General features: G+C 29.3%; 4 protein-coding genes across 5 annotated transcripts in view; 2 read left to right on the top strand and 2 right to left on the bottom strand.

Annotated features, from left to right (window-relative positions):
- LOC100199157 (targeting protein for Xklp2 homolog) overlaps positions 1–17,988 on the top strand; it is a 30,585-nt gene extending 12,597 nt beyond the window's left edge. The window contains exons 4-10 of the mRNA XM_065820174.1: positions 876–1,173; positions 1,411–1,547; positions 6,427–6,606; positions 11,178–11,352; positions 12,154–12,300; positions 12,399–12,539; positions 17,506–17,988. Coding sequence (XP_065676246.1) covers positions 876–1,173; positions 1,411–1,547; positions 6,427–6,606; positions 11,178–11,352; positions 12,154–12,300; positions 12,399–12,539; positions 17,506–17,904 — 1,477 coding nt within the window. The 3' untranslated portion in view covers positions 17,905–17,988. The remainder of the gene's footprint in view (positions 1–875; positions 1,174–1,410; positions 1,548–6,426; positions 6,607–11,177; positions 11,353–12,153; positions 12,301–12,398; positions 12,540–17,505) is intronic.
- Positions 17,989–21,782: 3,794 nt separating this feature from the next.
- LOC136091978 (uncharacterized) lies at positions 21,783–22,298 on the top strand. The gene has a single exon (XM_065819699.1). It carries the CDS (start codon positions 21,783–21,785, stop codon positions 22,296–22,298), a length of 516 nt encoding a protein of 171 aa, XP_065675771.1.
- A 30,785-nt stretch (positions 22,299–53,083) lies between these two features.
- On the bottom strand, positions 53,084–62,552 carry LOC100215733 (putative ascorbate peroxidase). Of its 2 annotated transcripts, none has more exons than XM_065818983.1 (2): positions 62,442–62,552; positions 53,084–54,510 (listed from the first exon to the last, which is right to left on the bottom strand). In XM_065818983.1, exon 2 carries the CDS (start codon positions 54,506–54,508, stop codon positions 53,402–53,404), a length of 1,107 nt encoding a protein of 368 aa, XP_065675055.1. In that variant the 5' UTR covers positions 54,509–54,510; positions 62,442–62,552; the 3' UTR covers positions 53,084–53,401. The 2 variants fall into 2 exon arrangements, with proteins under 2 accessions (XP_065675055.1, XP_065675056.1); XM_065818984.1 differs by lacking the exon at positions 62,442–62,552 and adding an exon at positions 61,117–61,214.
- Positions 62,553–69,932: 7,380 nt separating this feature from the next.
- On the bottom strand, positions 69,933–71,198 carry LOC136091977 (uncharacterized). The gene has a single exon (XM_065819698.1). The coding sequence runs from the start codon at positions 71,196–71,198 to the stop codon at positions 69,933–69,935; it is 1,266 nt and encodes a 421-aa protein (XP_065675770.1).
- Positions 71,199–72,089: the final 891 nt, after the last annotated feature.

Raw genomic sequence — 72,089 nt, 5'->3', positions numbered from 1 at the left:
AAAGTTGAACTTGTGCAATTACTATTGTTATTGAGAATTTTTACTATTGTTTATTTATTACTAAAAACAGTTAACTCTTAATCGCCAACAAGCAAAAGTTTAGTAGCATTACTCTTAATGAATATTTTTAAATCATTCTATCTTTTGAAAAAACAAATTTTTCATACATTCCATTGTCTTTAAATTTAGTTAAGAAATTTAGTTAAGAAGTTCATTTTTTAAAATCTAACGTTCAGTTAGAAGCCAAATGACAATTTTAAGCGTTAAACAAGTTGCAACAAAAATACTTTTTAATTCGTTTTATTTTCCTAAAGAAAAAACAAACTAGCTAAAATTAACAGAAAATTAGTAATTTACCACTGCATTTGAAACCGAAAACATTGTAAAAAAAAAATGTAAAGTATAGAAAACAGGTATTATTATTTTCCGGATATTTCCGGAATTCCTGATATTTTTTTTACCTTTTAGTTTTCCGGATATCCAAAACATTTTCCATACATACAAGTTTAAGTATATATTTTTGTAATATATTTGTTTTTTAAGCTTTTTCATTCATTACTCATAGAAAAAATATATAAAATGTTTGAAAAAAAAGCAAAATTAAAGGAAAAATATATTCTGGATTTTAAAAATATGGCCTGGATAATTTATGAGAAAAGCAAAAGAAAAATAAATAATGATATATATTTTTAGGTTTTTTTTTTTTTGGAAGCCCATACTTCTGCAGTGGTACCAAAGCAGGTTTAAGTTCATCCCATGATAAAAATAATGACTTCACAATATTATTAACCACAGGTCTTTGTAGAACTTTTTTATGTATAATTGTGTAAGTTTAAATTTGCTTATACACATAACACATTTTTATATATTTATAGAAAACTTCGTGAACGTGGTACTAAAAAGGATTTACAAACTTCTGAGGCATTAAATATTCAAAAAATGAGAGAACTTCAAAAACAAACTAAAGCAAAAATTAGGCGGAATGATAAGCAACTTAAAAATGTACTTGGTGCCAGTTCATATCTTCCCAGTAGATCAACGTGCCCTGTTACAAAACCCAAAGAATTTCATTTTGCTACTGATGATAGAATTAAAGAGCACACTATGCAAACTAGATCAGACACTATATGTAAACCATTTGAAAGTCAATTAAGGCAGCATCCACCTTCACCAGTGAGTAATATTTGTACTGTAATTAAGTTAATTACAATACAGTTTTTTCATTATCATTGTCACATGTTACATGTCATTATTATTATCAATGTCGAGATATACTCATTGTCATCTTAAAAATTTCATTGTCTTTATTTTGTCATAATTATTATTCATAAATTTGTAATTTTTATGATTTATATTTGCAATTAATTTAATTTTTACAACTTGTTTAATTATAAAAAGTTTTAATTTTAGCCATTTAAAAAAGAAGTTACCAAACCACAACCTTTTAACTTTTCAACCCAATCTTCTAAAGTTGCAGGTCCAGTCAAAGCTGAGTGGGAATCGATGGCACATCTGGCTTTAAAGTTTCAAACAAAGACTCCTGAGAGGTAAACATTTTTTTTATAATTGACTTCTAAAAGGTTAAGAATTAATTATATGTTCTTTATATTAAAATATATTTGCAAATGAAAAATTTATATGTTTGAGTTTTATGCAACATCCAATTAATTTTTTTTTTAATTTCTCTTATGTTAAAATTTCTTTCCTTTTTTTAAAGTTAAGTTCATAATTTTCTTACTTGAGTCACTTTTTTCAGTACTTTTTTGAAGTGTTTAAAAGTCAAGCTTTCATTTACATGGTTAGGTATCGAGTGCGATCGCACGCCTTTCCCAAACACCAATGTTGTACATGTTTACTTTAATTGTTCTACATTGCTAGAAAATCACCTTCATTGTTCAACATTGCAAGAATATTTTCATAATAGTTGAAGTATTGATTGCGTTAAATTACTTGATCTATATCTTTGTTGGAGATACTAAAACTTAATCCAAAATTGAGTTTTGGCTGGAACCATAGCAGATCCTAACTTTGTTGCGGGAAAAAATGTAACACAGGTTGACATCTATGTAAGCCTATTAGATAAAGTGGGAAGGCTTTTTACAATACAGTAGCTGGATGTTAATATCTGCTACTGTATTGTAAAAATCTGCCTTGCCGTAATACTACGGTTTTATGCATCTCCTTATATTTCCTTTTTGTTCATCAGCAATTATACGTCTACTTGTCACAAAATTTATTACTACATAATTACAGAGCTTTTGTTTCAATAATTCACTTTTAAATGTGTTCACTTTAATTTTAAATATGACAAATAAGGAAGTTCTTTCAGTGCAAAAATAGTTATCAAAAAGTAAATATTTATACATTTTACATTATACAAAAAATTATACATTTGATGAATCAATAATCAAAAGATATATTTGATAAATGATTATTAAAAATGATAATAAAAGATTAATGCTCAAAGAAGGTGTGTGGTATGTTACTAACACAAAATTCAAAAAGATTCAAGATATGAACGTGTAGAATGTGATGTAGGACTTTCTGCAGCTCCATGCTTTTCCAATTATCATACAAAAAGTGAATATTAGTGAATACATTTTTAAAATTTTGTGTTTATGTAGTATGATTTATATATTCTTGAGCTTGAATAATATCATTATTTAGTGTTTAATAATGTTAAAAATAATAAAAAAAACTTTTTTTATTCTATTAGTAAAAAAACGCGATGATTTTAAAAACACGGGACATTTAGAGACCACTTCAAAAATAAGCTGGACTATTAGCAACTGTATTTAAAAAAAACACAGAAACAGTTAAAGGGTTAAAAACATATATTTTTCCAGAGGAAGGTTATCTCGTGATGATCTTGGAAAATGTTTGATCTTTTTAAGCAAGCTTACCATACTGTTAAAGTAGAATACGAAGCATATAGAGTAATTATCACAATGGTTTTTGTATTGGATTTTGCTTTCCTCAAAAAATTAGAAACAATTTAGCTAAAAGCAAAATTAGAAGGAAAATATATTTCAGATTTTTTCCGGAAATTTTACTTAAACAATTTTCCAGATTTTTAAAATATGGTCTGGATGATCTAAGCACTTTGTGATAAGTTCATTGTAATATAAATACTTAGTGATGAGTTCATCGTTATAATATAAAGTACACTAACCAAGAGTTGTACAATGCAGTTGTTGAAGACATTGTTAAACTTAAAAAAAAAAGTGTGATTTTGAAGCAGTATGAGCTTCACAAAAGAAAGGCAGCTCTATTTTATAGTAGAAAACAAAGTATATAAAAAGATATAAGTATATAAGTTTTCTATCGTAGAAAAAGTATAAGAGTTAAAAGCTATTGCTTTTAATTTTCAGAAGAATTTGCCATTGGTTAAAAATGTGTATTACAGAAGACAGTCTAAGTTTTTTGATTCATTTTAATTCAATTTAATAAAATGTTTAACCCATTGTTTAAAACCAAAGATATCTGTGCTATCAATTGTTATAAATTATAATAGTAAAACAAAAAGTAACAGCTGTGTCACTGCGTCTGAAAATGACATCTGCTTCAAATATCCAATTAATAAGTTACCAAAAAATATCAAAACAAAGTTTAAGGCAAAAAAAGTTTTGATTTCTATCCAAAGTGAGAAACATCTTCAAATATCGTCGTTGGCCAGGTAATATCTCACTTGTGTAAAAAGCAAAATTTTACAGGAGACTGAAAAAACTATATATTTCAATGAAATGAGGTTTTAAAAGTAAGAGTAAAAAACAAATAACTAACAAATTATAATATAATTTGTTAGTTATTTGTTTTTTACTCTTACTTTCAAAACCTCATTTCATTGAAATATATAGTTTTTTCAGTCTCCTGTAAAATTTTGCTTTTTACACAAGTGAGATATTACCTGGCCAACAACGATATAAATTCTTAAGAGATAAGTAAAATCTAGTTGTAGAGAGTAGGGATTGCAAACAATCTTTGTTAAAGTAGGATACAAAAATTTTTAAAATTATAATTAATAAATTCATTAAGAACTCTACTTTAAAAAAAATTTCAGTAACCAAAAAATATCAAAATGAGTTTTGATATATGATTTTTTTTTTTTTTTTTATAAATTCACCTCTTCAAGGTTGAGAAGGCCACTACAGACGAGGAGGCTACTTATTTGTGGTATAACCCTCTCAACTCTATAGTTCTGAAACACGAACCTTGTCAAACAAGGCTGCTGCACAGAGAAACAAGTTGAGCGCGGTACTTCCAGGGGCGTGGTGGGGATCGTACTCGGAACCTCCTGCTTATGAAGCTCTACCACTACACCACTACCGCATAAATGACTTATAATATGACCTACAACACCTAGTTTTTTTCACTTTACACTATTCATTCAGTATATCACATATATTGCATTTTACAAAAATATATGTTTGTCAAATTTTTTTATAAATAAGTTTTAATTAAACAAAGTTTACATATCAACTAAAACATTTTCAAACATGAAATATTCTTAATTACATAAATTGCATTTATATTTTCCAAAAGTTGGTGTTATACAAAAGCAAAACTAAAAATAAAAATGCGCGTAGGATTTCAGCTATTAGCATCGCTTCTGACCTATAATAATTTGTTAAACGTCCATCTTTTTGAACGTCTTTAATTATACATATTCTATCTAGTGATTATACACAATCTATCTAGTTTTCCTTTATACTTATGATAAAACAACAGGAAAAAGGGAAACAGATGTTAGCTCTATGCTTCATCATTTTATTATTAATCATCTTTCTGACACAGTTTCTAAATAACGTTTCTTTTGCAAAGGATGTACTTGTAAGAGCAAAAGCTAATGTTTTGTTTCTTGAATTGGATGGTCACTTTAAAAAATGTTTTCAATATATCAAAAAAAAAATTCTTATACAAAGGCATATTAAGGCTGATGTTAAAGTATAAAGGATTGGCGTCAGGTTAAAAATGTGAATTTTTTCAATTTAAATTTTTTGCAATATTTTGACTGCTAAATCAATATTATTGATTGTGTACATGTTCAATAAAACTCATCCATTTAGAGAACTTGTCATTCATAACACCAATCCTTGTTTCTCTACCATAACAACTAGCATGACAAGGGAAAATACTGTTTTGGTAAAACATTGACAAAGGAAACAAAAAAACACTATGCTTAGTCTGTATAATTTGTATTCAGCAGTTTTACAAATAAATACTGCCAAATAATAACTAGCAAGTTTTTAAACACCTTGGTATACTTGACAGTTGGTACAGTTTTTTTGATGATCAGGTTTTTTTAAAACAGGAATACAAGGTTCCAAATCAGAAGTTTCAGACACTGATTTAAAAAAACATTTTAAAATAATGTTTGCTTATTAGATCTGGGTTCATACTTATCTTTGTTTTCTGTGTACTGATTGGTAATTGTCAATTATTGTTTTGTTTTTTTAGAAAATTTAGCGAACAAGTGTCATTTAACTTCCCATATATTTACAGTGGGATAATTTGAAGATCAATACGGTCTCTTACCTTTTTATTTAAATTACAAATTAATTCTTACATAAAAGTGTTTTCACACAACATAAATTAGTTGTTGTTACTGTGTATGCTGATAGAAACCAGTATTTTTTATTAATGTGTAATAAAAAGTAGTGGTTTCTATAAGCATTAAAATAACTAGATAAGAATTGTTAAAAAAATTAATTTAAAGGCGAAAATATTTCTTAAAGTTATAAAAAACAAAGACAATAGTTGTTAAAAAAGTTGGCTTTAGGATTTAAGGACAAAAAAAAATGTTTAAGTTAATAACTACAGTTTATTATATAAATATGAATAATGTGTGTTGCTAATTTAACCACATGTTTCTAAAACCACTATTAATAAGTTTTTTTAGTTGAAACAATTTAGTGGTAATAATGGTTTCTTGTTTTGTTTGTTTAATGTTTTCAAGTACTTTATATTGATAATAAGCTCAATTATAGATAGTACATAATACCATAAGCAATATAGTTTGCAATTGCCTCATTCTTGCTAATCAATTTAAAGTTTAAACAAAGGGGCTGCTTATAAGACCTTGAAAATAGACATCAAAAGAACTAATGGGGACAAAGTTTTAGATATTTTCAATTTTTTCTTCCATTCTAATTAGCTGTGTATTTATTTCATCTGGATATATATAAATTACCATTAACTTTTAATCATTCAATCTGTATGTATATAATTTTCTCTTAGCTGTACATTCATTTCATCTTGTTTTACATCCATTTCATCTGGGATCATATATATTTCAGCTATTTTTAAATCTGGCTTAACACATATTGTTAGGATAGAGTTATATAAAGTACATTCAATGGGTTTTAAGAAGATTTAAATATTTAGTATTTGATCATTAAATATATTGACAATTTTACTTTTTTTTAGATTTCGAATGAAACCGAAAAGGTGTGATAATAATGGTAGCTTAGAATTGGAAAAACCCAACCATCCTTTTCATGTTACAAATCCTAAAACACCGAACTTAGCAACAAAAACAAGAACTAGACCTGTGACTGCTATTAGCAGGCAAGAGATGGAGGAAAAAGAGGCAGAGGAAATATCAAAGTATGTATAGTATAAACAAGTATTTTTTAAAAAACAGATTTATATTATTGTGGTTATTATTATTATGATTCCTTTGATTTTAAATAATATAAATTAAAAAAATGGTTTAAATAATAACTTTATTAATATTATAAACAGTGTGTTAATAATACATTTGGATAAATAAGTTTAAGCCTTTGAAGCCTGAACATAAATATACATTTTTTAAATTCAAATTAAGGCAAAAAGAAAAATGTCTCAAATTGAAATACTTCTCTTTTTAAAAACTGGTTTAAAACACTGATTGAGACTCTCAATTATGTCTTTAAATACTATAGATAATAGATAATGGTAATAGATTATAATAGACTAGCTGATCTAACCCGTAAAAGTAAGGGTCTTTTAAAACACTGATTGAGACTCTCAATTATGTCTTTAAATACTATAGATAATAGATAATGGTAATAGATTATAATAGACTAGCTGATCTAACCCGTAAAAGTAAGGGTCTTAGTAAGTCTATTCCACACTGACCTTTTCTATACTTTTTTCTTATATATTCTAGCTTTCCGGACCCATAAAATACGGGTCTTTACCAAACCTACCATTTCTATACTTATCTATTCCACAACAATCATTTCTATACCTATTTTTTGTTTACTTCAATATTTTTACATAAAATAATTCATTTTTAAAAATTGTTTTAAGAGCAAATAAATTAACATGCGCACCTTTTCCACATACCGAGAGCTTATAAGAGATTTATAGTAAGGTTTCTTTTTCTTCTAAATACATATCATTGATAGCTCAGTAGTTTATCAGTAGTTTGCGCTGTCATCAGTGTAGTTTTAGGGGAGTAAAGACCTCCCTTAATAAATTTGGAATATTTTTCAATCTTGCTGTATTTATAGCAATATTTATAGCAAAATATTTATTATAGTATATATCTATAATAGCAATATTTATAGCAAAAAAATAATAATATAACAAAAGAGTTTTTTAATTGTTAAAATAAAATTCGAAAGTTTTCTCATTTTTATAGGTTTATTATACATGATTGATCCATATACTGCCTGCAAACTCAACGTATGCTCAAGACGTTTACACTTACAGATGTTTGTATGCAATGCTATACAAATGGCAGAACTAAAAAGATCTTAGACAATTAAAAACTATAAACTATAAAACGCTAAGGGATTGTCTATAAACTAAGCTACGCTAAATTAATTTTTAAAAAAGGATATCTTAAGTTCTTTTAGGTGGCAATTTTCATTAAACTTAATGAGCTGTTTTGATTTATTTTACTTATGACTCTGTGGGAAAAAATTTTTGATTATTTTTGTTTTGTTCATTTAGCGTTGCAAAATTTATAGACAATCCCTAATCTAAAAGTTAAGTCAAAAAATAATGGAGTTAAATGCTATTTTGATGGTTATCTAAATTCTGTCGTTGTTACGCACTCGGTTTAGAATGTTTAATGAGGGCATGGTAATATAACTGTAAAACTCTAAACATTCCTTATTATATCAATATTAAATAATTTAAACATTCAATTATTTTTTAAAATAGTTAATTTATTAAAATGGTTTTTTATTTTAATTTAAATATTTAATTAGAATTTTCAATTACGTTCTTATTAAAAATATACTTTTTAAACCCCCTTACTGTTTTAAAAAAAGTTAAGGTCTCCATGTGGCAAGTTCAAATCATAAGCTTGCTTTTTTTTTTTAAATTTCTGTTATTTGCAAAACAAAACAACGTTATAGTTCTATAGATTTTATATTCTGTGTATAAACATGTTGTATACTCATTTTTCTTGTGCAAACGCAACTTAGTTGTAAAAAACTTGAAATGTAAAACTAAAATAACATAATCTATCTCTATTATGACATGTATGCAACAAATTTCCCTGCGTTTTTTTGATGTTTTTAGATTGATTAGTATTTTAAAAAATCTTTTCGTTTGTTAAAGTGTATCGTCATATGTTTGTATATAATCTCTAATAATTCATAAGTACATTGTATTTTTAAAAATCTATAGAAAATTAAACAAAAAAGAGTTGCCAGTGGTCAGACTCGAACCATGGCTCCTTTGTCAAGAAGCTCTGCACAATAAACACTCGGCCACGCTGGCAGGTTGACTAACGAAATTTTAAAACTATATAATAATCTTTTTTAATGGAAGTAAATGCTACAGATCAAAATTAAGGAGAGGTTGGCGCAATGCAATTTTCAAGTGAAAGTCAAACTGTAAAACTTGATTTAAGTATTTTTTAACATTACATAATCTGAAGTTTACATATGTTAGATATGCATACACTTTCGTTCACATTTTCTTATAAAATAAAGTGCTGCGACTCTTTCTCGCTATTACCTCGGTTGCAATGACTGCCAAGAGTTTTGTGTCAAACGTACTCAAAAGAACACTACTACTACTACTACTACTACTACTACTACTACTACTACTACTACTACTATTAAGTTCAGCAATATTACATAGATTATAATAAATTATAATAGATTATAATAATAAATTATAATAGATTATATTTTTTATGCTGTTAGTTATTTTTAAGACATTTTTATGCTGTAAAATGAAATGTTATGTCATAAAATTTTATAATTAATTATAATTATGTTCAATAAAAAAAACTCTTTATATGTTTTGAATTAGAAACTAATAATCAATATTTAATGTCTAATAGATAGATTTATATTGCTTTAAATCCAGAAACACACAACATGGTCAAAAAAGTATTCAAAGAATTCAACACCAGCGTACAAGTTGATAAAAATTCTTTGTTGTTTTATTTTCTGTATGGTAAAAAAAATCAATATGAAAAATAAATCAATAAAAAAATCACTATAAAAATAAACAAAAACTACTTTGAAACATCAACCTTAGTAGAATTTTTGCACCTCAAATTGCATAAAGGATTTTTTTTATTTTGCTCTGAACAAAATAAGATAAATCATTAGTTTCAAAAAGGCTGAACAATGCCAGAGTTTTTACAGTACAATAGTTACATTTTAGAATTTTAATTATTTAAAAAATATATATTTATAAATTAATATAAATTATTTCAATATAAAATATAAATTATTTCAAGTAAAATAAAATATAAATTATTTCAAGTAATTTAACACCCAAATTAGAGTCCAATACTGTCAAAATGATAATGTAACCAATTATAAGAAAGAAGACTTTTTTTGAAGGTTTGAAGTTGGGATGAGTGAAAAGGATGACTCTATTTTGTGCATATCACTGCTGTTTTATTTTAGTTACCACTTTAAAGCAACTGAATTTAGTCCAAAAGTTATTGAAAAGAAAGGTTTTTATTTATAAAATAAACAGCAGATAAATGCTCTGCTTTCCAACAGTGTTTTATCTTATTGTGATTCTGTTGACTACACTGATAACTTGTCATTGAAAGAAAAGCTTGAAATAGCAATTTCAAATGATAAAAATTTAAGAATATGGGAAGGAACGTTTTGAAAAATTTATCAATAACAAACCATTAAATATATTTGCAAAACTCGTAGAATTACTTGACAACTGTAAGGCCGACGAGCGATGAATTGTAGTGTCGATTTTCGTTAAGTGAAAGGGCATTGTTTAAAGAACCAGTTCAAATATGACATTGTTTAATACAAGGACGTATAAGACATTTTTATTTAGAGAGTGAAATCAGGAGTAATCAAAAGTGAGCACAGTAAAGAAGGGCAAGCATTACAGAAGCTAATGTTTCAATAGATTAAATATGTTTTTTATGAGGGGATGGAACCTTGTATACCCCAAAGGTTCCTGGAATTTAAGGATAGTGTTATCCATCAAGGACAACTTAATACTGCGATTAGAACGGAATGAATCAATAGTTTAAAAAACTTCAATAGAATACACTATATCTTTTCCCAGACACACCATATGTAGAGAGCTCATGGAGAAGATATCTTTTCATACCATACCATATCTTTTCCCAGACACACCATATCTGAAGAGAGCTTATGGAGAAGATATCTTTTCATACCATACCATATCTTTTCCCAGACACACCATATCTGAAGAGAGCTTATGGAGAAGATCAGCATGGTAGGCTTTATTAAAAGTTTTTGATATGTTAAGAGCCATTGCTGCACTACTTTTATCATTGCTGCACTACTTTCATCATTGCTGCACTACTTTCATCATTGCTACACTAACTCACATTGTTGCTTTCATATAAGAAATCAAAAGTAGAATAATAGGTGCTAATATAAAACAAACAAAAAAATTTTAGTTCAAAATTTTGGAATTTCTGAAATATTTGTAAATAAAAGGACTCCAGATTATCAAACTTAGATTGTGGCTCTAAATTTGTTTACAATATAGCCGCTTTTTTCAATTTTTTGAATTCTTTTGAAAAAAAGTTAATTGAAATTTTAGATTCTATTTTAAATCTAGATTTAAATGAAAATAGATATTTCATGGTGTGATATTTACTTATATTTTTTCTTTTAATCTCAATATTTTGCACTTTTTGTGCATATCTCTGTTATTTTTATTTTGTGTATTTTCTGCTATATTTTGTGCATATCACTGCTATTTTATTTTAGTTACCACTTTAAAGCAACTGAATTTAATCCAAAAATTATTGAAAAGGGAGGTTTTTATGGCGTGAAGCAAATACCTGAAGCTCATACTACTAAGCCAAAACCTTTTAATTTTTTGATTGAAAATCGCATTGAACAGAGAAAACAAAAAGAAGAACCATTACCACAAACTAACAAGGTATAACATTATTTTAAAGTATGCAAATAATATTTTATTTTCAAAATTTTAAGTTTATACCAAGTACAAAGGTACAAATAACATTTTTTTTTTAATTTAAGATTGATGATCTCGTTAATGTTTAGTCTGGCTAACCAATTCTTTTTTTAATCCTAAGTTGTTTGATCTATTTAATGCTTAGTCTGACCAAGGAATTCCTTTTTTAATCTCAAAAAATAATAAGGTTTTAGCAAAGTTCAAGTAACAGCATTAATCTTTCAATTGATATGTTTGCAGAAAACAAAGCAAATATCAGTGTATTAACTTGTAAAAAATTCCGTGATTTATAGATTAACGCTACAAAAAAGTGGCTCAAAGTCAAATTTTAGATTTGATGTTGGGTACATAACACAAAAAATTAAATTACTTGCATGCTGTAAAGTTGAGGCTTAATTTTTTTGTTGTTATTAAAATAAAACTAAATATGCACGGATCATTTAAAAATGTTGCAATTGATTAAGTAATTTTTGAGGCAATACAACTTAAATTTGTCCAAAGTTCAACTGATCATAGTGATGAGTAAAATTTAAAAAATTTTAATTTTAAATTTCATTATTGTCTAAAGTGACTTTATAGCGAAAATACATTGCATCAAGAAGTAATTTTAAGTGCATCCATCCATTTTTGTCTAATATCTAAAGTTTGTTTTTTATATTAAATTAGTTAAACATGTTAGTTTGACAAAATCTTGAATCAGTTTTTAGTTTTTAAATCTTTAATTTTTTATATTCTACTTGCATTGTTTTTGTTTTGCTTTTATAGGTTCATCCAAAAAGTAATACATCCATTGGGAAAACAGAAAGACCAAAAAACACAGAGCTTGAACCATTCTCCTTTGAAAATAGAGATAAAGAAAGATATTTAAAAAAAGAGGAGAAAATTAAGGAGATAATTGAAGATGAAGAGAAAGTAATGTTTTGGCATTAGGCTTTTAATATTATGTATTTTTAATAATCACAATGCTTTTATAGTATTGTTTTGTTGTTAATCTTCTTCTTTTTTTTTAGATGCACGAATTTCATGCGCGACCATTACCATCATTTTCTCCTGACAGTCTACCCCCTGTTCAACCAAAAGAGTCGACTCATCCAATACCTTTTAAGATTTCAACTGGCTCCTCATCGTATCAGCAAAAATTGCAAGAAAAGGTTTTTTTCTATTTCAAACTTGTTTTTTGAAATTTAGTATATTGATATACAATCACAATAAACATCAATCTTTCTGAAATATTCTTGTGATTATCATTTTAAATTTGTCACTGATGTTATATTTGTTTTATCAATGACATTTATCATTTATGTATCATGTCAGGGGTGTACTCTCATGGTCATCCGGTGGCACAGGACGACTCGTTTTTTCCAAGGGCAACTGAAATTTTTCAAAAAGTGCTTGTTAGTAGCTCGACAGGGTGACCAGACAGTTTGTTACTTACATTGCTTACTAAATAATAGGCCTTGCCAACGCGCGGCCTGCGTAAAAAACTGGAGGCAAGTTTAAAATATTATTTTGTAGCAATTTACATTATCAGTTTAGTGATTTTTGCCTGAATATTGTTTTTGTATGATATATCTATTAAAAGTAACTTATAAAAAGTAGAAAAATTAATTTATTAATATATATTTTTTTAATTTTGTTTAATTATAATTTTGTTTTTAATTAATGTTTATAATCTAAAACGAAATAGCGTTTTAAGATTTAGTATGTAAAGTAAAACTTATATTTTGCTAGAAAATTTTCCAGCTATAACCACAATATTTATTAGTGGGCTTTATATAGAAAATTTTTGAGAAAAAAGAGACATCCATACAAAAATAAAATTTTTGTAGACTAAAAAGTAAATACAAGTTTATAAAGATATTTTACAAAGCACAATCTTTTTTACAGTTTTTGCAAACATTTTAATTTGTGCTGAGTTTTATCAGCTTTTGTTTTGTTTCCTTAAGTGAACGAGGTGAATAGAGTCGACAATAATTATCTAATAAAATATTTGTCATTGTTAATCCATGTCTTTCCATACCTAATGAGTAGTATTCTGATACAATCATAAGGAGGTTACATAGTGATGAATGACAAGTGTCATTGCATACTTCATAAAAAAGAATGTAACAGTAAGTTGCCTATTGGCAGACTTTGTCACCAGGAATAGTTAAACCTCCTCGAATTACATCCTTTACAAAATTGCCATATGTTTCATAGAAATAAAAGGTGTCATCTGGATTTTCATCTTTACGAATAATGTACCCAGCAATATATACTAATGACATTTTAATATCGACAGCCAATGAATTGCCAAGAGCAGGCAAATTATTAATTTATCAATGTTGCAAATATCCTTGCTTGGTAAAAATTTACATTTTAGACAAGAGTCTAAAATGTAAATTTTTACCAAGACCGGTTGTCTGTTCAAAAATAAATTCAGCATCAAGTTCTCTGACTGATAACATTTTGTAAAGAAATTTTGGTCCACAATATTACAACCAAAAAGCTCAGTACTGAAATGGTTTTGCTAGTAGATGAGGTTTGTTAACTGATATTCCAAATACTATGCCACCATGGTATTGCAACATCTGTTTAACATAAACCTCATCAAGAAGTAAAATTCATGTTTTTTCTCTAAAATTAGAAAAAATATGTTTTATGTAAGTCTAAAGACTTACATTTAGATGTAAGTGGTATCATCTAAAGACTTACATTTAGATGTAAGTGATATCATCTAAAGACTTACATTTAGATGTAAGTGGTATCATCTAAAGAATTACATTTAGATGTCTTCCTAAAATAAGTAAACTTAGAAGTTCAAAATCTTCGCTGATGCGACTGTAGGCTGATCGTGAAAGGCAAAAATAATCAAATGCTCGCACAATTGTTACAATTGGATACTTTTTTTTCCCCAATGCATGTTTTATTCATTGACAAAATTTGTTGATGTACAACTTCTTTTTTGTGTGTTATTTCACAAGAATTTAAAAATCTTAATTCTTCTTGGGTATAAGAACATTTGTTCAAAGTATAAACTCTGTTACATGACAAACTCATAACACTACATTTAACTCTACAATGAAATGCTACAAAAGTGAGATATTTATTTATGCGAAGAAGAAATCTAAGAATAGCACTTTCCATTAAAATATCTGAAGACTAAATAAATAATACATTATTGCATAAATAATTGATAATAGCAAAATTAAATTCATTAGCTTTTAATTTTTTATTTAAAATATTTATGCTTTTTATTGTTTCTTTAAAATTAAGTATTGCTAACTCATCCTCTTCTTTCCAGCGAACACTATTAAGACTTTTTGTGGTTTTTTTATGTGGCAAGGGTACAGTTGAGACTAAACTTGGCTTTATGCAATCAAATACTGATGGAGCATCATGAGGTTTCAGTTTCCCAAAATCACTAACAGTTATATAATCTTTAGGCCAATGTCTTTCACATACTACGGTGTTATTAGTATCAGGAATATTATCTCTTGGTATTATAGCAATTTAATGTTTTCGTTCTTTAATGTTTCTTAGAAGTCAAAAAGTTTTAACTCTATTCGCAATTTGTTACACAACATCGGCGAACTATTTTAAGAAAACTAATATAAATACTTTGTCTAATCTTTCACTTTTAAACTGACTCATTTAAAACTTGAAAGTTGATTTGAATACTGATGGGTGTTTTGTAATCGTAAATTTTATGCAAACTTTAAACTGATCGCATATATTTATTTAAATTATATTATTAAAAATATGATAAATAAAAATTAATTAGTTTTATTTTAGTTAATTATTTATGTTATATAATAATTATAACAAAAAAACTACCCCCGTATTTATTTTGTAAAACTGTTTCGAAAATTTTCTTGTTTTGCAAACATAAAATTATCTTGCCTGCAGTTTTTTACGCTAGCCGCGAGTTGGCAAGGCTTGTTATTTAGCAAGCCATGGTTACTTACAAAAGTGTTTTTTGATTTGAACTTTATTTTGATCTATAAAGATTTTATTCTTTGCGATTATTTAAAAGAAAACTTAAAAAGCATTTAAAGTAGTATACACTTCGTCTAATAATGAGTACACTACGGTGCGTTTTATAATTTTACCAAACTTAATAAAAAGAAGCGATGTGCAACTGTACTGAATTTTTAAACATTGTTGTCGCAATTTGAAGCACACTTCTCAATTTAGAATGAGTTTTAAAATTACATTTTCTTTCATTTCCAAATGCTATTAGTTGCAAATTCTATTTTTTAAACCTTATAGTCGCATTTTGAATCACGTGAATGAGCAGTTGAATCATTAATAACACTGAATCTCTTTTGTTTTTCGTTAGTAAAGTAATTTTTTTCAACTCTGTCAAACAATTAACAAAGTAAAAAACATTAAGATTTTTTTTTTTTTTTTTAAACATCTTTGCTTCCAACAAGGCTAATTAAAGTTGGAAGTTACTGAAAGAGAAAAGATGAAGATTGTAAAGCAAGATAACGATTGACAAACGATTTAAAAGATTGCAAATTGTATGAATCAGGAAAGCAAGATGAAGGAAGCGAATTCCAAAGAGCTGATGTTCGAGGAAAAAAACTAGACGAATAAGTGTTTTTGGAGCACTTAGGAACAGTCACAGAAAAAGGATGACACTTAATTGAATGACGAGTAATACGAGAATGAATTTTAGTTGATGGCACAAGAGACCCTAGCTCTTTAGAGCAGTGCCCATTATTCTATTAAAAATAAAAAAGAGAAAGAGAAGCAACATTACGACGATGTGATAATGGTTGGAGATTGGCTGCAAGAGCAGGTCCAACTATGTTTACAATGCGTTTTTGCACCTTGTCTAAAAGAAAAAAGGCATCATTAGAAGATCCGCCCCAGATATGGCAGCAGTTTCCATACAAAGCCAGATTTGAGATTTATTGAGATAGAGAATGGAATCCGAAGTAAGAAAGTGGCGAGCTCGATAAAGAGATGCAACCTTAGCGGATGCTAATTTTGCAACTGATTTGATATATGGTTTCCAAGAAAGGTTGGAAGTAAGTGTTAATCCTAGAAGACGAAGAGATGACTCATCGAGTACATCACCGTTCATATATTATAGGAAGATCTAAACTATTGCGATAACGATAGGCTGAAAAAAATTGAGTCTTATCTGTATTGAAGTTCACCAGCCACTGTGAGCCCCATGCTGTAGCAGAAGTGAGATGTACGTGAAAGATGCACGTGATGTACAGAAGATGCACGGTGTGATGTACAGAAGTACAGAATCACGGTGTGATATACAGATGTGATGTACAGGTGTGATGTACAGGTGTGAAGTACAGAATCACGGTGTGATGTGCAGATGTACAGAAGATGCACGTGTAAAATCATTATTAGAACGCGAATAATGATGCAAGTGGAAAATCTTTTTTTTTTCTAAAAAAAAAATCTTAGTAGAATGAAAAGTGAATGAAAATTATATATATATATATATATATATATATATATATATATATATATATATATATATATATATATATATATATATATATATATATATATATTCTTATATATATATATATATATATATATATATATATATATATATATATATATATATATATATATATATATATATTCATATTCTTATATATATATTCTATTATTCTCTCAATCTTCAACCAAATTTAATTTCGTTGAATGTTTAAAACATTGTTTCTTTGCAGTTTTGGCTTTCAAAATTTTTCGCTTTGCGTAGTAAAACCTTTGTTAAGATTGACAAAAACAAACTATACGATACAGATATCGACAAAAATGACAACACATCTGTAATTTAATAAATTAATTAATTTACTTTTAAATAAACCGTTTCTTATTAGACGTATTTTAGTAGTCAGACGTTTAAATTTTGTTTCTTCAATATTTTCACCCGAGAAAAAATACAAAAAAAAAACTTTTACACCGGACTACACCGGTTATCAAAGCGGACTGTTTCATTACGCTATGATAACCAGTAGTCCGGTGAATTAAGGAAATGTTTCAGTTTTGGGGAAAAAATTCGTAGGGTACACCACTGGAAGTCTTGGCAACTTGTATATATACTAGCGATGATTGTTTTACTTTTTAAAATAAATTTTTTATTCTTGTTTTAAGCGGCATAAAGAAATTGAAACAGAAAAATTAAATCGAGAATTTAAAGCAAAGCCAGCCGATGTTATTAATAAAGCTCCTTTTAAGCCTTTAACAGGATTGATTCCACCTACAGAAATAACTGATTTTACTTTGAACTCTGATATTCGCGCTAAAGAACGCCAAAAATACGAGGAGTGGAAACACGAGCAAGAATTAAAAACAGAGGAAGAAAAGAAACGAATTGAAAAGGAAAAAGCACTTGAAGTTGAACGTGAAATTAAAGCAATGCGTGAAGAGGCAGTCGTTAAAGCTAATCCTGTTAGAACTTATAAGCCTGTTATTATTGAACATAGTTCCAAGCAACTTACTGAACCGCAAACACCTAATTTACAAACTAAAAAACGCGCAATGCGACTATAGTTGAATATAATTTAGTAAACGCGCTTATTGTAGTTTATTATGTAAATAAATTATTTATAATATTTTGGGTGGCAATTTTCATAATGGTTCTTTTTATATGTGGTTCTGTTTACCCTATTTAAAAAGAAGCATAGAAATAGAGTTCTTATGTGTATATTATAAGAAAATTATTTTCCTTTTTGTAATAATGGTTTTAAAAATTTTCACTCATTTTTTTTAACGATCTTAAAAGCGAAAGGAGTTATTTTTATCATAATTTTATGTCTTATAGTAGCAATATATTCAATTAAATATTATTTTTATTGACGCATTATTGTTAGCGTATTTAGGTTTGTAACATTAATCATGATTATTCAATAACATCACACACTATCAAAGCAATTTTATACGAGAAACAAAATTTGATGGATAAAATAATCGTCTTTATACTAGACAAAAGTTCTTACTTATGAATCCCTTTCCTCATTATTTGCACATTATTTTGCTCCAATATTAATAGCTTAATCTACTATATAAAAACACGTGTTTGATACTTAAAACAGTTTATTTCCGCAGCGGGTTATTGTAGAGCAGTAAGTTACTTCTGTACTAGTTGTTTTAAACTGATTGAGTATCTAATTAAATTAACTAGCGCAAATGGTTGGTGTTTAAAAACTATTTGATTTCTTGTCTTGATAGAAATTGCTCTTATTCTGAAAGCAAGTTTGTTGCTGCTTGTGGTCTTCAAATTTTGAAATATTCAAGTATAAATTCCAATAAGCTGTATTTATGATATGCTTCTGCAGAATTCACAATTGATACATGAAAGATTTATTTTACTGCAATAGTCAGACTTAATTGTCTTTTCTGAATAGAAATATTGATATGTAAAATAACAAGGTGTTATTAAACATTGCACGATATAAGAGTAATATGATTTTAGATAATTGTTTATAGCATAGCATCGTTAACTGTTACGAGGAATAAAAGTCATGATGAATATAGCATAATGAATTGAAGATTATAGTGACGATGAATATGGTAATTAAAAAAAAACTTATTTTAAGTGACAAATAATGGCATTCTTTATGAATCAGAAAAAATGGAAAATTCAGACGAAGAAACAAACATTGTTTAAGTCGATAACCATATTCAGATGGTGTAAAAGAAATTCATATAAAACAAACACAAAGTTTCTTGCACAAGATTATCCACCACCATCTGATCCCGTTCGTTAAAATACTAATATTTCAAAGAGATGTTTGGTAGTAATGTTACAAAAATAATTCTTAAAAGTACTAATATTTTTAGTCTCCAACAGAGAATGGTCAGTATAGAGCTGACACCATCTTGACATTGAATAATATATTGGTGTTCTTGTAATGATATCAGTTTTAAAACTGCAACAACAGGGAATCCAGGTTTGAAGCGAGATCTGGGCGTATTTTGCGCCATCGGTAAGAAAGCAGGCGTGAACTCCCTAGTTAAATGCTCTTCTGCGGTACTTTGTGACAAGACCGTTAGGTTTTCTAAGGCACCTAAAACAAAAATTGGGTAACAAAAATTTTTTGGAAGAAATTAAAAAATTTCTCCATTTTAATAATGGCGAGAAAAGAGGGCGGCCAAATTCAGCACGTTGTCAGATTACTTTTATTTTTTCAAATCTACTATTATCAAGTCAATCATTATTATTATATACTAAAATAAAATGGCTAAAAATTTTACTCCATCTCAAGTAAAAGAACTATTGGATATGCACGAAAACACTTTACTTAGAATATTCAATGAACGCTTTCAAAAGCTAGAAAATGGCTTTTTAATTATAAGAGATAAGAACAAACAGCTAAAAAAAGAACTAGATCAAACTAATTCTACTGTTCAATTCCTAAGCGATAAATATGAAACAATGAAAAAACACTAAACAACAATAAAAATAAATTTCAGGTCAGGTCAGGTTATCCTGCTACTGGTAACATGTAACCCAGTACAATCTGCTTCATGTCCTGCTGCCTTGTAGGATACGCATTTTTAGGCAAAGGTTAGGAGATGCCAACTCCGACTTAAAACACCCCCTGCCTTGGGGCTCTTGGTTGAGCAGAGGCTAGAGATGGTGTATCGATAAAAATACTCATCTTGGGATGATGGTAGATGTTAAATGCATCTGGCTACTATCTTGTAGAAGGCCTCCTAGGTAAAGACTTAAGAGGTAAACAGATTCAATTTGTTGACCAGCCTCGCACCCCTTCTTCATCTATTAGGCTGGCGCAGATGTATATTTAATACATTGTTTCCAGTTTAGGATGTTGAATGCTGGATCTTCTTGACTCAATGTATGGGTTTTGCTTGTGTCTCTTTTTTATGACTAGGCAACTCATTCTATTATATCCTAATGAGGGTACACTCATTAGGAGATAATAGAACATAAAACTCAGTTTTATGGTTCTGAGGCCGGCTGGTAGTCAGGTTTCCCGAACTCTGTGGTAGCTCTCAGAGAGGCTGATTCCATCAACAGCTGAAAAATATCAAAGTGTATAAAAATATCAAACAGTGCCATGTTGCGCATGGATGGTGTCTCTGTTTGTACTATTGGTGTGCATTGCAGAGGCCACATTTGGAGCCCTTTGTTATGGCTTAGGGTTTATTAGTAGTAATGAGGCAATTGCTTGGGCTATTAAACAGTGCTTTGAGTACTATCTATGCTTTGAGTCAAGTTCTTCAATCAAATTTAACAATGAATAAAGTACCAAAAACTATAAAACACAAAAACCCATCATCATCACCAACTTCTCTAAACCTATCATTCACGAATATTCGTGGTCTTCGAAGTAATTTTTCTTCTATTGAGTCTTATCTCTTGCAAAGTTCACCAGACCTACTTGCTCTTTGTGAGACTAATTTGAGTTCAACTGTCTCAACTTGGGATCTTAGTGTTGATGGTTATCTTCCTTTAATTCGTAAAGACTCCAATAGCCACATGCTTGGCCTGGCCATTTACATTCGTAAGAATTCACCCATTTATCGTGAAACTAGGTTTGAATCCACAGATTAGATTTAACAATTATTAGTTTTAACAATTGAAATTAAAAACATAAAAACAAAAAACCTATTGATTAGTTGTTGTTACCGGCCACCTGTTGGCGTGAGCGAAAACCTAAGCATGTTTTTACAACAAATTATTAAAAAAGGCGACGCGGAAAAGAAAAAAAATATTTTACTTGGGGACTTTAATATGAATTGTTTTCTTTATAATAATGACTACAAAGTAAAATGTTTTTATGACGCAATTTTTGAAACAGGATCAATCCCCCTCATCAATCGACCTACTAGAGTAACAAAAAACTCAGCGACTCTAATTGATAACATTATTTCAACAGATATTTTTAATAATAATTTGCAAAAAGGTATTTTAAAAACTGATATAACAGACCATTTCCCCATTTTCGTTACAATTAACACCTATGCAGAAAAAAAAATTGACAAAAAAAAAGTAATAAAGAAACGAATTTTTAATCAGAATAACTTTAACTCATTCAAAGACCAGCTATCTTTACTAAATTGGAGTAATATTAATATTAATAAACATTAATGATAATGCAAATGGCATATATGAAACTTTTTTCAAAACTTTTTATTCGGTATATGACGCTAACTTTCCCTTTGTCGAAATAATTGCAAAACCTAAGAGTTTGAACTCTCCTTGGATTACCAAGGAATTAAAAAAATTATCGAAAATCAAACAAAAGTTGTATATAACTTTTCTTAAAACAAAAACAACTGCAAACGAAAAAATTTACGTTATAAATATTTGTTTGAGAAAATTCGTAAAAATTAAAAAAAAAAATTATTATTCATAATTAATTAACAAATTTAAAAATAACACAAAGCGTATTTGGGAAATAATGAAGGAAATTACTGGGAAAAAAAAATCATGCTTAGGTTTTCTACCACAAATGATTAAAATTGATAACACTGTTATATTTGAACCAAACGCAATATCACATGAATTTAATAAATTTTTTACTGAAATAAGTCCTAAACTATCAATTAAGATCCCTAATACCAAAGCCTTATTTAGTGACTTCTTATTACCATTGGATAAGTGCGTATGCTCTGAAGAGTTATCCTCTGATTTATCAACTGAAGAACTTGAAAGGGCATTCAAATCTATTAAAAAGAATAAATCATGTGGATCAGATGAAATAAACGGAAACGTGATTATAGATTGTTTCGAGCGATTAAAAGATGTTCTTCTTAAAGTTTTTAGCGCATCAATTAAACAAGGAATTTTTCCAGAGCAATTAAAAATTGCTAAAGTGACTCCTATTTATAAAGAAAGCGATCAATCTAAAATAATAAACTATCGCCCCATCTCTGTGCTTTCTATATTTTCGAAAGTTTTAGAAAGAATTACATAAATTATAACCATAAATAATATAAATCAATAAATTATATCAATTAATCAATAAATTAATAAATTATATCAATCAAATAAATCAATAAATTATATCAATCACATAAATTATATCCAATCAAAAATTAGTAAAACAATTGGTTTGATGTACCGTATTCGCCCATATGTAACATCAGAAAGTCTGAAACTAGTATATTTTGGCCTAATACATTGTTTTATTTACTATTCCAATATTACATGGGCTAGTACTCAACCAACAAAACTTAAAAAAATATTTTCTCTACAAAAACATGCATGCAGACTTATATATAACAAAAAAAAATATGAACATGCAAAACCACTAATGAAAGACATGCAAATGATGAGTATATATGAAGTTAATATTTACCAACACTTAATTTTTATGTATAAATATAATAACAGCCTGATTCCAAAAACCTTTAATAATAAATTTACAAAAAATGTTAACAATAATTACTCTCTTAGAATAAATCAATGGAATACTTATAAATTGCCTAGAATTAGGAGCAAGTATTCTGAATATGGAATAGCATACCGTGGACCGAAACTATGGAACACATTTCAAAAAACTAAACATTTAAATACGGTAAAATCACTAAACTCCTTTAAGTTTCTAATAAAAAATGAAATTTTTAAACATTATAAATAATTTTTTAATTTTTCTAAATGAACATCGAATTCCATTATTCTTAGTTTTTTCTATTTTTATTTTTTTTGTTTGATTGTCTCTTATTTTTATCTTTAAAATAATTTGTCAGTATTTTAAATGAATATCGTTAAAATTATATTGATACTATTTACTTTCTTTCTTTAAATGTAAATATTTATGAAAGTTTTTATCTTTTTATTATATTGGAACTGTACATAGTATTTTTAACAATCTTATTCTATTTTAAACTTGTAAAGCCCACATAGGGGCTCTATGAAAAGATTGTGGTGACTTTAGTCATCCATATCTTCTTTGAGCCCCTGCCTGTTTTTTATAAATCAACTTTTTTGTATGTAAATGTTTCTTTGTAACTATATTTTCTTATTATATAAACAGCAAATATATATTAAAAAAAAAACAAAAAAAAAAAAAAAATTATGTGTAACAGAGTATACAAACATCTTGACAAAAATAACTTACTATACGCTAATCAGTTTGGTTTTAAAAAGGATAACTCAACGGAGCATGCCATCATCCAATTTGTAAATGAAATCTCAAAATCTTTTGAACAATCAATTCCCTATACTTTAGGTATTTTTGTGGACCTATCGAAAGCCTTCGATACGGTCAACCATCACATTTTACTTGAAAAGCTGAAATACTATGGAATAAATAAACAAGTGTTAAGGTGGTTCAAAAGTTACTTATCGAATAGAAAACAATTTGTTATTGGTAATGACAGCTATCAAAACAATTGTCTAAATATAACATGCGGGTTCCACAAGGTTCAATCCTTGGACCACTCCTTTTTTTAATCTATATAAACGATCTAAATAAAGCAACTAATCTGATGAGCATCATGTTCGCAGATGATACTAATTTATTTGTCTCTAAGAGTGATATTAACAAACTTTTTGCTACAGCAAATAAAGAACTTGAAAATTTATCCCACTGGTTCAAATCTAATAAACTAACACTAAACACCGAAAAAACTAAGTGGACACTTTTTCATTCGCTTAAGAAAAAAAACTCCTTACCCTCAAACTTGCCTCAAATCTTTATTGACAATATTGAAATTAAAAGAGATCCCGTCACCAAATTTCTAGGTGTTTATCTCGATGAGAACATTTCTTGGAATCAACACATTAATTATATATGCTCTAAAGTCTCTAAAAACATTGGAGTTTTTTACAAAGCTCGAAATTATCTCAATAAGATAAATTTAAGACAACTCTATTTCTTATTTATTCATTGTTACTTAAACTATGGAAATATTGCCTGGGGAAGTACTGAAAAAAGTAAACTACAACGTCTTTATCGCTGTCAGAAACGGGCAATTCGCATAATTAACTTTGCTGATCGTTTTTCTCATTGTAAACCTTACTTTATTGAAATGAGAATTTTAAATATATATATATATATATGAATTCAACGTCTTGAAAATTTTATGTTTTGTTTATAAGTGGAAAAACAATCTCCTCCAGTCTTTAAAGATCTCTTCTATTTAAAACCAACCAACAAATATGAACTTAGAAATATAAATTTTGTAGAAAAACCTTTTTGTCACACAAATTTTAATCAATTCTGTCTTGCCTATCGTGTGCAAGATTATAAACTTGTTTTGCCAAATTTTGATTTTGATCTAACTAATTCTCTTCATCTTTTAAAAAACAAAGCAAAAAATATTATTCATTCTCAAGATAACATTTTACAATATTACTAATCACTTGAAAAAATTAATTTCTTGTTATTTTAACTTAACTAGTAAATTTTTTATTTTTTATTTTTTCTCACGTTTTGTATTGTTTACAATATTTTGCTAGTTTATATTATTTACAGTTTAACTTGTGTAAAAGATTAATATATATGTATTCTTTATAATACCTTGCACTTCAAAATTATTGTAAATAAAAAAATATTAAAAAAGATGTAAAAAACTAGGGTAGGGTGGGGTAATATGGATTGTTGGGGTAATATGGATATATTCAATAAATATGCATGGAGTAAGTTATCTATACATAATGGTGAAACCTGAAAATTTCCAACAGTTTATACACATAATTAGCTTCTTTTTTTAGCATTAACAATGTTTACATTTGATTTACATGAATAGTTAAAATGTAAAACGTTTTGTTTTGAAAAAAATAAAAAAAACATTACGTTTCAAAACTTTTGTCTGCAGACTTCAGTAATATTACTTATCCAAGAATAATGATGTAAATTTATTAATTGGACCATCATGTAACAACATGTAAAATTTAATTTATAAGTTCTCTAACCCATATTGATAAATAAACAAAAATCTAAAATGGGGTAAAATGGATATACAGGTAAAAATAATAGTGGGGTAAAATGGATATGTATAAAATATATAAAATCCTATTAACATTAAAGAATTTTGTTACAAAATCATAAACTGCATGGTATTTATTTATATACTTAAGCTCACTTTTGCTTTTAAATATAGTATTATACATTTTTCAGTAACATATAATAGTTTTATCTAATGTTACCGAACTATTTATATTAAGATCATAGTTCAAATTTATTTTCTTTGAATGGCAAGGGTAAAAATTTAACTCCCATTTAAATATTTCATATTTTATTTTTGTATTCCTCGTTTTATTTTATTACAGTATTTTACTTTATAATTAAATATTATATTTTACATAATTAAAGTTAATTTTATAATATTTTAGATAAAATAATAAGACTGAAATAAACTATCATGCCTGCAATAAAATATCAGTGCAAGACTATTGGTACATACAATCACAGCAAATTAATGACTGTCATACAGCTTGTTAAAGAAGAGGAGTCAGTATACAATATATCAAAGTCTACTGGCCAAAAAGGGCAGAGTTTTAACATCTCAAGATGTTGACGCGTGGTTGCAAGAAAAGGAGAAGAGCAAAACTAAAAAGAAGACTGTATCAGTCAGAAAAAGAAAACTGCTAGTCATAACCAATATAGTTTGACCTTTTAAATTCATGAAAAGCAATAAGTGTGATATATGTATCAAATATATTATCAGTATCCGTATTATTCCACCAGTGGGGTAATATGGATATATGAAAGGTGTTGTTAAAAAAGGATTAGTAAGTTAGTTATTTGAAATATATTTATTTTCTACTCATTGTGATTCTATTGTATACACCCTGAATGTAAAGAAAAATAACAAAAGTTTATATGGTAGTAATTAACTAAAGCAAAAAATTATATTAAAAAAATATTTATATAAAATTCTATCCATATTACCCCACCCCACCCTATATATTTTATTATATTTTATAAGGTCCCGATGACAAGATCCTTGTGATCTTCTTTCGGAAACCTAGTTTATATTGTTAGTCTGCTATATTTATATATTTGTAAAAGTATTTTAATAGTTTATTTTATTGTATAACGACTGACTTTGTAAACTGAAATAATAATAATAATTAAAAAAAAAATTATTCTTTCATGTGCTTTCGTTTAGCACCACTTCACTCTATCACCTTTTTCTTTGTTCTATATCGCTCTCCTTCATCTCAAGACTGCACTCTTTTTGATGTTATTTCTGATTATATTGACCAACCCCTCTCTCTTTTTATCCATCACCTAATATAGTTGTTGTTTGTGACTTTAATGCTCACCACTCCGAATGGCTTGGCTTTAGTGTCAGTGATTCTGCAGGCATTAAAACCCACAACTTTTTCCTTTCTCAATCCCTAACTCAAACAGTCAACTTTCCAAATCGCTTTCCAGACCCAAATCATTTACCTTTTCTACTCAACTTATGTCTTATTTCTGATCCTAGTCAGTGCTCAGTTTCTCCACATTCATCTAAAACTAATATCTCATTCTTCTTCATCACCTGAATCCCCCTATTATCGTACCTCTTACAACTACAGTAAAACTGACTGGGATTCTTTCCGTGATTTTCTTCGTAATGGCCCTTGGGTAGAAATCTTTTGTCTTCCTGTCGACAAATGTGCTTCTTACATAACTTCGTGGATTCAGGCTGGCATGGAATCTTCTGTTCCCTCTCGACGATTCCAGGTCAAGCCTCACTCTCCTCCATGGTTTTCCTCACACTGTGCTGCTGCGATTGCCAATCGAAACCGTTACTTCCATATTTATTAGCAAAACAATTCTCCAGAAAACAGGCGTCTGTTTAATACTGCTAGAAATCATTGTAAAATGGTTTTGTCTAACGCCAAAGCCAGCTATTCTCAGGTCATGAAATCTCGTATCTCATCTAAAAAATTAGGCTCTTGTGACTTCTGGAGAATCTTTAATAGTATTAATAATAAGGGCAGAACTTTAATTCCACCTCTCTCGTATGGTTCAGACTTTGTCACCTCACCTAAAGACAAAGCTGAATTATTTGCTAAAAACTTTTCATCAATATCATCTCTTGATTCCACTAGTTGCGTTCTACTTGATATAGCTGTCAAACAGGTTGATCCATTGCTTGACATTCGTATCACTCCAGCTTCTGAATCTAAAGCGATTTCCTGCCTAGACTCTTCTACAGCTTGTGACCCGGACAACATACCTGTTATTGTCTTGCAGAAGTGTTCTCTGAAGCTGTCGTCTATACTCTCAAAACTATTCAACAAGTGCTTATCAGAGTCTTGTTTTCCAGCCTGCTGGAAAGCGGCATCTGTTATCCCTATCTTCAAAAATTCTGGAGAGCAATCTGATTCGTTTAACTACCGTCCCATTAGTCTTCTTCTATCATAAGCAAGGCTTTTGAATCTTTAATTAACAAACACTTAATTTCTTATTTTGAATCTAATAACTTATTTTCTGACCATTAATATGGAAATCAATCTTCTCGTTCTACAGCTGATTTGCTAACAGTAATAACTGATAGATTTTATCGTGCATTAGATAAAGGTGGAGTGGCTAAAGCCATCGCTGTTGACATTTCAAAAGCTTTTGATAAGGTTTGGCATGCTGATCTTCTCCATAAGCTTTCTTCTTATGGTGTATCTGGCAACACCTTTAAGATTATTGAATCCTTCCTTTCCAATCGTAGTATAAAAGTTGTCCTCGATGGACAGCACTCTTCTTCTTATTCTGTAACTTCAGGGGTTCCTCAAGGTTCCATCCTTGGCCCTATACTCTTTTTAGTTTACATTAACGATCTTTCAGATATTCTCACATCTAAGGTGGCGTTGTTTGCTGATGATACTACCATTTACTCTTGTCGTTATAAGAAACCAACACTCTGATTGCTTGGAGGGGGCATTTGAGCTTGAAAAGGATCTCACTTCTGCTACAAAATGAGGCTCACAGTGGCCAATGAACTTCAATTCAGATGAGGCTCAATTTTTTAACAGCCAATCGTTATCGCAATAATTTAGATCTTCCTATATTTATGAACAGTGATGTACTCGATGAGTCGTCTACTCTTCATCTTCTAGGATTAACTCTTACTTCCAACCTTTCTTGGAAACCATATATCAAATCAGTTGCAAAATTATTATCTGCTTATGTTGCATCTCTTTATCAAGCTCGACACTTTCTTACTTCGGATTCTATTCTCTATCTCTATAAATCTCAAATCCGGTCTTGTATGGAATACTGTTGCCATATCTGGGGCGGATCTTCAAATGATGTCCTTTCTCTTTAAAACAAGGTTTCTATTTTAAACATAGTTGAACCTGCTCTTGCAGCCAACCTCCAACCATTATCACATCGTCGTAATGTTGCTTCTCTTTCTCTTTTATATTTTTAATACTATAATGGGCACTGATCTAAAGAGCTAGTGTATCTTGTGCCATCTACCAAAATTCATTCTAATGTTACTCGTCATCCAAAATCTGTGTCATCCTTTTTCTGTGACTGTTCTTTAGTGCTCCAAAAACGTTCATTCGTCTAGTTTTTTTCCTCAAACATCAGCTCTTTGGATTTTGCTTCCTTCATCTTCAAACTCTAATAACTCAAAAAACTCTAAATAACTCAAAAACAACAGCAATAACAAAAAAACAAAAGCAAGTAATAGGCTTATTTATCAACACTCGTACGACTATATATTACCTATTTAGCAATTTACCTATTTAGCAAATCGTGTACCTACTTATATTAATGTGTATTGAAATGAAATTAAAAACTTCTTTTTGTCTGCATTCTTTGTCTTTTGCATTTTGGATTTTTATTCTCATTCTGCCAAAAACCGATAACATTTTTTTGTTTTTTTAAAAAAAAAAAAATATGTAAACTTATTTTAAATAAAACCATCCAAAAATATTAGTAACGCATAGCGGTTTCTTGATGACAAGACCGTCGGTCTTCTGCAAGTTTTCCGCGTTCTTTGAGGTAATTTCTAATACTTTACATATTTTACTTTATATATTTTTTTGTATAACGTAACTTTGTAATTTTTTTTTTTTTTTTTTTAATTTTACTTACTCTGTAAAGATTCTATTATATTTTACGAATTTGTAAGGATTAAAGAACAAAAAAAATTGAATAAAAAAAGAAAAAAAAAAAAAAAAAAATCTTGCTTTCCTAACTTATATAATTTGCAATCCTTTAAGTCGTCCGTCAATCGTTATCTTGCCCTACAATCTTCATCTTTTCTCTTTCAGTAACTTCCAACTTTAATTAGTGGCTGCTTGAAACAGCGAGGAAAAAGTGAGGCGAGGAAAACAACGAGGAAAGTGAGGCGAAATAGCAAGAGGAAAGTGAGGCGAAACAGCAAGAGGAAAGTGAGGCGAAACAGCAAGAGGAAAGTGAGGCGAAACAGCAAGAGGAAAGTGAGGCGAGGAAAACAGCGAGGAGAAAGTGAGAAAACTAATAAAAGAAAAACTAAATATAAACGAAGAAATACATATAGAACGCGCGCAGAACGGGGAAGAAAGAAAACGATGACGGCAAAATAAGAAGAAGAAGAACAGTTGTAGTTAAATTTCTAGATTATAAAGATCATGAAAATATACTAGAAAATTATAAAAAGCTAAAACTATGGAACGAAAAGATTTACATCAATGAAGATTTCAGTGAACGAACAACCATCATTCGTAAGCACTTATTTATTAAAGTCAAAGAAATTCGTTCGTCAGATAATTTTGCCAAAGTGGTATATAATAAATTAATCACCAAGTCTTTCGAAAAGACTATCTGATTATCAAAAAAAAAATTTACTAAGCTTCTAACTTAACGACCGTAAATTTTGCGGGTGATACGAATTTATTTCAGTCGCACGAAGACATAGATATATTTTTTTAATAAAATGAATAATGAACTAAAAAGATTATCATATTGGTTTAGAAAAAATAAATTGTCTTTGAAAACGAATAAAACAAAATTTTTACTTTTTTACCCAACGTCTAAAAAAAAGAAAATCTAAAATATCTTGCCTGACTCATTAATTGACAATACAATCATAAAAAGAGATAAAGTTACAAAATTCTTAGAAGTCATGATAGACGAAAACTTATCTTGGAATCAACAAATTGATATTTCCATGAAAATTGCTAAAAGCATTGGAATTCTATATAAAGCTAGATATAACAGGGGCGGACGCAGGTTTTTAATTTACCCCGTCAAAAAAAAAGCACCTTACGCCACGTTGTAAGTGAGGCAACAACGCCCACAAGACAAATAAAAAGAAAAGTAGGGGACTGGAGCAAGGGCGGATTCAGACCATGAAGTTAAGGTGGAAGGGGAGCAATTTTTTGATTCCGACTATCCAGACCATTGATTTACAGGTTTAAGGATTTTTTAAGCAGGCAAGTGTAAATAATAGAACTTGCACTACACAATTTTATCCAAATTTCATGTCACTTTGAAACAGCCTCCTAAATTTACTTAATTTTTTAAACAATGTGGTCATTATTAAAATAAAAAAAAATCTAAGGAGGAGGGGGAGGAACAATCACTCCAATAGCCTTCCCCTATGTATCTCTTTAAATCTTCCTGCCATTAGGCTGGAGGATTTAAAGAGATTTTCTTTCTATTGTAGTGAGAAGCTCATATCTTAGTTTTACTTAAAAACTTATTTTAACAAAAGCTGTAGATTCTATTTTACCATTCTGGTGTAACATATTATAATAATAAATATATAAACCAACAAATGATTGTTTCGCCCAATATCAGGGCTCATCAGCATGTCTAGGAACATATTTCATTCCAGACATGGACAATCGGAAAAAGAAAAATTAATTACAGAAAAGAGAAAAGAGAAACAAATACAAATAGATTTATATACATAGTTAAATAAAAGATTATATATTTTTTTATATTACAAGATTTTAACAAAAAAAATTTTTTTTCAGTGTTTGCCTAAAAATGACTACTAATCATATATATAATCCCAAACAAAAGTATGGGGTTACATATAAGACGTCCTGCTATTTGATGTCTTGGTCCACCATTGATGTCTTCATCTTCCAAGGGGTTTCCATGCATATTTGTTAGCTGTTATAAGAAGAGCGGTGATAATGAAAAAGAATTTTTTAATATAAAGTAGTTAGTGTGTGTTAAAATAAGCAGCTTAAACACTAATCATTGAAATGAAGCCATTAATTTTTTGTAGAAAATCTGTTAGTAACATTATCAATACAAGGAACAATTTCTTGATGGATACACATTAATACATAACCGTTAAGTCGATCTCTTCTGACATTGTTGTTCTTGTATAGCCTTTAACAGACACATAACAGAAAAACTCCTCTCACATTAAGTATCCTTAAGCTATATTAATATTTTCAAATCCAGGAAATCATATTGATTTAAGAGTTAGGGATTATATTAGGGATGCAAACATGATGCTTCTTAGCAGCTATTTTGAAAATTATATGTATATTCTTTCTGATGGTAACAAATTTATTTTTAAGAGCTATAATAAGGTGATATCCTTCTAAGACATCGATAGTTTTTGGTTGCAGTAACAGAGTAACAGGTAAAGTAAAATCAAAGACATGTGTTGCAAAAAATAAAGTAAAGATAAATTGAAAAGTGCTAATAGAATTTTAAAAAGTAGAAAATTTATAAACACGCAGCTCGCATAATTAATTTTGCAAATCGTTTGTCAACACCAGCTCAACACCAGCTCAACACCACTTCTTATAGAAATAAAAAGTTTTAAATATATACGAACTAAATATTTTTAATATTTTATGTTTTATGTTTAAATGTAAATAAAATATATATTTATAAATCTCTATAATTTGAAACCCAAAAACAAATATGAACTTCGTTGTAGTAAAAATATTCATAAGCCATTTTGCAAAACAAAAATTGACCAGTTTTGTATTTCTTATCGTGGTCCATTTACCTGGAATAATATAGTATTACCTAACTTTGATTTTTCTTTCAAGTGGTCTTTTTCTTCTTTTAAAAAGAAATTAAAAGAAATAATATTTTTAACACAAAATATATTCATCTATTTTTAGTATTTCAAGTTAATATGATTTAATATATCATTTTTGTTTACTGTATAAAGAATATTATTTATACAACATATATTGAATACTTTATATTGCAATATTATTCAATATTGAGAATGTTATATACCTATATAATAAAATATTATGTTAAAACTTGCTTAACATCTGAAGAGTATTATAACGCATATGTACGAATATACGAATGTACGAATTTTTTTTTTTTATATAGATAATAAAGGGCTTCATGATAAGATCATGTGATCTACTGGAAGTCCTACCAGTAATATATTCATTGTAAATTTACCTTGTACATATTATTCTGGAAAATAAACTACAAAAAAAAAAAAAAAAAAGATAATAATAGTAATTATCTTAGCTTCAATTGAGAATGTTTTACAAAATTGCAAGAAAACCGCACAAGAAGTAAATCACTCTATTGATGAACAAATTTTACCAACTAAAGGTCGATCATCGTTAAAGCAGTACCTTCCAAATATGCCAAAAAATATGGGGGGAGGGGATAATAAATGTTTGGGCTAGAAGTGGCATTTTTGAAATAGTGTTTTTGATGTATGTTATGGAGAAGATAAATCTAGAGTTGATGAACTTCCTAAAAATTCCGTTGTAAAAATAAAGATAAATGTACACTTTTATAATTAGAAAAAAATAAAGCTTCCTGGTGGTCAAAAATATATAATGCTCATGAGTGGAAATTTATGCGAAATTTATGCGAATAATGCATAATAAGCTTTACAACTATCTTGCAACTCACAAAGTTCTAAATAATAAATATTACGGATTTAGAAAAGGGCACTCGACAGAACATGCAGTAGTTAAATTAGTTAAAGAAATATTAAATGGGTTTGAAAACAACTAATATACTTTTGGAGTGTTTATTGACCTATCAAAAGTCTTTTGGAGTGTTTATTGACCTATCAAAAGTCTTTTGGAGTGTTTATTGACCTATCAAAAGCCTTTTGGAGTGTTTATTGACCTATCAAAAGCCTTTGATACTGTGGACTATGATACTCTTCTGTACAAACTTAAAAATTATGGAATCAAAAAAAATAATTTTTAATGGTTTTGTTCCTATCTTAAAAATCGCAAACAATGTGTATCTTATGACAAAACTTACACTAAATTAGAAAACATTACCTGTGGAGTACTACAGGGATCTATTCTAGGGACTTTATTGTTTATCATTTATATCAACGATATTTACTTATCATCTAGTATACTAAACTTTAATCTTTTTGCTAACAACACTCAAATTTTTTATGCCCATTCTAACACTAAGACAATCTTCACCACTATGAGCCGTGAACTTGATAACCTCAATGAATGGTTTAAATCCAACAAACTCTCTCTGAACTCTACCAAAAGCAAATTTGCTCTCATTTTTAAATCTTCTAAATCTGACACGTTACCCTTAAAACTCCAGGATACTTTAATAGAAAGAACCAAGATGCAACAGACATTCTGTGTTAAATTCTTAGGCGTTTTAATCGATGAGCAAATAAGTTTCAAAGAGCATATTAATTTAATAGAAGATAAAATTTCAAAAAGTTTGAGAACTATGTATAAAACTCGATATATGTTGGATAAAAACTGTTTAAAATCTATTCATAACTGTTATATATTCATAGCTATATTAGTTATTGCAACATTGCATGGGCAAGCAAGACAAGCACTTATCCGTTGAGACTAACGTGTATCTTAAAAAAAAAAAAATCAAGCAAGCCGCCATGTATTAAATGCTAATAAATACACCAGTGCCAATCCACTGCTTAAAAAAATTTTGGTAAAATTTTCGGTAAAAATCCGAATTCTAAATAACTTTCCAAGGGCTACATTTGCGGTATTCATTTCTCCCAAATAATAGTAAAACTACAACTTCAATTCAAACTTTTAAAAGTATCTTAAAAAAACAGTTACTTGATTGTGACGTATCTCAAATTCTTTTTTATTCTTATTTTATTCTTTTATTTTCCAATTTTTCCTTTTGTTAAAAAGCGGTAACACCGCTTTTTAAGCGGTTTACCGGTTTAAAAAAAAAAATTTGAGCATTATTTACTTCCTTTTCCCTATTGTAACGAATTTCGTTAAAATTAGGAAAATAGAGTACAGGTGGCCTTTAAAAAACCAACAATTTGCAGAATTGATTTATGTCCCAAATAGATCAAATATAATTATTGAAATTTATAAATTGATTTGATTTATTTTTTTAATTTTATGTTGCAATGTTAAAACATACAAAATTTAATTTTTACAAGTTTTACGTTACAACATATAAAATTCAAAACAGTTTATAAATCAAGTTCAATCATAATATTGAATCTATTTCGACACAAATCAAAACCGCAAAATATTGGTAACCAATCTAATATAAAGTCACAATAACAAGAAATTACAATGAACAAAGGGGAGTAACTTGTCCATGGTTATTTTACACTTAACATCTCAGGGACTCCCCTTTGTTCATTGTAATTTCTTGCAATTGTGATTTTTTATTAGATTGGTACAAGAAAGATTAGTTTAGTATAAACAAAAAAAATGGAAGTGAAAAACCAAGTAAATTTTAAAATACATGTTAAGTAATTACAACTAATTTATAATACTTTATGTAAATTTTTACCTGAGGAGGGGGATCACCATTATCCACGACCATTGTGTCGCATAAACAAAAAAGTTTATTATCAGAATTTCGGGATTAAATTGTAAGTAATATAAATTTATATTTTAGCATATTTTAATCTATTTTAATTTTTATAAATAAGATAATAAATTAATCGCACCATGTCAAGCTAAGGCATGGCAAAACTTTACAAAAGATAAAAACACAGGATCTGCCACTTGTATATATATGTAAAACAACAATAATGTGTAAAGGATTTTCAACAAGTGGTCTTCTTTGTCATTTAAAAAATCTTCACAAGGAAGTAGAAATCGAAGTAAACAAAAAAAGGCCAAACAAAGACAAAGATTTTAAAGTTAGAAATATTCGTTTAACGGCATTGTATTGTCAAAAACTTCTTTTTTCTTATTTTTTATTTTATTTTACGTGCCTTAGGGAATCACAGAGCACTGTGGAAGAGCCTTTGAAAGAAGTTCAGGCCTCCTTTCTTACCGTTGAGGTGGCATTGAACTACGGATCTTTATCCACTAAGGCAACTACTAACCACTGCGCTACGGCAAACCATTGCGCTACGGCTGCTTCATGGTAACCATTCACATGTAATGAATTTGGTATTAAGACAATACGATAAAGCAAAGCAAGATAAGGAAATGACTATGCAAATTCAAGGTGGCTCAAGATTCTCCATTTCAATGGACGAACTCACATCTTTAAAAAATTGTCGCTATTTAAATGTGCCTTAATTAACTTTGCTTTGAAACTTATGCATGATTCGAATATTTGGGACGCTCCCAGCTGAAAAAATTGTTGCTATGATTGAAAATAAATTATCCGAACTCAATTTATCCACAAAGAAGCATATTATTTCCAGTATAACTGACCTGTCATCAGTTATTAAAAAATTTGAAAGATTAGGCGAGAGCACCAACTTTTTTATTTTTTACATGGGCTACATATAGCAGTTTGATATGTTCTCTACAAAAAGTTAATGATTTCAAGTTCATTGGGCAGTGAGTGTAATGCATCCGACAGCCAGAATTCAGATGAAAATAGTAGTGAAGATAACGAGACTGAAGAAATTTAACAACTTCAGTGGATTTGCAGTCAAGCTGAAACAACGACTTATTCAATTTAAGACATTGAGCTTATTGATGAATAACTCGACAACATTAGTATTGCACAAACAATTCAAATTCGCCGTTCCCACTACAGCTATAATTTGCAATGTATTGTGGTAAATGTATGCCGCAACAATCATAACAATGTTTAGATTTCATGAAAAAGCTATATATTGCAGATAAAATTGATTTTTCTCAGGATGAATGTAGCATCTTATCTTTGGATAACTTTGTATTAGATCATCCATCCATAAAATAAATAAAAAAGGCAGCGGAATTACTTGTTGTGTACAACTTTGTTACAACAATTCTTTAAAACAAAAGGAACTTTTTTATAATGTCATTCCCAAAGGAAAAGAATTAAGAAAAAAATGGCTTCTACAAATTAGCAGAAAATATTTTAAGCATACTGCTACTCACAGAGTTTGTTCAGCTCATTTTATCGGTGGGAAAAAATCTTACATAAACAGAACTTCAACTATTGTCCCAAAAACATTACAACTTGAATCAAGTAAAAAAAGGAAAACTAATAACAACAGTGGCTTTAAAGAAACTCCCTTTTTTTTTCCCATTCCCTCACACATAAACACGGAAGCTAAAGAAGTAGATCACACCTCAGAAAAAAATTAGCTGCTGAAAAAGTTGGAAGAAATAAAATCAAAGTTTAGCAGTATGAAATTGGATAGTATAAAACGAGACATAAAATGTAAAAATAAAATATTAGAGCTACAAGGTGTTATTAAACTCAAAGATTTCACAATAGACAGATTCAAACATAACAAAGTCCATTTTAAATTTTATACTGGCTTTTAAAGTTATGAACTGTTTAAAGTTATTTTTGAATAATTTCAACCAAAAGCTAGTTGTTTTATATACTGGGGCTCAAATAACAATACTGACAATAAGACAAACAGTGTTGTTAAAAAAAAAAGAAACAGCACAAGAACCCTTACTCCAGAAGCAGAATTCTTTATGGTTTTATGTAGACTAAGATGTAGCTTTTCTATTGAGGATTTAAGAGTTAGATTCAATATGTCAACAAGCAACATAAACACTAATAACATGGATATATTTTCTTCACTCACAGCTTTGAAAGGAAAATCAAAAGAAGCAGTTTCAAAAACAATGGCTAACTGTTTCAAAAAGATGTATCCTTCTACTAGAGTGATTCTAGATTGCACAGAAGTGTTTACTGAGATGGCAACAAGTTACCGTAATCAATCAGCTCTGTTTTATTCCTATAAACATCATATTACTGCAAAATAATTAATTGGAATTGCTCCAAGTGGTGCAGTGACATTTGTGTCAGATATGTATGGTGGGAGAAGCACTGATTTTTAATTTAAAAAACATTCAAAAATAACTACTTTATTAGAACCAGGTGACTCAGTTATGGCAGGCAGAGGATTTGAAATTGATGAAATTCTTCCAGAAAATGTTACATTAAATATTCCCCCTTTCTTAAAAAGAAAAACACAGTTTTCTCATGATGGTAAAGTAGAGACAAGAAGAATTGCATCAGTTTGAGTGCATGTAGAGCGAGCAAAAAAGCGTGTAAAAAACTATAAAATTTAAAAAACAGTTTTTTCTCTACTTATGGCTGCTGACCTTAATAAAATATGGGTAATATCTGGTAAATTTTTTGCCACCACTTATTGCTGATAGTGACAATGCAGACGAAGTATAAATAGTTGTAAACAAAGTAGATGATTAGATTTACGTTTCAAAGTGTTTGTTTTTTTTAAATATCACTAAACATAAAATTTTATAAAATTTTAAAAGCTTAGGTAAAATTAAGTCTCACTTTATTAAACTCAACTTTCTTTTCGTGGTTTTCAGCCACCATATATAAGTATAACAGTTAGTGTAATATTGGAGGCAAAGTAGAAATAGCCCTTGTCCATTTCTTTACTTTAGGAACAATTCTTCTTCATCGATGTTAAACTCTTTGATAGTTATTTCACGTAATAAATATTTTGTTAGATACTTTTTGTTAGGTTACCTACTTGTTCCACTTTAAATTTAAAGCAAAAACGACAATTCTTTATAACAAACTAACCATCAAGTTTACAACAAACAAGGTAAAATAAGTATGGCTTGATTGAAGATTATTTTATCCAGTCAGGGTTACGTTTTAAAGCTATATTTGAATCATTTTTGTCTGTGGTAAATATAATTCGAGCATTTAGTATTGGTACGTCGTTTTGAAATATATATAAAGTTTTTTGATATATCCTTCAGGAAAATGACCTGAGGAATCCAAATCCGTTGTGAGCCAGACGCCATCTGTTGAGCATTTTACGGTAGCCGCATTTTTTCCATGATTGCGGTTAAAATTGCAAATTCTCCTAAATCGACTTGTAATTGTCATACAAAGCTATATAATGTCTTCAAACTTACATAAATAGTGTGAAAGATTACATTTCTATCTATATCACATTTATTGAAATCCAACATGGCCGCCAAAATAATTTAAAAATTCAAAATGACCGCCAAAAAAGTTGGTTTTTGAATATACCCAAAATATCTTGCAGTAAGAATTATATTTAAGATTATAATTGATATAATATAATTCAAATTAAAATGATACAAAAGTCTTTATTGCTAGCCACCATTAGAGACAGTTATTTATTAGTGTTTAAAAAATATTTAGCTTTAGCTAGCCACTCCTTTGAGGCTTATTAGAGGCAGTATGACAATTATACGCATGATGAATCTTTGTTAACATTGTGTAATCTGGTTTAAATTTAAATAACTTGTACCTTATCTACATTTGCTAATAAACTGATGACACTCATAATTATAAACTTTAACATTAAAAAATTATAATAAAACATATAATATAATAACATATAATAAGAGAAATAATAGCGGCGTAACGCTTAACTTTAATACATTCCATCACAGATTTTCCAACTTAAAATAACTTTGTAAGTAAGTATATAAAATTGTATTCATTTTGTAATTAGTATTAGGGTTTGGGAAAACCCGGCATTTTCAGACCCGACGAGTCCGAGTTGAGTCTAAGAATATTTATCGAGTCCGGGATCGGGTCCGGGTCCAATACCTCTTTTTAACTTGCAATTTTAACTATAGCATAGAAGGATTTTTTGCTCTCACGCCGATTTTTAAAAATGGATAGTGTGGTTCAAACACAAATTATAGAGACTAGGAGATTCTTGTCCAAATTTTATCATTACACTTGCACCGTCGCCGGTTGAACCATCTATATGTTTTTTAAAATTAATATTATATGTGTTTAAATGCTGTTCTTTTTTTTCAACTAGCTGTACATCTGTACAAGTGTTAAAAATTAATTTTTAATTCAATAAACCCATATTATACACTTCAGAGTCAATTCCATGCAAATTGATATTAAGATATTTCCAAATTTCCATACTTGTCTATTCATCAAGTGTAATGCTAAAACGTTGGCACGAAAATTTCTTCTGAAGGTTTTACTGAATGTTGGATAATAATAATAATAGTTACAATAATAATGCCTAATATTAAAGATGCATTTATTAGTCTTAACTTGAGGCGAATTTCGTTTCAAATATAGAAAACAATCTTAAATAATATATTACGTAATATCGTATATTACATCGTATATGCACTATTTAGGTGTTGATGGCATGCCTTATTTGCGGTGCTGACGACAACAAATTGATTATCTCCAAAAAAGTAGCTGGTCTGCAGAATGCTAGCACATTGCGCGGAGATGGATTAGGTTTACAATTGGGAAACGATGCCGACAGTTTTATGACCCATACTAACTGTATCAAAACATATTGTTCAAAAGAACACATTGAAAGATTTCAGGCTAAGCACCAACAAAATAGCTTTTGATCGTGATAACAAATGGGCACGAGATGTTATTATTTGAGTAAACGGAGCAGTAAGTAATTTACATGATGGGAGATATCACAAAGACTGTCATGCTTAGTTTTTCTCCAATAGTCCTCCTTTATTTGCCTCGGAGATTGTCAAGCAAAGTTTGATTGCAAATCGTAAGCGCATCTGGAATATTGTCGCAATTTTCAAATTTTACGAAGAATCCGGTGGAACCCAGTTTACACGTCGTTCTCTTGTTAAATCTCATAGCGATATGTTCAAACCGGATCTGCTTGTGTTGTCATGTTCTGGAGTTGCTTCAATTCTTAATTTCTGCAAAGAGGTTTTGGCAAAATTGTATATAGCAGATGATTGTGACAGTGACTCAAATGTTCGTTGTAAATCCACCATGGTCAAAGTCCGAAATCCAAACGTCCAGTCGACAACTACTACGATGTTTACATATCGATGGACAAATTTGTAGACTATTGCAGCAACACACCGATGACTTTGCTTGCAGCAATTTCTCCATATCTGGACTACTCCAAAACTGATGCCATAATAGGTAATGTTGTTACAAGTACCGTTAAGGAAGCGTTTTACTTCATTACAACTTACTTTGAGTGTCCAACTAGGTCAACTTTGTAGATGTATTGACTAGTTCCATAAATATGGTGTAACAGCCAGCTACAATGAAGTTCAACGGTTCAGAATATCTGCGGCATCATCAGCAGCTTTAGATCGACGTGGTTTGTCAAAATTTGATAGTAATAGCGGCATGGTGCAAGTGGTTGCAGATAATTTCGACGCTGAGATTGCTTCACAGAACGAAAAGAAATCGACTCACAGCTTAGCCATGATTGCAACCCACCACAGCAAACACCAGTCCGTTGACAGCACTATTCTTCCAGTAATAAAGAGACTGCAAGTAAACAAAATGAATTCGGATGCTCTCCAGCTTGGAGAAATTGAATTACAAAGATTTTAAGGTTCCAAGAAGTCAAAGATGCTAGACAAGATTGCTCAACGCTATGTTCCTACTCTAGTAATACTGGCTCAGGCAAAATTATCCGTAAGCCGAGCTGTTTAAGAAGATATCTTATTTTTAAAGACATTGATGACTAACATTAACACACCGGAATACAACGGATTCAACATGCAACGTGCCAGAGAAAGCGATCAACCGCCAGCAAAAATGACCACAGTTGTTTCCAATCCTCTTATTAACATGCCACCAACTAAACCAGACGCTTTGAAAACTGCTGGAATTTAATACGTTCTGCCATCTTTTCAAGGAAAATGTCGGCAAAACAACACATTACATCAAAGCTACGCAGTTCGCCGCCAACACAGACTGTAATCAGGCTTTACTGTGCCAGAGCACACTTCAGACGGCAATTTGGAAATCTGCTAATTTACCTGATCCACCTTCCATGGATCCACTTGAATATGACTGGGAAACTGTTGGTGATACACTCAAGTCAAGAATGAGTCCTACTGAAAACCAAATTGCACCTCCCAATATTTTGCGTCTGGTGACTCACAGCTGCACTACAGCTTGTCGAACCACACAATGTAAGGGAGCTACCTCATATATAAGGAAGGGAGCTACCTCAATCCGGCAGCAATTGCAAAGTCGCCAGAAGATACAGAATTGGAAGATGATAATTTTGAAATCGAAAGTTTAGACAGCGACTAATTTTATATTAGTCATATAATACAATATTTGTTTAAATTGTATTATCTTATACATGTTATCTCAACTAAGTAATTAAGAAACCAACAAATAAATTTGTTAGTGAAAATAGAATATAGTGAGTGATTAGTGAAAGTGCACTGCAAGATATTTTGGATATATACGGGGCTGATTTATACATTGTCGTATAAACTACGCGAATATTATATGGGGAAGCACTCATAGAACAAAGTTAAAGTCTCTTTACCTTCATCAGAATAACGCAACTCGCGCAAAAAATTTTAAAAATTGGTAAATATATACGAAACAACTTTTTAAAGAAATGAATATTTTAAAGGTATATCAACTAAATGTCATTTTTACAAGTATAGAAAATTTGTTGCCAAATGTATTACAAAATCTTTATTCTATGAAACCTAAAAACAAATAGAATCTTCGAATCCATAACAATCTTATTGCCCCTTTTTGCCGTAAAAGTAAAGATCAGCTTTTTGTTTCCTATCGAGGTCCTTATCTCTGGAACAAAATGGTCTTACCAAATTTTGATTTTTCTACTTAACTGACTTTTGCTTCATTCAAACAAAAACTTAAAAAAATTATATTCTTATTTGAAAATATCTTGATTTATTTTTAATTTTTTTTTGCTGTTGTTTTATTTTGTATATTATTTGATTTAACATTTTATCTTGACTTTTTAACATTTTATCTTGGTTTTTAATATTTTTGCATAAAGGTGTATTATTATTTCACTACAGGCATTGTATTTTTATCAAAAATTAACCATATGTTGTAAAGGGCTTCATTCAAGATTCTCATGATCTTCTAGAAGTCCTGTCTTTATTAATGTAAAATTTGTAAAATATATTTGATTATAGAATATAATAATTATATATATATATATATATATATATATATATATATATATATATATATATATATATATATATATATAGCTTTGTATGACGATTACAAGACGATTTAGGAGAATTTGTAATTTTGACCTTCCATCTTGGAAAAATTGCGGCTTTCGTAAAATGCCCAACAGATGGCGTCTTGCTCCCAACAGATTTTTTTTCCTCAGGTCATTTTACTTTAGGAACCATTAAAGAATTTTATATATGTCTCAAAACGACGTGCCAAAAATTTTACATTGATTGATGCTCAGACTAATAAAATTTCCAAATGTTTTGATGCAGCATACATTTACCGTAATGCATTGCGAAATTTATCTATCGTGGGAACGGTAAATTGTCCGTAGAATTGTTCAAATGTTTCACCATTCAAAAATGAAATTTTACAAAAATACGTAAAAATTGTATTCAAAAATATTAAATTAAAAAAAAACTTAATTTTTTTGTTACTTTACAGAGTAAGTAAAATTTAGAAAAAAAAAATTACAAAGTTACGTTATACAAAAAAATATATAAAATAAAACTGTAAAGTATTAGAAATTACTTCAAAGAACGCAGAAAACTTGCGGAAGACCGACGGTCTTGTCATCAAGAAACCGCTATGCGTTACTAATATTTTTGGATGCTTTTATTTAAAATAAGTTTATATCAAAAAAAAAAAAAAAAAAAAAAAATGCTATCGGTTTTCGGCAGAATGAGAATAAAAATACAAAATGCAAAATACAAAGAATGCAGACAAAAAGAAGTTTTTAATTTTTTAATTTTATTTCAATACACATAAATATAAGTAGGTACACGATTTGCTAAATAGGTAACATATAGTCGTTCAAGTGTTGATAAATAAGCCTATTACTTGTTTTTGTATTATTGTTATTGCTGTTGTTTTTGAGTTATTTAGAGTTTTTAGAGTTATCAGAGTTTACATTAGTTTCGGAACAAAGTTAGTTTTATACATAGTTTTAAATGTTTTTGGGTTAATAAAAATTCATAAAGTTGTTAGTGTTTAAAATGAGATCTTTTTATAACGTTTTCAGAGTATTTAAGTTATTTGATATTAATTTGTTATATAGATAATATATGAGTATTTTTTGATATTAATTTGTTATATAGATAAGAACCACAGTACGAAATGGAAAAGTGCGAGAGATTAGTTTTTTTTAAAAGGTACGTTGAAGTTTCCCGTTCCTCTGGTATGGTATCTATTTTGGAAAAAATTCTTTGAAAAGTAAGAAGGAACAAGTCCAAGTTTATATTTGAGCATAAATAACATATTTTGGAATATATTGATTTGATACACATTTAATGCTTTCAAATTTTTTAAAAGTGGCTCAGCATGCGAGAGTCTATCCTTATTAAAAACTATTCTTGCAGCATGTTTTTGTTTTCGATATAGTGTGGTTAGTTTGGATCTATGAGTACTCGCAAACTCAAGTTAATACTAGATGTAAAAACAAGGTGGAAAAGTCTTCTTGCAACGTTGTAGCGATTTATTTCATTAAAAACATATATTAAAAGCATTAATGGATTTTAGACACGCTATTTTAATGTATTAAACATATATTAAAAGCATTGATGGATTTTAAACACGATATTAACAATATTTTGGAAGAGGAACATTTAGTGGTGCATACTGTGGTAACAGCGTTACAATCATTAAAACTCGGAATTGAAAAAATTGGCCGACGCAACGCATCCCTACCTGATGCATAGGGTGTATTAGTGCTTATGTTAGATGTTTTGCGCAAAAATAAAGATTGCTATTTGGTTAAAATGGTGCAGTATGTGCAACATAAAATTGTCGAAAGACAGAATAAAAATTTAGTTGACTTACTAAAAGTTTAAATAATCCATCAAATTATAAAGACAAATCGACAGAGGTGGAAAAAATAAATAAATTTTATACTCAAGTAAAAGTACTGTTACTTGAGTGAAGTTTGCTCAAGTAAAAATTACCGGTAGAAAAATTTACTCAAGTAAAAATTACCGGTAGAAAAATTTACTCAAGTAAAAATTACCGGTAGAAAAATTTACTCAAGTAAAAATTACCGGTAGAAAAATTTACTCAAGTAAAAATTACCGGTAGAAAAATTTACTCAAGTAAAAATTACCGGTAGAAAAAGTTAAAGTAAAAAGTAGCTGATTAAAAATGTTTAAGTAAAAGTTACCGCGTTACTTTTTTGACAGCTTTTTAAATTTTCTTTCAAAAATATTTTTAAAATTTTTCTTCAAAGCTCGAAGAAGAAAGATTAAAATTCTAAACGTCAACAGTGGACGTATTCGATGTCTTCATGAGACGTTATGCAATTTTTGACTTTAAATACCAATATGTTACTTTAAAATTTCTTATCTGCTTTTAGTTAACCAATTAATACATTTCAATACGTATAAAATTTAATTGTTATCAATTATTAGTTACTTTGAAAGTCATTACTTGTACAAATAATTAGCCTTCGGTAAAAATATTATTTGTACGTAAAAGAAATTGTAAATTTTTAATATTTATGTATTGACCTAAAGCCGTGGATGATTAAAAGTTCTAGTTTGGAGAATCGGATGACTATATAGTAAAGACGCATTAGTTGGTCCAACTGACGGGCCAGTATTGACTATAGTTGGCTGACTGATGGCATTCCGTGCCAACCATTAATCGACAGTATACCTCGTGTTTTTGAATCGTAAAAGTTTGCCGCAGGTTTTATAAATGTATTAATAATTATATTTTATGTAAATGTTTAGTCGCGCGGTGAAAGTGAAAAGAGTTTAATTTGAAGCAATTTATCTTTTCGAAAGATCGAAAGCCTGCCTCTTGACACAGAAGGCACAAACAACTTTAAATATCACATCTACGGCATTACTGAACTTGGGTCTTCCAAGGTAGGTATAACCTAGTTTATGTTTTTCGCTACAAATTTTCCAACAAAAGAGAATTCACATGGCGCAATCAGACGGTCAAATGTAGACTCGACAGAATCGACTGCCCTGAAAAAGTCGCCAAAAAAACAACATACACCAAAATTCTCACCAACCCTTTTTCTGACCACGAGTTCATGTCAACAACTGTCAATTTTAGTAAAACCAGGAGAGGACCAGGATACTGGAAATTAAATTGCTCCCTTTTGGAAATAGAAGTGCATAGGCAGAAAATTGAACCCTTAATTCAAGATTGGCAAACTAAAAAATGGTCCTATACGTCAATTTTAAAATGGTGGGACGACTGCAAACTTTTTGTTAGGGCTGAATTACAACACGTATCGATACAGGAAAGTGCGAAAAACAAAAAAAATATCAAAAGGATTGAAAACGAAATCCAACGGGAGCGACAAAACGCTAACCCGAATTTAGATAGCATCAAAGAAAAACGCGATGCTCTTTTCTTGCTCTAGTTTTCCGGAGCGTTTATTCGCACGAAACAAAAACTAATTGAAGAAGGAGAAAAACCTTCAAATTTTTGTATAATTTGGAAAAAGTTCAACAGCGGAACAAGTCAATTACCAAAATTCGCAAGAATGACGGCACATTGACGAGTGAACCTGGTGAAATACTAAACTCCCTAATTTCTTACTACTAAAACATTTACACCAAAACTAGTTTATGCAAAGACAGCCAAAATTATGTTTTGTCACACATCACTAAACGTTTAAGTGATGATGAAAATCAATTTTTAAACACCCGTCTAACCGTCGCGGAACTAAAAGAAGCCCTTTTTAAATTTGAAAACGGAAAATCTCTGGGCTATGACGGACTTCCAGCTGAATTTTATAAAACCTTTTGGCACATTTTAGAAAAAGATTTTGAAGAACTTGCCTACGAAATACTTTTTGTAGAAAAAAACACTAGCCACTCTAAGAAAAAATCAATTATTTCACTGATTCCTAAACAAGTAGATCTTACCGAATGCAAAAACTGGAGGCCCATATCCTAATACGGCGCTGATTACAAAATAATTACAAAAGCGCTGGCCCTTCGACTTGCAAAAGTAATGGGGAAAATTATAGAACCAAATCAAACTTGCAGAATCCCAGGTAGAACAATATTCTCAAATTTACATTTAGTCCGTGATCTTATCGATTACGCGGAATTTAAAAATCTACCTAGTTTCACTTTGTCAATAGATCAAGAAAAGGCGTTTGATAAAGTCGATCGTGCGTTTCTGCTTCAGATTCTCCGAAAATTCAATCTCGGAGAAAATTTTGTATCTTTTGTCAACACCTTATATTCAGAAGTTTCGGCATCTGTTCTGAATTGCGGTTTCCTGTCAGCCTCCTTTCCTACGGAAAGAGGAGTTAGACAGGGTGACCCCCTCTCTCTCTTGCTGTACGTTTTTGTTGCCGAAGCTCTCGCTTTGGTGATCAGAGCGGACAGCAGAATAGAGGGTTTTCCGTTACCAGGTACACCTAAACCCCTCAAAATACAGCAGTACGCAGACGATTCGAACTTTTTTTGCCAGGGACGTAAAATCAGTCCGCTTTTTTTTCGAAAAAATAAAACTGTTTGAAAAAGCAAGTGGTTCAGTGATCAACGCCTCAAAAACCAAGGGTCTCGCTCTTGGGGGTTTTGATCCTAAAATGTACCCGCAATTGGACAACATAGAGTGGAACAACAACACCGGTTTCAAAATATTAGGTGTTACTTTTTACACCAGACTGAGCGATACTACCAATTTCATCTGGTTAGTAACTCTGAACAGAATAAGAAAAAACTTCTGGGAAGAAGTTTCTGGGACTACGTACTTTGTCACTTAGGGGAAAGACTATGTTGATAAATACTGTAGCAATGTCAAAAGTGGGAATTCTGGCAAACGTGCTGCCCGTTCCCGAATGGGCAATAGAACGTCTGCATAGAGCCATTTTTGAAAATCTGTGGCAAAAGACCAATTTCAATCCGGTCAAAAGAGAGACACTTTTTTTACCCGTCAAAAGTGGGGGTCTCGGAATTTTATCACCAAAGGAGCAAAGTCTTGCACTTCGCCTCAAAACACTCTTTCAACTGAAAGGATGCGAAGAGGCCAAAGCTCGCGACTATTACTACTTTTCAAAGTATTGGTTGGCGAGTTCATTTATAAAATTTACGAACCAAAACCAAAGCTGAAACTTTTTAAAGTAGAACAATTTTCCAAAACACTGGGACAACAAAACGTCTCAGTACTACAAAACTACAATAGAAATATTAGGCAAAAACGGGTCCCTTTTTAACGTCCCCCTAAAAACAACAAAAAATTTTTACTCAGAAGTGGCAAAAAACAAAAAGACAGTCGTCCCAGCAGATCTTTTCTGGAACGGTTCAACAAAAACAACAATGCCGTGGACCCAAATTTGGAAAAAAAAACTTCACCTCCCACGCATGCGGACCGACTCAAAACATTCTCTTTCGTTTCTTACACAACAGTTTACCTTCTGCGGCCTTGCTAGCCAAAAGCACAAGGCAGCAGATCGTCAAAATTAACAAATGCAAAACTTGTGGTAAAATCGAGGACAACATGCATATCTTTGCTTATTGTCCTCCTTCTGTTGAAATTTGGGAGTATTTTAAACACGTATATACATACGTATATACAGTCTTTGATTAAAAAAGATCACAATCCTTTTTCACAAGATTCTTTTACTTTAAGTTTAAATATAGTCTTTGATTAGAAAAGATCACAATTTTTTTTACAAGATTCTTTTACATTTTTTATTATTCAGTTGTAACAATAGTAATATTACTAGTAATATGTTTAATGATAATAGTGAAATTAAAATGGATAATATTAGGCTCAAAGAAGTTATTAATGTTAATGCTTTTAGGCAACTTAAAAATAGTTGTTGTCAAGTGAAAGAGATAGATCTAGGCAAGATGAAATTAATCGTTGTTGAAATATAAGAAATGCTGCTCAGCGAGCACCAAACTTACTTGCCAGAATTCAGTGTCAAGCAGTGTTAATGTCTGTTAATTTGATTTTACTTTAGACAATTTAGAACAAAGCAAAGTATGAGTTTTACTATTTATAGTAACAATCAATAACAGTTTTAAATTTAAATGATTTTAAATTTTTTTATAATTTCAAACATAATTATGTTCTTTTTTTAGTTGCCTTTGTCACCACCTGATTAGTTTGCTTACTGTTGAAACAAGGTTTTAATTTTGTAAATTTAATTTGATGTGAAATTTACTCTGTTAATCATTAGTCAATAGTTAGAGAGAATCTGAAGCTTAACTAAGAAATGCTGGAAATTAAATCAAGGTAAAAATAAATTTTGTTTACTGGTAACATAATAAAACCAGTTACTACTATTTATTGTACGTTTTTTTACTTTTTTTAACATGCTGCTTTAGAAACACTTTCTTTTTCTCCCTCTCTCTCTCTTAGATGAAAGGGAGAATTAATAAAACTTATATAATTACTGAGCTTACGTATTTACCACAATTGATAATGACCATTAATAAGAAATACCATTTATACCATTAATAAGAAATTACCATTAATAAGAACCATTAATAAGACCATTAAGAACCATTAAGAAGACCATTAATAAGAAATACCATTAATAAGAAATACCATTAACCATAAATACCACAATTGATAATGACCATTTATAAGAAATATTTTACAAGTTGTTTGCTATTTTATGGTATAATTGTTCGAATTGTTTAACTATTATTGTTCCTTAATTGTTCAAATATTGTAATAAATAAAATCTTTTTAGTACAAGTATTTTATTTGATAAAATATCTTATTAAGTCATGTTGTTATTATATTGTGTTGTCTTGTCTTTTTATAATATTTTCTTTTTTAATTACTCTGAAGACAGTAATTTGTGGTTACAAATATTTTATGTTATTCGCTTTTTTACTGTGTTTTGTGTCGATTGACCTAGGCTGTTATAGCTATTTTTTATTCTTTATATTTTCTGTAATATTATCCTAATTCTACTAACAATAAAATGCAAATAATACTTCTTTAATTAAAAATTGTAATTTATTTTTTCGTTTTTTTTTTTAGGTATTTGCAGACTTTACTTGACTTTTTCTGGTACCTGTGTTGTGACAGATTTTAAAAAGAACTTAACTGATGTTAATGCGGCCTTTATGCCGTAGCTATAAGCAATTACATTGCTGATAGGGAATCAAAGTTAAAATACTATTTATGCATAAATTTGTATTTAATTTTTTAGATATTATATCAAGTTATTGATGTGTTTTTGTTATTAATGATTTAGTTACTCATAACCCGTATTAGGGGTTGCTTACTACTAGTTTTTTTATTATTGTTACTGTAGTAAATTTCTCCTGGTATTATTATAATTGTAGTTGTTATTGTTATTATTACTGTTATTATTACAATGATTATTACTATATTATTACACAGGTCAACAAAAAACAAATTTTTTTCTGGTGCCGAGCAAACAATTTATTTTTTGTATAGCGTTTCTCATTTTGATTTCAAATATGCAACTCATTTTTCACCTTGACATCAAGTTGTAAAGTTAGTTGTAAACATTTATAACATTTGCACTTTCAATTAAAGTGCAAAAGTGTATTTAAACAATCTCGAAAAAAATCATACAGTTGGGCCGGTAATAATACCAATTGTTTGCCAACTGTTTTATTACTGTTGGGCCGTTAATGGTACCAACAGTTTATAAAACAGTTGGCTAAGTGTTGGTAAAAGCGTTACGTATTTTCACAGTACCAACTAAATAGCCGACTGTAGCTAATAGTTATTAGGATCGGGCCAACTACTTACCAACTGTTCAGTGTTTACTAGGTAGGGAGCGGGTTTAACTCTCCCTTTTTCTTTTTTTTTAATTTTGATACTTTATTTCAAAGTAGCTTTATGTGTTTTTTAATTATTATTGTTGTTTATTAACAGTTACATTTATTTATTGTTTATATTTTTCAAAGTGTTACAGAAGTAAAAATAAGTAGTTACTGAACAGCCAAATAACGTAAGTTTAAACTATGGCTAAAAATTTTTGTTTTCTGAGCTATTTGTTGGCGATATTGATTATGGTGGTACTACCGCTGATGTTGAAGAATTAGAATGCAGTAATGATGGGTCTGAAACGTCGTTTATGGCCGAACCAAATTTATCGACTACATGTGAATTAACACTTCATCAAAAATTGGATGCTGCCATTACTAATGTTAGTGGAATTGAGAGTACGTGGACTCTCAATTTAATCTTGTATAATACTACTAATAATAATATCTTGTATCTCGCATTATACATCTTTTGCAAAAGATGTATAATGCGACGTTAAAAAAGTTACGAAAGAATGGGGATTTTTGATGCAACGGAAAGTTTATAAAAAATTTAGACAAATTATAACATGCTCTATTACCCATACCACCAACATCAACCAACTCGTAATCAGCTTTTGTATATACATACATACATAGATATATATATATATATATATATATATATATATATATATATATATATATATATATATATATATATATATATATATATATATATATATATATATATATATATATATATATATATATATATATATATATATATATATATATATATATATATATATGTATGTATGTATGTATATATATACATACATATATATATGAGAATCTTAGTTTCTAAAAATTATTTTGTATTTAATTTTTTTTATCTTTTTCTTATTGTGTATTTGTTTGAATTTACACACTTTTTTCCATCTAATTGGAAACACTCATGCTTGTTACATATTAATGGGTTTTTCCAGGGATCCCGGGAAATGAAACATTTTTGTCCCAGAATCCTGGGAATCGAATTTTTGCAGATAGTAAGAAAAACTTCTTCGAATTTTCCTACGATTACGCTAGAATTTATAACTATGAAAATATTACACAAAAAAGTGCTTATAACAACTACTTATAATATGCATAAAATACTTATAATAAATTCATCTAGACGTGAAACGAAAGTTTAGATAATAAATAAAGTAACAAAAATTCGAATTCGAAAACAAAAGCTAAAAGTATTTACAAGTTAACAAATTTAAATTTAGTTCCATACATATTTAATTGTATCGTTAGTTTATATAAATTTATTTGTGTGAATTCAAAAGTTTATTTTGTACATGTTTAAATATTCAAGAAGAGCTGCGACAGTGTAGCGAAAAAGATTAACTCCTCGAAAAACTAACTCCGGGTTAAAACTTTTTAACTAGTAGTTAATTTTTTGAAATAGATTAACTGGGGGTAATCTAATATAAAACAAATTTTGTATTTGCCTTATTATAGAATGCTTAAACTACCCCGGTAGTTTAACTATTCTAAAATATGACCAAAAAAACCCGGGAGCTTATATAATTCAAACACCCGCCTAAAGAAATTAACTTCTTCAAATAGGCGTTTTATATAACTTAATTCTTAATAATATCCTTTAATATTGTCTCTCGCAACTGCAAAATTGTTCTAACTGATTGCACATTGTAACATAACAAACGTTCTAACATAACAAAGATTGCACATTCTAACATCTAGTGCAATATTTGTCCGCTTTCTCTTTGGCATCTTTCTAACTCATCTTCTTCAGACTTTCACACAATTATTTTTTGTTCTTCTAAACTCACTTAATGTTGGTCTGCGAAGCGGGTTATGGTGCTTTTTAGTGAGCTGAACTCGTCTTCGCAGGCCTCGGTAATGTGGCCTCTATATGGCAATAAGCTGGAGAAGAATAAACCACTACACCAAAATTGTTCTTACTTTTTTTTAGTATATAATTACCGTCGATTAAAATTATTTTATAAGTTTTAAGTATAAATATGATAAATTTTGTAATACGGTTGTGAAAAAAAGAGATGAAAATATTATTCATAATTTATCTGCAAGAAGTTCAGTGAACTTTTCTTTTTTTCTAATAATAATAAAATGATTATGTCAAAATTCTCATTACTAGCAACATTAGAAACGTTTTGCAACATTAGAAACGTTTTACAACATTGGAAACGTTTTACAACATTAGAAACGTTTTACATTAGCAATAGATTTTACTCTTTAACTGTTTTGATATTGAAGATAATCTATAAGCTCGAATATATTTGACGCAGCACTGTCATTTAAAAGATAGAAACAATTTGGTGACGATGATTTTTTTTATTTGTTTACTTCTTCTGATAAAGATAGAAACAATTTGGTGACGATGATTTTTTTTATTTGTTTACTTCTTCTTCAGGTAATTAGCAATAAAAGTTTTAATCAGTAAGGCAGTAAGGCACGAGAGAGTATTGGATTCCGTGTTACGAATATATTATAGTGCAAATTGAAGTAAAAAAAGTGCAAATAAATCATGAAAGCTTGGTGCAGATGTTGTTTAAAAATAAAATTCATATTTCTTAAAATTCTAAGTATATCTCCATTATAGTTTATGAGAAGTTGAATAAAAATCGCTGCGATTTCTTTTAGCATTTTAACTCAATGCCGCGCCGGAAGGAAAATATTCATGTCCTTTTATATGCATATCTAATAATTTATGCACATTATTTTTAGAGTGCAGGGAAAGTTAACTACAGAGCCAAGGTTTGCTGCGTAAAAGAAATTTAAAACAAATAACAATTGTACTATTATTTAAAATAACCCATTCATAACCCAATCAAGTAATCACTAACCAAAGTTAGTTAACCGTGACATCAAGACATTAAACATATTGGTCGTACAATAATTAAATGGATTGACCGTACAACAGATAAGAAGGCTAAAAAATAGATGCTATATAGTAAAACATGTTTTAAGAAGGTTTATATGAGTCACACAATAGATATTATTCTGTTGTTACAAAGATAGATAAAAAACACAAACATTTTATTCAGAAGTTTAAACAACGTAGAATGCCAAAATGTGCAAGAAAAGTATTTAAATATTTAAAAACGATTTTTAAAGAATAACCAAAGTATAAAAAGCAAACATTAAAAAATATATTGCGTAAAAAGGTATCACTCGCCATTGACTGCTTAATGTAGGCCGATCCTTTAAAACGTTTTGATTCATTTCAATCATGCGACCAAATACATTTGTGAACTCAATCACCCACAATGAGTTATTACGTGCAAATTCAACAGTGTAGTTATGAGCAACCGAGTGCTGACACGTATTATTTGTTGAAGTTGGTGCACAAGCAACAGTTCCACTTTCATCGGTTGGCTCAATGACCCAAGAATTAGTAATATCTGAATTTAAAAGCAATGTACTTCTGTTAGCCTCGGGCAATTTATCGTTAGGTATTAATGTGTTTTCCTTCTGCCATTGCTTTTTTATACCATCAATAGTTACCTGTTTCCATGATAAATTATCAATAATTTCTCTATAATAAGCATTGTCAAGAACGCTTGTAGGAGCTAATGTGGATGGATCTTTAACAACGGTTGAAAATTCATCGTCAACCCAAGTTCCAACAAAACCAGTATTTTCTAAACTGCATCTTCCTAGTGTGTGTGCTCCTAATATTACTACTGTATTTCTTACGGTAAAGTTAAAATTATCTTGAAAAAATTTAAATGTTTTATTTGTCCCGTCAGTGCCACTTGGGGGCGTTACGCTTTGAAATTCGTTTGGAGAAGAGTCGCAATCTTTTCTACCAACTTTAAAAAAATCTAGTCCTTTGTATTTTACTGGAGCATCTGCGGTGGACCTAGTTAAAGCAACGACAGCGGCCAAGGCATAAAAGTCTGCTCTAGAAATACTACCTTTAAACAATGCTTCGTACAATGCATTAATACGATCTGTTGTTACTTTTAACCCAGCATTGCCTGCGTGTGTATGATCAATGCATCCATTACAATATTCTTTCCCAATACAATCATGGAATGCAAGACGAACACAACCAGCAATCATAGGTAAATCTCGGCCATTTTTAACTGATTCAATTAGTTTAAACAACTCAGTTTTTGCTTTTTCATAATTTGTAAACGTAGGAATAATTTGAATTGACACAAAACATTTTAACGCTAACGAAATACACCAAAGTCTATACAAAGCATGCATGGCTAAATGAAAGAAAAACTAATTTAAAAAAAATGAAATTCACAAAAAATTTATAAAAAGTATAAACATTAGTTGAAAAGCATAAGTGTCTATTTAAAGTTCAACGCATAATCTTAAAATTTTATATTCTTATAATTTTGCGTTGAAATTTGAATTGAAGAGTTTGCATTGGTATTCCTACATTAGTAAATAAAAGAGGACATTAGTAAAATACGGAGATGCGGAACGGAATTTTCAAGGGTTTGAGTTTAAATAATGGCCGAATCAAAAATTTCCCTCCCCCTCCTTTCTTTCTGGATGGTATGGATTCACTGAAATAAAAAAACCTTTAAATAAACCCTCCCTCCTTTCTTAACTAGATGGTCTATATCCGCCCCTGATATGTGGAGCACATAATTTCCGCAAAATTCAATCGTTGACTGATTAATTATTTTAATATATAGCAATGAATAAACCTTCCCCTCGAAATTTACATAATGTATTTCTTTTAATATACATCAATTAGTAAACCTTCTCCTAAATATTTTTAATAATGTATTACTTTTCATCAACGATTAACTCTTTTATCGCTAAATTTAATTTATATTAACATTTACGAATAAATATTTTCAAACATTTTTTCGTAAACATTTTCCTTGAAACTATAGTTTGCTTTCAAATATCGCTTGAACACTATGAAATTTCTTTAATTGTTAAAAACCACTTAACAGATTTTTGTAATTTTTTGACAAAACGAAATTATATAAATTACTTATCTATTCAATAATTTTTTACATTTTTTTATTGGACGCTTACATTTAACTTTTTGTATTAACCGAGTACTTGAAATTATCTGCTGTATCTTGCTTTGAGTTTTTTTTTTTTCTTATCTGAAACTTATTTCTTGCTTTTCAGCCAAGTTCTTTTTATAATTGATAAACAATGTTAAACATCTCGCTGCTCAGGACAATTTAAAGGATTTCTCAGTTAGCATTTAGTCTTAAAAAGACGTAATTTAAACGTTCAAAAACGTCTTTTTCAGACTAAATGCCGACATGGTAGCTTCTTTAGGCACAAAGTGACGTCATATTCTTTATATTATTCTAGAGAATTCTTGGAGTAGTAGATTTTAGCCAAATCAGACTAAATATTGTGGGCATATCATGCTTTTTAATATATGACAAAAGGCGTTTCTTTATGAATTTTTTTACGTACAAATCCGCGTTTAAAGTTTTATCAGCAATGTCTGGTGCACTATTCAAACCACAGGAGTAATGTATGGTGTACTTTTTAAACCGCAGAACAAGATTGCTAGCCATATAGAAATTTGAGAGCAAATTTTTCAGTTTTATATATTCTTGAATATATAAAACTGAGAAAAAGCATTGCTGGCCTGGTAATTGTGAAGAGCCCTTTTTGCAATAGGTTTCATCGTCTTCAGTTATGCATAATTTTTCTCGGTTTAATAGTTTTTATAGCTTTATTGAACGACGAAGAAAACTTTAGTTTCTCCATCAATAGATCTCCTTGCAGTTTTTTTTTATGATTGGGTTTACATTCCTAATATCTAAGTACTTTTTAGTTTTTTTTGTTTTTTTTGTTTTTGTTTGTTCTTTATTACAATATTTAACACAATATTTACAAACATATCAATAAGAAAAATTACATGCAAAGAAATCGTTAAAAATAAATAAATAAAAATAAAGAATAAAGATAAAGAACGCGGAAACTCAAAGACCATACAGGTCTTGTCACCGAGAACCGCTGTTGAAGAACTTTGAACTTAGTAAATATAAATAAAATAAATAAATACAAATTTTAAACTTTTCCGTTCGTGATACAAATTATTTACAAATATTACGAATTAAAATAAAAATTAAAGTAAACAAGTAAATAATAAATGACTACTGTACAAATAATGTCAGTGCAACTTTTAACAAAATTCAAATAATGGTGTTTAAATATAATTTCTCACAAAAACTTTAAATCAATATTGTATAAAAGTAAAATATAAATGAGTGATGACAAAACTGGGTACAATTAAAAGTATATAAAAATATTTTCAATGGAGAAAATTACTTTTTTTAGTTTTCTTTTGAACATATAATAATTCCATTCATGAGAAAAATCAAAATTTTTTTAAATTATTTGGTTCCATAAAAAAGCTCCACGAAAAGAAATGCAAAATTTACCAAAGTTTGTTTGAAATTTTGGTTGTGTAATAAAATTATCATTTCTTAAAGAATATTTATTTTTTTCTTTTAAAGAATATAAATCAAAAAAGGAAGCTGGAGATGAGTTGGTTTTACATTTAAACATAAAACAAAGAACATTATAAACATTTACTTGATATATATTAAAAACATTCATGTTAAATAAAAGTGGCCTTGAGTGAGTAAAACGATTTTTGAAATTTATAAGACGTGCAATATGCTTTTGCTGACAATAAAGTGGCTTTAATTTACTTTTATGGGTACTACCCCATGCAGTATTAGCATAATTAATATGACAGTGTATAAAAGAGTAATATAGTTGAGTTAATGAATGTTTGTTTAAAACACTTCTTGCTTTATATAAAACTCCAAAGCTTTTTGCAATTTTGTTGCATAAATGCAATAATATTTAATTATTTTATTTATGATAATACTTTTTAGTTATTAAGTAGTTTTTAAGTAGTTAACAATCAAAGGGTGCTGAATTTCATCGTGTTCAACTAATATCATCCAAAATTTCAGGTTTAAATCAATCTAAGGTCCGTTACTATAGAATCAATTGGAAAAAGAAATGGTGCTTGCAAATCGATAATCCAAGAATTCAAAAGAAGATATTGCTACAATACGAAGAAGACATTCAGGAATAACAACAGCGATTTAGCGAAGGTTAAAAACACGGTCAATAATTGCAACAAGATAATTTTGAAGATCAAATCTGCTGTAGACTTTGCCTGCTTGAAGCTCCCAGATCGGCAATTTTATGTAACCAAAAAAGAACGAAGCAAGACTGTTCGTGTAGTCTCAAAACTCAACCATTTTTTACGAACAAAAACATAAATTCCAAAGTTTATGTGAAATAATGTTTAAAAAAGCGACTTATCTATTTATTCCAAAATCACGATGATATGCTCGTCTTTTAGTCTGATCTTGCGTCTTGACATTACTCAAGAAGTGTAATCGAATTAAATGCTCATTTGTGGTGCTCTATGATAAGACTGTAAGGATTTCTAGGGATTTCTATATAAATAAAATTGAAAAAAAATAAAGATAGTAATAAGTGATCAATTAGTCACAAACTTAGTTAATCAATTAGTCACTAAGCCACAAACCATCAAAACCAATTTTTAAAAATCTTATTACATAACAAAAAATTAGGGCAAAAATAAAACGATTGGTGTTTGGAACCCTACCTACGTGTAATAACGAATAAAATGCTAATTTTAATAATCAAGTGAAAAAATTATACCATGAAACGACAAAAACAAAAGGTGTGGTTCTACTATATCCATAGTAACGACAACATAACATAACATAGAAACAACAAAAACAAAAGGTGTGGTTTCCATTGTAGCTACAATTAGAATGTTACTCAAGAAAAAAGTTGCATGAAGTTAAAGTAGAGAAATTAAAGAACTGTTTTAATTTCACTACTTTAAATAAATTAAAGTAGTGAAATTAAAGAGAAAAGTAAAGATCAAATTATTGTAAACCACAAATGCAGCTTCGTTACACTATTGCACGTCTGGAACTGAACATGGGATTCCCTCTCAGCAGGTAAAAAGAATTTTCCCAATATATCATTCTATTATGCTGTTTTGACCATGTTTGAAATTATCCATTACCCCACTTTTGCCTTGTAGCTAGAAAGCAACTAACAAATATGATGGTTTGCCATTACCCCATTCTCCCCTAGTAGCTAAAAAACAACTGACAAATATGATGGTTCGCCATTACTCCACTCTCCCCTAGTAGCTAAAAAATAACTGAAAAATATGATGAACTTAATAATTCATAGTTAATAATTCATAACCGAATCTTTTTGTTAAAGAAAATTTTAAATTAAGTAGTGTTTCACTTCACCAATTAAGTACAAGACTTGATATTAGATTCATCATAGCAGAATTTCCTTCTGAATCAGAAATAAATAGTTTTTTTACCAGCGGTCATTTTAACTTACCTTTCAAGTTGCCGAAAGATTGTAATAATCAAAATTTTCTGGAAGATATATAAAAGTTTTGAAACATTGATGCAGAGCAGCGTTCCCAACTTGTCTAGAGCAAAATGTTTCTTTATATTGCTTTTCTTTTTATTTTAAAACAGCGTTTGTTCTAAGTACTGCTTCCAAATTTGAATCAACTACAGTTGAAGGCTGACCAGCCAGTGGTACTTGGCGAAAGTTATGTAACAGGATTGCAGATCATGAAAAGGATGAAGAAATAGAGATATTTATCTAGCATGAAGTGGGTTAGAAACTTTGTCAATGCAAGACCCCAGCGGACACAGATTCTCTGCTGGACGTCTTGAGAACATCCTACGGACTTGTGACGTAGGACGCTGTAAAAACGTCCGCGTTATTGGTAGTTTTATTAAATGATCAATAAAGTGGAATCAGACAAATAATACCAAATTTTGAGAATAACTATTGAAATAATGCTTATTTAAGGATAAAAGTATAAAAACAATTGTTTTCTTGCTTTCCAGGGATCTTCACTAGGCATTAATGACTCAAATAATGAAAACTTTTTGAGTAACAAAAAAGTACAAAAGAATGCAAGTATGATTCTCCAATGATTCACAAAGTGAATTTATTGCAGAATGTTCTGATTTTGTTAAACAGCATGAAAATTTTGTAAGAAAGCGATTTCGCGTAGAACAACCCGACATGAAAAGTATATGTGGCCCACATGTGATCACATGGTGTATAAGTAAAAAAAAATTAAATCATAAACAAGTTGATAATATATATATATATATATATATATATATATATATATATATATATATATATATATATATATATATATATATATATATATATACATATATATATATATATATATATATATATATATATATATATGTATATATATATATATATATACATATATATATATACATAAATCATCAACATAAATATACATATATAAGTGAAATGAACGTGTGAAATTCTAATTTAGTTTATGTAAATAATCTGACCTAAAAAGCAAACAAAAAAAATAAAAAGCACACGAACTTGCTGCATTGGAAATTTAAATCATATTTTTAATTATAAAAATAGTAATTATGATTTCACGTGTGACCATAATGTTTATAAGTGGAACAAACGTGTGAAATTCTTATCGAGTTTATGATATATCACCTGACCTTACATAAAAAGCACACGAATTCGCTGCATTTTGAATTGTAATCAAATTTTTCAACTATGAAAACAGTAATTTGTGATTTGCATAAATATTCCATGACATCCGCGGTTTATTCCATGACATCACGCGGTTTACAACTTTAATAGTTTTTATTAATTTTTATTTAAGTGGATTTTTTAATGAATATTAATTTAATTAGTGTTATTATCTAACATAACTTTTTGTTAAAATTTGTCATCACATAAAGGAGAGTGGTAAGCTTATGGTTTGCACGTAACTTCCACAAGTGGCCCACATGAAACTTACACGTACAAATATAGTGTGGCGTTCGTTCTGATTTTGAGTGATTTTAATGTTATAAGTACTATTTAATGCTATATGTTTTTTTCTAAGTGCGAATAGACAATAAAAAGAAATAGTCAATGGTGAGTCGCACATGGGTGGGAATAGACTCACCATTTTTTTTAATAAAACGTGCAAATAGATTATCTTTAAATATAGTCTGTTCGCTAGTTTTTTTACGTGCGAATAGAGACTCCGTTTATTTATATCCGCTCCGCGAGGTTTGGTTTTTAGCAAATTCACTTGTTTTTTGAAGTTGTGGTTTTTGTTTTTTTGTTTAAAGCTTGCGAATGTTTTTTATCGTAAGATTGTTAAATGACGAGTTTTGTAGCTTTTTATATCAAGTTTTTTGTGTTTTTTGCGTATTGTTTTTTTACGAACTTTTACGAATTTACATAAATATTTTTTTTTCTCAGTAAAATTTTCTGAAAACAGTTATGTAGAGAGAAAAATGGGATAATATGCCATTTCATATAATAACTCAATAATTAAATTTAAAAGTGGGTGGAAAAGAAGCTGTATTTGCATCTTGTATTTTACAACACCGATTGGTTTATTTTAGATATTGTCGCATAAGTTTTTTATTTTGCGCATAAAGTAAAAAACTTCGCTTTCGGTTACTGCAAGGGGATGGTGTCCTTCGGGTGTAATAATTTTAGAAATATTTTTTTCCGAAGCGTTTTTATTTTGTGTTAATTTAGTTAGAGTAAATTTAAAATAAATAAGTGGTGGTAGTGGTGGTCAAGTGGTAATAACTCAAAGTTTGTTTTTTCTTCCCTCTCCCCGTTCGATGTTACGGTAATACAAGTTATTGAGTTTTATAATATTTCTATTTGTAAACTAAATTTATATTAATCAACATATTTTAACTTTCAGTACTGTAGTATTCAAAGTTTGTATTATGAATATTTTATTATGTAGTGAAGCACACCTTTTAGTTTTATTTCCAGTAATCACTGCAATATTTGCAAAGCACTCTCTCTTATTATAAACATTAACACACGCAAGATCTTTGATCCGTGTCTAAATTAAAGTAAAAAAAAAAATTCTCAAGTTTTCTAAAATAAATTCTCAAAAATTGATTGAAATTAAAGTAATTTAAAATAAATAAATTTGAGAATTTATTTACCATTGCATTTTGAATAGTGGGGATAATGAAAGAATGTTTATCATTAATAGATGCTATTATCATGGTTTCCTTGATTATAATTTAGTTTTACTTTCAAATAAATGGTTTGTTGTTTTTCAATTGTTGAAGATTAATATTTTCAAATGGCTAATAACACAAATTAAAAATTTTGATACGGTAAACTGAATTTGTAAAAATGTGTAAAATGACTGTTGTCACAAAAATCTTGAAAATTACAAATGTTTTTCTCATTTATTTGAATTTCTCGATAATTAATGTTTGAGCTAACTTTAAAAAAAACAAGATTTTACACAAACTATATAAAAGTTATAGTATAATCTCTTATCTATCTCTCCAAAACAAATATTAATTTTTTGTTTACTTAGAAGCTCCAAGAAGACCTATCGGTCTTATCAAGGAGCACCACGTAGGAATATTTGTTACAAAAAATGTTACAAAAAATATTTTTATAAGAAATAGACTTTTTATAAGAAGTAGACTGATAAAGCCAAAGTTTTTTTGTTGTTGTTGTTGTTGCCTAATACCGCTAAAAAATAACGCGTTAAAATTACTTGAAATAATGGAAAAACGAGTATTTTAGATTTACATTTTCAAAAGTATACTTTTATATATTGATCATTAACATCATTGCTTCTTTATAGATATATATATATATATATATATATATATATATATATATATATATATATATATATATATATATATATATATATATATATATATATATATATATATATGGTAAGTTTATCTTTAACATAATTGCTTCTAGAATGATGAAAATAATAATAACATTAAATAATAATAAAGTAATAATTAATTTAACCTTTGGCTATTTATTATATATATATATATATATATATATATATATATATATATATATATAAATATATATATATATATATATAAAATACATAGTATATATACATATATATACATTTTATTAATTTGCAGCGCGTGACATCACGTTTCTCTGGACCCTTTCATTCTCCGTTACGTACTTGATGAACTGACTCTACTCTTTTGTATATTGAATTAATAGAAATATTTATATAAAATACATTATATCTTTTAATTTTTATATAAATCACTTATTTAAACTATCTTACCAAAAGATTCAGCAATGATGATGGAAAATAGTAACTGAATAATTTTAATTCGTCGTTCCCACTATAAGAATGTTTTAAAATGCATTGTGGTATATGGACGGATAAAATAGTAATTACGTTTTCTATATTCATAATAAATAGAGTCCTATATACAAAAACATGGCTGTTGCTAACAGAGATAACATCATCTTATGCGCAATTAAATATATAATTAAGAATTTGTTAATCACGCGATACGTATTCTATCTTGTTTGTTGTAAAACACAATTTGTCGGAGATACACAGTGGGTCAGGTGGTGGACAAAAGTAAAAAAAATACATTTTCAAAAATTACGTTATTATGTACCATTTTATAGATTAAAAATTAAGCTTTTGTACAATGTAAATATTTTTGTGTAATTGTCATCCCTTATACTTCTAAGCTGTATAATGAAAAGCTTTTTTAAAAAAAAGTTGAAAAAAAACCTCTCTTTTTATTGCATAGTTTAATAAAATCAAGTATTATTTTTCAAGTGAGTTATTACAACACTATTTTGCGCGTAAGTTATGTCAAATAAAATGATGTCAAATGACGACGTATTTTAAGTACTCTTTTTAGTTAAAATTTCACTTATATAATTGAGTATAAAAACCATAGGTCTTAATGTCCTACTTTAACTTTTTGTTTCTGTATTGGTTAAGAAAAATTAAAAAAAAAGAAAAAGAAAGAATTAGTACAACGAAACTATATTACCAAAAAGCATGCAAGCAAATACGCATTATCCTGAAGTATTCCTTTTACATTAGCATATACTTTGAAATATCTAAATAACTCTTATAAATCATAATTTAAAAAACAAACAAACAATTGAAGCAATAAAAAGCGGGAAGGTCCTTTTCTAAGATCGTCAAACCGACAATGACAAACCTCTAATTGTTGGGTAAGTTTAACAGTAGCAACTACTAAAACTTTAGAAAAAGCTGAGCGCTACGTCGTTCATCAATCACTTTTGCTTCAATTTGTTTTTAAACTCATTAAGCGTAGCTATTGTTTTAAGTTCAATAGTTATTATTTTATTCCGTAATTTTGGCTATCTAATAGAAATTGAAAATTTAGTCGCCGCAAAATTGCTTTTGGGTTGAATATAACTGTTATTTGAAAATCTGGTTAGATATCTGTTCTGATTTATTTTGAATAGTGGGTAAAATATTTTAGGAGATAAATTTGAACATAAATATAACAATTTGATAAAAATTTAATTTATAAACGTTCAATATATTTGAATTAACAAATAATGCTAGGGAGTGTGTATAACGGCCCACATTGGAAATGATTTTGATTGCATGCTTTTGTTTATTAAATAGTTTTTTGTTTTATTTTTATTTGTACTGCACCAAGCAATGTTTTCGTAATTAAGATGGCAATGAATGAACGAGAAATATAAAAGCTTCAAGTAAGTTGGATTTAAAAAAGGTTTTGCTCTGCAAAGCAGGTCTATGTTCCTTGAGATTGTATTTTCGAGATATTGTATGTGTCTCTCCACGTCACATTTTCATCAAGAAGCACGCCGAGAAATATTAAAGTGGTTTCTCTTTTCATGTCCTGATTGGCAATACAAAGTTTTGGAAGTTTGAAAGGAATTTTATCTCGGTCATGAAAGCGATGGAAAAAAGTTTATTTTGTTTTGGTTACGTTTAGAGACAATTTGTTTGCATTAAACTATTCAGAAAGATTTAATAGCTCTTTGTTACTGACTTAAACAGAATATTTATATCATTATGTGCATAAAATAGATTTGTGTCATCTGCAAATAAAAGTGTATGTGGTTCAGTACAAGCTTTGCTTAAATCATTAATAAAAATGAGAAATGGGAGTGGTCCTAATATAGATCCCTGAGGAACCACACATGCTATGTTCATATTGGTCGTTTTACCTTCACACACCAAATGTATATTTATTTTCATCAAATGATTTTAAGATATCATGAACAAGATGAACAATAGCCTGATCAGTAGAGTGCCTCTTTTTAAACCCAAATTGCTTACTATAGAAAATATTGTTTGCATTTAAAAAGTAATACAATCTTTTATACATGTGTTCTAATAACTTTGAAAAGCATGATAGTATGGTGATGTAATTGGAGAGACTAGTCTCATCTTCTGATTTTAGTATAGGTATTACCCTTGCAACTTTAAGTTTATTGGGAAGGATTCCTTATTCTAAAGAGAGCGTAATTATATATGCAAAAGCGGGGTTTTTAAATAAGGCATTGATTTAATTACTACTTTACTGCTTACATCATCAACTCCATTACCTTTATTTGGTTTTAGTAAGTAAATGGCATCAAGCTGTTTCTGTTAGCATATTATTTACCATTGTATTATTATTAGAGTTTAGGTATGATTTGAAGCAAGTTTTACTTCTTTTTATTTTTGATGCTAAACTTGTGCTAACAAATGCATGGTTAAACGAATTAGCAACTATTGCGTCGCTAATAATTTCACAGTCATTTATAATTAGTTTTTTTGGCAAACAACTAATATTCTTTTTTTTTGTCAAGCTTTTTGTTAATCATTTTTTATATTTTAGTAATTGACTACTATAGTAAAACTTTTTTGAGCGCTTTACAATCGACACAAAAAGACGATTACAGTTTTTAGAGTTATGTAGCGAAAACATGTACTTTATTCTAAATGGTTATGTAATAATTGGGTTTCAGCAAGACTAGATTAGTTTTACAAACTTGTTTTAATATTAATACATCTTAAAATACCTATTTATAAGATATTGTAAATGTAGTTCATATTTATATAGTTAAAACATGAAAAATATTGATATTTATTTATATATAATACAAGAAAACTCAAACTTAACTAATCCTAAAATTTTGGATGCAGTTGTAAATGACATAAAGTTAACTGCAAATAATAACCTGTCTAATTTTATAAAGCATCTTTGACAAAGGTATATATTCAGAAGCTCTAAAGTTCGTTTTAAAGAGTATAACAAACAATGGTTGCAAAATAAACCGATATCAGTTCAATTTGTAATTAATAATAAGAAAATTCTACTAACTGCTTCCATTGATAAAGAAAACTCCGCTTTTATGCAACTGTAGTATCTGGCAGGCTCCAGGTGAATTTTGATACTTTAAATAGTAAAACAAAGAAAAGAAGATTGACGCTATTCGTTGCATCATATTCATCTTAAGAACTATTGTTTGCATCAGGTTGTAGTTTGCTACAAGATGGTAAAGATAAAAATGCTAAAGCTAGTTTACAATTATTAGAATATATGAGTTTTGGTTCGAAAAATAATTTTAAATCAATATTTTTATATTATTATATACACAAAAAGGTTGAAGCTTTAGGTTCCTTTTTATATGGATTATGTAGTAGTTGCATGAAATAAAAAATAGAGCCCTGGAACTGCATAAAAATACTTAAAATTAGTAATTGGGAATGTGTTAAATTTTTAAAATGCATAAAAAAATTTTTAATCAGACTGCCACATAAATATTAGTCTTGTTTATAACATTGATGCTTTAAGAAAGTTTACTTATGAGTAAACTTTCTTAAAGCATCAATGTTATAAACTAGACCAATATTAATGTGGCATAGTTACAAGCTTATAAGCTAGTAACTATGCAAAATGAACCGTTGCCAGGCATTTTAGGTGTTACTATCAATCAAATAAAAATCATAGTACCACTACATTTGTGGTATAAAAATACTAAATGTGGTCATTATGGAGGTAATCTAATAAAGTTATTACTTTCGGGGTTTAATACTTACCATACCAAAAACTATTTTACAAATTTTTTTTTAAAAAAGTACTTTATTTATATATTTATATTACTCAGATTTGAAATCATGTTATAATTTTTTTTTATGTATGTCTTTATATATCTATTATAAACATATATATTTAATACTTAATAGTATATTTTACATTTACTGATATATATTTATATTCGTATAATTCATATTTATTCAACAAAGTTGTATTTATATAGCTTACCTGAAGAGAAATGAAAGTTTTCCAAAAAAAAATGTCTTCTATAAAGAGCAGTAGTTTTTGCTTTAAATTCAAATAGTGAATCAAGCAACTTTCAAGCAACTTCCAAGCAACTTCCAAGCAACTTTCAAGCAACTTTCAAGCAACTTTCAAGCAATTTTCAAGCAACTTTCAAGCAACTTTCAAGCAACTTTCAAGCAACTTTCAAGCAACTTTCAAGCAACTTTCAAGCAACCTTCAAGCAGTTTTCAAGCAACTTTTAAGCAACTTTCAAGCAACCTTCAAACAGTTTTAATGTTAAAAATTATACTATCTGATATTAGTAACAAAAAATTTAACGTAGTAGAAAAAGAAAATATTGATACTAAATCAATGGCAATGGTTTAATGTGCCGCCTACCATGTCGGCTCCTAAAGTGATGGAATTGACAAAAAGTTTTTCTATATCCAATATCGCAGGTAGGGTAGAGTGAGGCTAATTGGATAAAAGCTGAATTCATTAACAAGACATCAAACTCTTAGTCATTATGACTTAAGTTTAATAAATTTGTTTTTTATATTACCTTTTCGCTTTTAATCAAAAAAACAATAAAAGTTGACTAAGCAAGAAAAGAATGCTTAAAATATATTTATGATTGTTCAAACACTCAATTGTTCAAACACTCGTGTGGATTATCTAGAATAAAAAATGTATTTTCAATTTTATCTTGTATATGCATTTTACGATTGTGTATTTTTCTATTCAACAACAGATTCTGAAACATAATATAAAACCATTTGATAAGTTAATTAAACATTTATTATACTTAGATGATAATAAATGTTACTAAAGTGTTACGACAGTGTAAATTTAAAATATCTTAAGTAGCATAGTTATAGTAGCAAACATTTAAAAACAAAAAGCCACTTTTAAACACTATTAATCTACATTTGTCTTGATAAGAAGCCAATAGTCTCATATTACTTGGACGCGGGATTTGAGCTTAAAAAGGGTCTCACTTCTGCTAAAGCATGAGGCTCTCAGTGGCTGATGAAATTTAACTCAATTTAAATTTCACCCGCCACTGATAAAACTCAATTTTTTTTAGCTAATCGTTATCACAACAATCTAGATCTTGCTATATTTATAAACGGCAATGCACTCGATGAGTCTTCTACTTTTTGTCTTCTAAGACTACCTCTTACTTCCAATCTTTCCTGGAAACTATATATCAAATTTAATTCAAAATTAGCATCTGCTAATGTTGCATATCTTTATTGTGCTTGCTACTTTCTCACTACGAATTCTATTTTTATCTCAAATCCGTTTTTGTATGGAATACTTTTGCCATATCTAGAGCAGATCTTCGAATGATGCCCTTTCTCTTTTAGACAAGCTGCAAAAATGCATTGTAAACATAATCGGATCTGCACTTGCAGCGAATCAACCATTGTGACATTTTCGTAATGTTGCTTTTTTTCTCTTTTGTATAAATACTATAATGGGCGCTGCTCTAAAGAGCTAGCGTCTCTTGCGCAATCTACTAAAATTTCTTCTAGTGTAACTCGTTATTCAATTAAGTCTCATCCTTTTACTGTGACTGTTCCTAAGTGCTCCAATAATTCTTATTTATCTAGTTTTTTACTCCCTTTGTCTTGTTTCCCTGATTCATATAATTTGCAATCTAAGCAAAAAGTCGCCTGTTAATCGTTAATTGTTAAAAAGTCGTTTGTTAATAGTAGTAGTAGTAGTAGTAGTAGTAGTAGTAGTAGTAGTAGTAGTAGTAGTAGTAGTAGTAGTAGTAGTAGTAGTAGTAGTAGTAGTAGTAGTAGTAGTAGTAGTAGTAGTAGTAGTAGTAGTAGTAGATGCTGTAGCCGCCCGAAGACGACGAGTGTGTGTATTAATAACACACTTAGACAGCCGTGTCAATTGTCTAATTGTGCTTTAAAACTGTTTAATGATTTTGCATTGACTACATCTTTAGGTAGTTTATTCCATGGTTTTGTTATTCTGTTAGTAAAGAATGAGTGTCTTAAGTTGCACTTTGTTTTTTCGCGTTCAAACCTGACACCGTTTCCTCTAGATAATTGAAAATCATTTGGCTTGAAACCGTTTAAAAAGTCCACATTTTCAATCTTATTTAATAACTTATAAGTCTGGATCAAATCTCCACGAAGTCTGCGTTCACATAATGGGCTGAGGCCAAGAATCTCCAGTCTTTCCTCGTATTTCATTTTTGCCAGAGTCGGATTGAGTCTCGTAGCCCTGTGTTGAACTTTCTCGAGCAGTTCTATTTCTCCTTTAAGCTGAGGGGACCACACTGGAACCGCGAATTCAATTATTGGGCGAACAAACGTCATGTATAAGACTTTAAGAGTCTGCACATCCAGTTTCACAAATGTGTTTTTAATCATTCCCAGCATTTTATTTGCCTTCGAGCTGCAAGATATAATTTGCTGTCTCCATTTCATGTTTGCTGAGAATAATACGCCTAGATCTTTTTGAATAGTAGTTTGTCCTAGGACAACATTATCCATAGAATAATCGTGTTTTGGATTGTTACTTCCATAATGTATTATTTCGCATTTTTCTTTATTGAATTTCACTAACCATTCTTTAGACCAGTCCCAAGCACTGTTTATATCTCGTTGAAGACTGTTTATTTTCTCTATTGAGTTCACATCGATCATTATTTTGGTGTCATCTGCATAGAGCTTGGCTACATTTTGCATTCTATCCGGCAGGTCATTTATGAACAAAACAAACAATATCGGGCCAATTACCGATCCCTGCGGAACTCCGCTGTAGATATCGCGCCAGCTCGAAACAGTATCACCGTTGACTACGCGTTGCTTTCTATCTTTTAAAAATTCCTCTAACCACTTTAGCAGCTTTCCTGTAATTCCATACGCTTTTAATCTTAAAACGAGTCTTTTGTGCGGCACTGTGTCAAAAGCTTTCGCAAAGTCTAAATAAACCACATCTACCGGACGATTCAGTGCGATATTTTCTGTTAAATAATCCACAGTTTCCATGAGATTTGTCGTGCATGATCTAGATTTAACAAATTCATGTTGACACTTCGATAAAAATTTATTGTTCATAAAATGTGCCAAAAGTGAGTCTTTTATTATGCTCTCCAGAATTTTACACGGCACAGAAGTCAGTGATACTGGTCGATAATTATTCGCTTCCAGCTTACTGCCTTTGTTCTTAAAGATTGGGGCAATTTTCCGCAAATTTCCATTGCTTAGGTAGTTCGCTCTTATCAATCGAAGACATAAATATCAATGTGATTGGCATTGCTAGTCCTTCAGCGCAATTTTTTAAAATGATAGTACTCAATTGATCAACTCCACATGATTTCTCAATGGATAATTTGCTTAATCTTGTTACTACGTCACTGTAATTAATTGCACTCTCGTCAAAATCTAAATATTTACCTCTACATCTCGATCCGAATTCTGGTAATACTTGGTCGCCCTCTCTAGTGAAAGAGTTTTGAAAATTTTCGTTTAAAATGTCAACATCTCACTAGTCGTATTTGTAACATTTCCTTCGACGTTTTTTATCGCTTTAATTGAGCTCTTTACATTTTGTTGATCGTTCGCATATTTAAATAGTATCTTCTTGTTTCTAATCGATTTGTAGACCAGTTCGCGTTCGTATTTTTTTCTGGCTTTTCTCGTTTCAATTTTAATTGTTTTACACAATGCTTTGTATTCGTTTACCATATTTTTGTTTTTCCAATTTGTGCAACAGTTTAAATGTCTCATTCGTCTTTTGTTCTTCACAAGTTCTTTTAGTTCATTGTCAATCCAAAAAATTATTTTACGAGTCCTGTTTTTCGAGCTGTGACACGGTATATATTTTTGACAAGCTTCGTTAACATAAAAAATGAGCGTGTCGTACATCTCCTGGACATTAATTGCATCAAAAATGTTTACCCAGTCTGTATTTGTAAAAAATTTGTTCATTCCTGCGAAGTCAGCTTTTTTTAAAATATATTTCCGATTGCTAGCTACAGTTTTTGTCTCATGGTGATTGAGTACATATTTAAAGCAAATTACAAGATGTCCTTTGCTTATATTCCCTAATACCGCATTTGTCTCAACTTGAAATAATCTTTGTTCGTTTACTGTGAACAGTAAATCCAATGTATTCTCGTACGTTGATTCGTTTAGTTGAAAAGTAGGTATCGCGACGTGCTGAATTAGAAATTCGTCGTTTATTATTTCCGAGAAATGATGTTCTATCGAGTATTCACTGGAATTTATTGCATGAACTGCTCCATCTGACCATTCAATTTTCGGAAAATTAAAGTCACCCATTATTAAAAGATCTTTAAAACCCCGTTTGTCCACATATTCTCTTGCAGTTCTGAAAACATTTCTGAACAGTTCCATATCTACCACATCGTTTGGTCGGTATATGCATCCTACCAAATATTTGTCGTTCCCGAAAACTAGTACAGTCCAGATTTGTTGTAAGTCAGTCGTCAATAGCCATTTTTCATTTACTTCATAAGATGTTATTTCGCTATTCACGTAAATACAAACTCCTCCGCCCACGCGGCCATCTTTTCTGTCGCTACGATATAAGCAAAAATTTTCCACACACGTAATTGAAGTTTCACTAAACCATGTTTCCGTTACTCCGATTATGTTTGGTTCATTCAGGTGACACAATACTTTAAATTCCTCAAACTTGTTGTTTAGTGAAGTGGCGTTCAAATATATACAGGATAAATACGATAAATTTTCGCTTTTTTTCGCTTTCATTTTTTTTCTCTATAATTGTTTCTTAAATCGCACAATTTCGTTTCCACGAATCGCATATCGAAAGGGCGAGTTGGCGTCAAGCTTCGAATTTAAGTCGTTTTGTTTCTTCCTCAACTCAAAGTCCTGTAGTCTCTCGGCCTCTGTCAAGTCTGGGCATATATAGACTTCTTTAAAATCTTGCTTTTCTCTTAGCTTTTTTGACGCGAGTAAGAGAGGATTTCTTTCGCCTTCGGATAACTCGAGTAGAATCGGGCCTGGTTTGGCAGCGTTTTTTGATTTGAATCTCCTTAAATGTATCGGTTTAACATTTTCTTTTCCTATTGTTTTTAGTAAGTCCTCAATTGCTTTCTTGTCTTCTTCAATTTTATCTTTGCTCTCAGTTTTGCTCGACTCTTTAATTCCATATATAATGACGTTCTTTTCGCGTTTCTTTCGCTCCTCCTGCTCATTAATTGCTGCGTTAACTACAACTAGTTGTTTTTTCGGTTTTTTTGCGTTTCGCGACACCACATTAACCCAATCATTTCCAATGTTCACTGTTGAAGTCACAGCATTTGTTATTTTGTCCTCCAGCGTTTTAACTCTTTTCTCTAATTCCACAATTTGATTATCTTTCACAACAATCGCTGTTTCAAGAACAGATATTCTCTTGATTAGCGCTTCTATTTCCGTCTTGGTTACCATTTTTTTGTGGTGACGGTATCCAAGCAGCCAATTTTATTTTTATTTTTTACGATATTTGTTTTTAATTGAGATAAGATTTAAATTGTCCCTCGGAAGTATATACTTCAGAGTTGATACGGTTGGTTGAATACATTAATATGTGATATTAGATTAAATAAAGCTAAGTTGAAACTAAATTTATAACTTGAGTTTACCAGTTCTGTTAAA

Source organism: Hydra vulgaris, chromosome 15 (genome assembly GCF_038396675.1).
Source record: "Hydra vulgaris chromosome 15, alternate assembly HydraT2T_AEP".
NCBI classification, from domain to species: Eukaryota; Metazoa; Cnidaria; class Hydrozoa; order Anthoathecata; family Hydridae; genus Hydra; species Hydra vulgaris.
This window is presented reverse-complemented; position numbering and strand designations above follow the sequence as displayed.

Bases quoted from the DNA above. Each gene is read 5' to 3' on its own strand.
- LOC136091977 (XM_065819698.1), bottom strand. From the start codon at position 71,198: ATGAAAGCGAAAAAAAGCGAAAATTTATCGTATTTATCCTGTATATAT.
- LOC100215733 (XM_065818983.1), bottom strand. From the start codon at position 54,508: ATGCATGCTTTGTATAGACTTTGGTGTATTTCGTTAGCGTTAAAATGT.
- LOC136091978 (XM_065819699.1), top strand. From the start codon at position 21,783: ATGAAGGAAATTACTGGGAAAAAAAAATCATGCTTAGGTTTTCTACCA.